The 69490-nt window shown below is 50.8% G+C and overlaps 3 protein-coding genes across 5 annotated transcripts in view; all 3 read left to right on the top strand.

The window, feature by feature from the left end:
* LOC113893179 (keratin, type II cytoskeletal 72) overlaps positions 1 to 6949 on the top strand; it is a 12373-nt gene extending 5424 nt beyond the window's left edge. The window contains exons 3-9 of one of the 2 annotated variants that reach the window (XM_027542955.1): positions 86 to 146; positions 486 to 581; positions 1356 to 1520; positions 2098 to 2223; positions 4714 to 4934; positions 5570 to 5604; positions 6354 to 6949. In XM_027542955.1, the coding sequence (XP_027398756.1) occupies positions 86 to 146; positions 486 to 581; positions 1356 to 1520; positions 2098 to 2223; positions 4714 to 4934; positions 5570 to 5604; positions 6354 to 6547 (898 nt within the window). In that variant the 3' untranslated portion in view covers positions 6548 to 6949. The remainder of the gene's footprint in view (positions 1 to 85; positions 147 to 485; positions 582 to 1355; positions 1521 to 2097; positions 2224 to 4713; positions 4935 to 5569; positions 5605 to 6353) is intronic. The other variant, XM_027542956.1, reaches the window with a different exon arrangement.
* An 11175-nt stretch (positions 6950 to 18124) lies between these two features.
* On the top strand, positions 18125 to 26590 carry KRT74 (keratin 74). 2 transcript variants are annotated; one of them, XM_027543640.1, is made up of 10 exons: positions 18125 to 18631; positions 19229 to 19443; positions 19880 to 19940; positions 20435 to 20530; positions 21009 to 21173; positions 22612 to 22737; positions 23071 to 23112; positions 24166 to 24386; positions 24873 to 24907; positions 25388 to 26590. In XM_027543640.1, the coding sequence occupies exons 1-10, from the start codon at positions 18158 to 18160 to the stop codon at positions 25603 to 25605; spliced, it is 1653 nt and encodes a 550-aa protein (XP_027399441.1). In that variant the 5' UTR covers positions 18125 to 18157; the 3' UTR covers positions 25606 to 26590. The 2 variants fall into 2 exon arrangements, with proteins under 2 accessions (XP_027399441.1, XP_027399442.1); XM_027543641.1 differs by lacking the exon at positions 23071 to 23112 and having other exon boundaries at positions 18158 to 18631; positions 25388 to 25605.
* Positions 26591 to 35511: 8921 nt separating this feature from the next.
* Positions 35512 to 43859, top strand: LOC113893178 (keratin, type II cytoskeletal 71). Its single transcript, XM_027542954.1, has 9 exons — positions 35512 to 36005; positions 38462 to 38676; positions 39135 to 39195; positions 39708 to 39803; positions 40148 to 40312; positions 40511 to 40636; positions 41320 to 41540; positions 42185 to 42219; positions 43038 to 43859. The coding sequence occupies exons 1-9, from the start codon at positions 35559 to 35561 to the stop codon at positions 43247 to 43249; spliced, it is 1578 nt and encodes a 525-aa protein (XP_027398755.1). The 5' UTR covers positions 35512 to 35558; the 3' UTR covers positions 43250 to 43859.
* Positions 43860 to 69490: the final 25631 nt, after the last annotated feature.

Below are 69490 nucleotides of genomic sequence, written 5' to 3'. Positions count from 1 at the left end.
ACAGAGGCGATTGCTCACTGCTCAGTGAGCATTTGCAGAATGGAACTGTCCCACTGGTGACGCTCCTTTCTCTTGCCCCACGCAGGTACGAGGTGGAGATTAACAGACGCACAGCTGCTGAGAATGAGTTTGTGATGCTCAAGAAGGTAAGAGGCGGGTGGGGAGGGCGGGAAGAAGCCGGGGGGCTCCCTAGGCGCCTGGCATGAGGATGTTTGTAGGATGAGGAAAGGCCCTTAGGGGTCACTTAGTCTCTAGCAGAGATGGCTAGGATTCTAATGTCCCACTCATCTCTTCAAGCCCCTTGCCCGGGCAGTGTGCTGCTTCCAGAAGCTTTCAACTTTAGATCCAGGTGCAGCCGTGGCCTTGCACAGGGATCGGGCCCTCCCTGTGAAGCATGGCGGAAGGGGACAGAGCAGGGAATCTGGGGCTCCTTGTGGCAGGAGGGAGGGCAGGGGGAGAGACAGGTCCCTCTCTGTGTTCCCCAGGACGTGGATGCTGCCTACATGAACAAGGTCGAGCTCCAGGCCAAGGTGGACTCCTTGACAGATGAGATCAAGTTCTTGAAGTGCCTCTATGAAGGGGTAAGGACCCTGCTGAGCTCTCTGGTGTGGTCTGTTCCTCTTGCAAGTGGTTTCTGGCCCTTGGCCTGGATGGTCACATGACCAAAGGTTGGCAGAGAGGCCTTTTGACCTCTGTACTGACCCACATTGTCAGTACAGCTGCCATTTGCTGAGGCCCTACTATGTGCTGAGCAGTGGGGGTAGGCTTTGAGGAGACCGTGATGGAGGAGAAATGATTCCTGTCCTCTAGGAATCCATAGTCCGGTAGGGAAAACAGCATGTAAATGAGCTTTGGGAGAGCAGCGGAATGGTGAATTCTGCCTGAGGTGTCAGTGAAAGTTCCAGGAGAAAGGTGAGCAAGATTCCCGTGGGTGCAGGGAAGGGCATGGACTCCAGCCTTCTGAAGGAGCAGAATGAGGGGAGACCTGGAGCTGGAGTTGTGCTAAAGTATGAGGGGCCCAGAGTAGTGGGGGTTCATTGGTGACTCTAGAGGACTGAGTGCCACATAAGGAGTTCAGACTGATCCATGGTGGCTGTTGGGACAGAGAGGGTGGGTAGGGTGGGAGGAGTCCTGCGTGTGTGATGGAGAGGGCAGTCCCATGCTGGGTGGAAAGCTCCATGTTTTCATCTCACACCCACAGGCCTGAGCACTGCAGGCCTCTGCTGAAGGCAGAGCTCATGTGCCGAGGAGGGGCAGGAAGGGGAAGCAGGGGATTTGCTGGAGAGGATCAAGAAAAGGGACCCCCCCCCCTTGGGAAACCTTTAACTGAGTCCCCTCCCCTAACTGTCCTCCAGGAGATTGCTCAGCTCCAGTCCCACATCAGTGACACATCCGTCATCCTGTCCATGGACAACAACCGCGACCTAGACCTGGACAGCATCATCGCCCAGGTCCGCGCCCAGTACGAGGAGATCGCCCTGAAGAGCAAGGCCGAGGCCGAGGCGCTGTACCAGACCAAGGTGAGCTGAGGCCCAGAGACCACACTACCACCCTGGCATCATGCGTGCACGTGTGTACTTGTGTGTGCATGCACGTGTGTTGGGGCTGGGCAGAGACTTCCTGCTTCTTGGAGTTGGGCCTTGTGGAAGTGCCTTCCTGTGGTCCAGAGAGATCCACCACAGTCTTGGCAGGTGTTAGGGGTCGTGTGTGGGCTTAGCCCTTCCCCAGCCAAGGCCCTTGCTGACAGCTGAGGCCACCTCAGTCACAGCTTCAATGAGATTCTGACGCCGTTTCTGTGGACAATCCACTATCTCAGCTTTCCTTCTGTTTCCAACTTTGTCAAAACGAGGACAGGAAATTCAGACTCCATCAGGGCTCTCATGTTTGAGAAACCGAGGATCCTGTTGAGCTGGGGCTGGGCCTTCCTATTCAGAAGGAAAGGGTTGTCTTTCTCCCCCTCCCTCTCCCCTCCTCCTCTTGTGCCTGTGCTGCTTAGATAAAGAGAACGGTGCCCCATCACTCTCCCTCTCCTCCAACACCCTAAGGGCTGAATTCTCAACTGTCCTGTGCTCTTCATCTCTTGTTCCCCAATCTCAGATCCAGGAGCTGCAAGCCACAGCGGGCCAGCACGGGGATGACCTCAAACTCACCAAGGCTGAGATCTCAGATCTCAACCGGATGATCCAGAGGATCCGCTCAGAGATTGGGAACGTGAAGAAGCAGGTGGGTTCTATGAAAGGAGTCAGCTGACAGCACTCATTGGTTTGAGACCAATTATGGTTTGGTACAGTCAGTATGAGAGCAGTTGTACCAGACTATACAAATGAGAAGAGCATCCTGCCCTTCCCAGCACGGTGAGGATCTTGCACCAATCTGTATGAGGCTCATTATTTAAAAGGGTAAAACACGGTCTCTCAGGAGAGAACAGTAGGAATCCATATGGAAAAATGTAGCATCCTTTGTTGGGCATCACACTCCCTAAGTGCTGCAGGGCTTCCAAGGGGCTCTGGATGAATGGGGACCCGAGTGAGGCTTCCTGTAGGAGGTGGATTACCTTGGGATGGAAGGCAGAAAGGAGAGGAAAGGGGGTCTGGTGAAGGAACCCACAGGAGCAGTGGATGTGAGGTGGGCATGTGTGCTAGAAGGAAAGACACCCACCCTGAGCAGAAGGTCCATGATGGGTGGGTGGCAGGGAGCAGGACACCCTAGGTAGGAATGGGTGGATTATGGGCAGTCTTCAAAGAGGGCAGTGGACCTTAGACCCAGTGCAATTGGTGAAAGGGTTTGGAAATTTCCCAGGATGAGTCTGTGCCAGAGGAAGGAGAGCCAGCAGTGCATTTTAGAAGTGGAGAAGGAAGACCGCCATCGCACCTTGACCCACACACACCCCCAACACTAGTCTTGGCACAGGGCTCTGCTCAGGTTTGCCCTTTCCTGTGGCTGTCTGTGGGGGGCACTACACTGAACGCAGCCCATAGGAACACAATACAGGGCCACGCTTGTGATTCCAAAGCAAGCAAACTCATGAATCTCCCAAAGTTTGTGGAGTTTGGTGCAAGGATTTAAGGTCTCAGCTTCCTGGACAAGTCAAGTTCCCTATCTCCTTCCCTCCTCTGTCTTGCTTGTGCACGTACATATGTGCACACACACACACACCCCTCCTCCAGCAGTGGAAAGAAGAGAGATAGACTAATTAAGAACCTATGATGTTTGTATTTAATCAAATTCTGCATAAATGAAAGAAAAACACAAGGTGTTTGAAGCTACCTTTGATACCCAATTACTCTATTTATCTGATAAAATGCTCTGTGTACCTGTTTAGGCAAACTTATTACCAGAAAGTGACATTTGTGATGAAAAGGCCACCGTGCTTTGGAGGTCAGGGGAGATGTCCTCCTCGGGGAGCCAGTGGAGGTCACTGTTGATGCTTGGTCCCCAAGATGGCTCCTCTTGAGGGTTCTCAGCCAAGGTGCTTTCCTGCCTTTTGACCTCTCCACCAAAGAAGCCCACATTTAAACATGCAGACTCTGCATCCAGTGGCTCCAGAATGCAGCTGCTAATTGTTTCAAAGGAACCAACATTTCAGGTCCTCCTTTCAACTCATGCCACATTCACAAGACCCAAGCTTCTGGAGTCCCCCAGGTTCACCTGCAGGATCTCGGTCAGTGAGAAAGAACAGAGGATAGTTTGGTGGAATTTGAGTTGTAGAGTTTATTGCATCCTCCCAAATAATCAGGTCTCCACAGTCCTGAGGATGGTGGTGCTTTTCCCTGGTTCAGTAGCTGGGTCCTAGGTTCTTCTGCTGAGGCTGTGAACACTCACCCGAAACACAGTGGATGCTTGTACTGCTGGGGGCCTGCCTGGCTGAGGAGGATAGCGCCACCTGGACAGCAGTGAAAAATTCCATTTGGCCTCAGGACCAGCTGCTGTCCTTGGGGTGAAGCAACTTTGACTCCAGAAGAAGGGGACAGATCCTTAGATCCCACCAAAGCCTAACCCAGGGACTGGCAAACACGCTCATGACTGAAAGGCCCAAGACACCCCCTCCATCTGCCCAGCTTCCCCTGGATGCAGCGCTGAGGCCCACCTGCAGTTTGCTTCTGCAGGTAACACCTAAAAGTGAAGTTTGTGAACTAGTAACACCTGTTAGTTATGCAAAAGTATTATTGGAAGCTGTTGCCTTATAGCATGAGTCTCTGCAATTTGGGAGGCCAGATCCTCTGTGGGATAGGTTTATTGGATAGACATTTTATTAATAGGAACTTGATTGGTCCCTATTTTTTTCACTATTTACAGTATCTCCCAAGATATCTTTTACACTATGGGGTAGAATTAAGGCCAGTGACCCAGAGACTTTTTAGGGTTGGTAGACTTTTTAAGGTTGGCAGAACAGCCGATGTTATACACTAGGAGGGAGACGATGGAGCCATGTGCCCATCTGGCCACTTTCTCAATCAATACCTTTCCCCTCCTCTCTCCCAAGATAAGGGCACTCCACCTTTACATGCCATGGCATGAGCTGGACTGAACTGTGCCTGGAGTTGGGGGGAAGGACAGATTCTAGACATCACCTCTAGTGATGTTCACAAAATGGGAAAACCAGAATGACCTCAAAGCATTTACCATCAATCAGGATCAAAAGAAGGGAGGTCTTCTGAGCAGGATCTCAGAGCTATGTTCTGACCCAAAGCACTGAATCCATTTGGCCCTCAGTGCTCCAATCTGGAGATGGCCATCGCCGATGCTGAGCAGCGGGGCGACTGTGCCCTGAAGGACGCCCGGGCCAAGCTGGATGAGCTGGATGCCGCCCTTCTCCAGGCCAAGGAGGAACTGGCCAGGATGATGCGTGAGTACCAGGAGCTGATGAGCACCAAGCTGGCCCTGGACATGGAGATCGCCACCTACCGCAAGCTGCTGGAGGGCGAGGAGTGCAGGTGAGGGGGAGGATGTCTTTTGTTTGGAGCATTATCTCTGTGCTTTAGTAGGAAGGTAGAGGGCAAACAGTTTGGTTTTGTTCAGGTCCTACTGAGGTGAAACTCTATTAAAATGGTTTTGACATGGTGCGGTAGGAAAGACCAGAGTTAGACAGCAGGAAGGACAGGACTGTAAACATCCCAAACAGGTGGCACAGGAGGAATCGAAGACATTGAGAAATAGAGCATCCCTGGCCCTTCATGATTCATTCTTGAGGCTAGTGGGAGGGGCAAGACAGTCTCCAAAAGTCACCCAGGTTCAAGGTTGCTCTGGCAAAGCCTGAGGCCCAGTGAGGATGTGAGCTCACTCCTCTTAATTGTCTCAGACCAAAGGCATAACTATTTGGAAGCAGGAGCACAATTATCCCACACATCAGATAATCCCAAAGCCACTTTGATGGGGAGGCTGACTCCCTGCAGCAGACTTTTCATCTTAGTTCTCTGTTTCTTGAGAGGTCCCACTCGGGTGTTTGGGAAGAAAGAAGGCTGGGCTGGAGTGGAAGGCATGTCTGAGAGGAGAGGCTGATTCACAGAGGGATCCTCCTGGATCAAAGAGGTTTAGGGAGGTTTATCTGATTTTTTCTCTCCCTCTGCAGGATGTCTGGTGAATATCCAAATTCCGTGAGCATCTGTGAGTATCTGCAGTACCTAGCTCTGCCCTTGGTCACCTACCAGAAGTCAAAGCCCCTCTATTTTCATGACACCAAAGAAAAGTTAGAATAACAATAACAGAGTGGGTTAAGGGGAGACTTAGGGGCACAAAGAGGGAGCTGGATTTAGTAATGAAGGAGAAAAACAGTATTGTGAAATACTATTTTAATACAGGTTATACAAAAGTATAACTTGTAGAGAGATCAAATGATATCCAACAGTGAATGATGCTTAATGACTACATTCCATTTCTTTGAGGCCAGTCCATAAGAGAGGTACTGGACTGAAGTAAGAAGGAATGAGAGGAGCCTGACTGGCTGAATGATGAAAAAAGCAGAAATAACCTCCAGCAGGTTTAAAAGCTAGAGAGAACGCAGGGTTCTAGTGTAGGGTACTCCCAGCAGCTGCTGTCTTTAGCAGAAGCATCAGAAGGCCTCCTTGAAGTGCCTTTCTTCATCTGGTCCTATCCAGACAGAAATTCACTGATAAAATCTGCTAGTGCTTACAGTCTGACATTGATAGATCAACATAGACTAATTAGGAAAAGATCAAATACATGGGGTCAAGTACATGAAAAATGACCAGTGCTGATGAAAATCTCTTAATAAACTAAAAATAGACAATGGAGAATGTGTCTCCATCTGAAGCCACCCAAGGGGAGAGAACTAAGGGAATGATCAGGATGTCCCAGGAGGCTGAATGAACTGGGCCTTTTCTTGCTGATTGCAGCTGTCATCAGCAACACCAGCACCGGGGCAGGAGGCACTGGCTTCAGCATGGGCTTCGGTGCCTTGAGCAGCTACAGCTATAAATCCTCAGCGGTGGATGTCAAAACCAAAGGCAGCTGTGGAGGCAGCGAGCTTAAGGATGCTCCTGCCAAAACCTCAGGCAGTAGCTGTGCAACCAAAAAGGCCTCGAGATGAAGGGTGGATGAAGGCTGGCTCATGAGCAGAAAGCTGCAAACCTCACCCATCTCACCATGTCCTCATCTCCTCTTCTGGGTCCCCTTCCCAAGTCAAGAAGTGCTTCCTCCATAACCACAGCCTTGGTCCCATCCCTGCTCCTTGTTCCCAGTGGGGTGATGCTCTGATGCAGGGCGTCCAGCCACGGGCTCTCTCAGTGTCCTCCTTGGGCACCTTTCTCTGGGTCACTGCCTTGTATGCAGAGATTACACACATCCCCAGGATGCTTCTCTGTGACCAGAGGCAAGCCCCTCTGTCCTTGTACCTTTCTGGGTCTTCACAGTCAAGGGGTTCTCATTGTCCTCTGATTGGGGTCATGCCCACTTCTCTGCTTCTCTGCAATAAATGGTCAATAGCATCTGATTCTCAGTGTTGAATCTGTTGCCCGGCATACTGACATCTGAGTTGCCCCATCCAACTTCTCTTGGTCCAGCTCCTGCTTCCCTCTGGGTCCCTGGTCTGATATGGATCTTTGCCATCTGGTCCTGGCCAGGCAGGCATTGGTTGAGAGTTGCTCTTTGTACACAGCAGAGATTTGTTACAGATTTGCCTCTGGGCAGGCTTGGGTCTTCCTGGGCACCTGGGCACTTACTCCTGGTAGGCCACACAATGGCCCTGTGAGATGGGAACAGTTGCCCCCCGTACAAAGACGCTCAGGCTGCTGTGATCAAGGAGCTGAGTCACCCCAGGACTCTCAGGTGTCTGAGTTTCAGCGCAGCTTCCTGCTCCGCCTCTCAAAAGCTCCCACAGTGTCCCTACAACTGTCTCTTGTTGTCAGAGAGTCATTCCTTCTTCTTTCTTTCCTCCTCAGTCTCTTGCCAACCCACCTCCTATCTTGCTCTCCCACACCAGCCTTGCTTTCCTCTTCTTCCGGCTGATTCTTTTCCATCCTCAAGTTTGAGGCCAGCATGCCCACCTGCCTGTGTATGCCTCTGTGTCTACTGGGTCCATGTAGCAGTGGCTCACGAGCTTTGGTGAGTCTGGCATCATCAGGCACAGGGAATGCAGGAGTCAGCAAACCAGCACGTAGAGCCTGTCCTTGGGTAGCTCACAGTCTGGTGGGGAGAGTAAAAGTCAGCAGCTAACAAAGAAACACACGATATGTCAGGCAGTGATGATTTTTGTGAAGAAAAATTAAATGGAGTAAGAAGAGTGCTCTTTGATGCATGTGTATGTTTCTGTAAGAATGTTTGCTTTCTCAGAAGCAGTTGACACAGTCTCCTTGAACAAGGTGCTGAAGAGCAGAGTCCTCCAGGGCAAGGCCACCTGCCAACGATGAACCTTGTTTGAGGGTGACCTTCAGGGTGCCTGTGTCCCCTTCTCCCCCTCATCATTCCCCAGCCTCATACTCCAGTCTTTCTTCCTGGCAGCCAGGACTTTTCACACCTCAGGACCTTGGCAAATATAACTTCCAATCTCGAGTACCCATGCCCCATCTCCTGAAAGCCTGCCCATGCTTGGTGGTCCAGCTGAATTGCCACCTCCTATGGGCATGCATTTTCTGGTCCCTCCATGTGGACTCCATCAAGTCATAAAAGCATAAATGAGACGGAACATTAGGGTTTGTGGCCAATAACTCCTTGAATCCGCCCCACTATTATAGGCCAGCAAACAGAGGCCCAGATGGCTAAGCACTCTGCCCTTGTTCACAGCCCTGATGAGCAGCAGAGTGGGGACCGGGGCCCTGCACATCCATAGCACTGTCCCTGAACCCATATGACAGTTGAGGCTCTATTTTCCTGGTGTCACATTAGCTGCCCCCATGTCTGTCCCCTCCCCCATTCCTCAGAGCCCCGTGTTCTGTTCTGGGGCCCTCAGTCTGGCTCCTGGTCAGCACTCAGCATAACGTTTGTCACAGGTATGCACGGCTCCATCTCACCCACCTTCACTGGGGAGAAAGAGCTCATGTAATACACGTGTGTCCTGATGATTTGGCATGCAAGTGATGAAACACAATTGTGTTAAAGAGATTTGTGTCTTACATTCATCCATGTGTATGCTATTTATAGAATTTATGAACCAAATTGAGGCATTTCTATTCTGGACATATGTGAAACTGGATCTACAGACAGCAGGCATAAGCCAGGACTGTGTCAGGCATATGCTATCTTACGTCTGGCGTCCTGGCGAGCGTCATATGTTTTGGCTCCAAATCCTGGCTCTTCTAATGGCTGATTGTAACTGGGGACAAGATCCTGCCCTTGTAAAATGGGGTTGATACAAGCTGGCTTTTGATGGGTGCTTTCTATACGCCAGGTACTACTCTCAGCACTTTATATCTGGCAACAATGAATTCTCCCAACAACCCAACAGGTATTTTTGCTATAATGTGGATCTCACTCATGATATGCTGAGGCTCAAAGGGTAAAATAATCTACCCAATGTCACACAGTAAATGGCAGAGTTGGGGGTCCAGCTCTCAGAGTCCAGTCCATGTTTTCCATGCACAATGCCTCAATACCTGCCAAAGTCCTCACTGGAGAGGAGAGTTGAGCATATGAAAAGGGATAATGCAAGTAATACAGCATCTGGAATACAGTTTGCAGCCAACAGATGTTAGCTGTTACGATAATAATCACTGTTAATGCGTGTTCACAGGGCCTTTGTGTTTACCAGCTGTGCACTGGTCCATGAGCAGTCAATCCAGAGCAGCACTGTGCCCAGAGACCTGACTCAGGTGGGCTAAGTGCGGGGCCAGGGCAAACACTGGGTCTGTTCATTGACACATGTCCCATTCAGTCACAAACTGCTCATTTCCAAGCAGGAAGAGTAACTCCTTGGTGCTGGTATTTTGTGCCTACACCGCCCTCTGCCATCGGCCCCAGGTACTGCACCTTCCGACGCTGTGACTCTGGAGGAAAGACACTTAAAACCAAGACGGTGTGAGACAACCTTAGTCAGGCTCTGTGCCCACCGCGGAGCTGCCAGCTGGAGGAGATGCTGTTTCTCTCCCTGGCATGCCCAGGCAGGCCCCAGCCTCCGTGTTGCCCAGGCCCTGGCTTCTGTCTCCCCTCCTTCTTTCCCATCCCTCCTTTCACACGACTGAGGGGGTGGGTAGGGGCTGTGGTAGTGCTGGCATCGCCACAGCCTGAACCTCTTTACATCTAGTCAGAGGATTCGGGACCTTCCGACAGCTCTTCCTCGATGGGCTGATCCAGGAGTCCTGGGAGGAAGAGCTCCCATCTCTCAGCAGTACTGTGCCCTCGCCTCGCCTGTACTGTGTCCAGGCTCCCGTCCCGGCTGCAAGGGGAACCCTCTGAGACCTCTCACTCCCTAGTGCAAAGGGGCTTGGAGGACGATCTGGGCTTGGAGGCATGGTGAGGCACAGCCAAGGGGCTACAGAGGAAGGAAGGCATCAGAGCTGAACAAAGTCTGGGAAGGCTTCCTGGAGGAGGTGAAGGGGACGTGACTTGTTGGAGACCGGGAGTGTCTTAGACTTTTTAAGCCACCGTTGGCAGCTGCTCTGAGGTTTGAGCTGCGCTTTGCCAGCTGCCTCCTGTTTCCCTTCCAGGGCCGCTACCACTCCTGTTTATAGGACAAGCCCCCTGCTTAAGGCACCATCCCTCAGCCCTTACACTCACGTTTAGCAAGTGCTGCACAGGCCAGCGGAGATGCGGAGGGTCCCCTCTCCTGCAGACCAATTTCCACCACCCTGCCTCTCCCTCCTCACTTGGCGCACATCCACACCACACCACCATGTAGATTCGGTCCTCTTAGAGGTTCATCACTGGAATCCCTCCGTCTTACTTCCAACCCATCCATCCTCTCTCTCAGGGATTCCAGATCCTTCTGGCTGAGACTCCAGATGCAGCCCCAAGTTCTAGATTAAAGCTACTCCCAACTCATTGGACCCAAAAGAATCACAGCTTGGTGGCTGCCGGCTGGAGAGGGATCACCCAGTCTGAGAGGACACACACTGGCAGCCGGCCAGCCAAGAGTATGTTTCTTTTGCTGCTCATCATTACGACTTGGGCAGCTCAGTCTCCCTGCTCCTGTTTCCTCATGTGCGAAGTGCTCAGTCGCTCAGTCATGTCCATCTTTTTGTGACCCCATGGACTTGCAGCCCACCAGGCTTCTCCGTCCATGGGATTTTTCAGGTAAGAATACTGGAGCGGGTTGCCATTTCCTCCTCTTAGAGGATTGTCTAGATCCAGGGATCAAAACTGCATCTCCTGCATGTCCTGCTTTGCAAGGCAGATTCTTTACCACAGAGCCATCAGGATGGCCTCTCCTCATGTGTGAAGTGAAAAAAATAAGGGTATTTACTTAGTAGGATTGGTGTGAAGATGAAATGCATTAAAATGTCCTCAGCAAGCACTCAGCCAGTGATCCCTCCATGCCTACACCCCTGGAATGACTGTCAGAGTAGCTTCCAGCTTGATTCCAATCTCAGGCTGACAGCTCTTCCCTTATTCTGCTTTGCTCTCCCAGCCGACGTTCATTTCCAGAAGGTTCTCTCCCATGGCTGACGGTCCCTCTCAGCCCTCTCCTTGGCTCTCTGTTATGATGTGCAGCTCCACTCCTGCTCCCTGCTACCCCTCTGTTCCCTTTCCCTCAAGTGGGAGCCAGTGCGCCCAGTCTTCTGTGTTCCCTGGCCCACGTTGTAGACCACTCACGTCCTGGTACCACCATTATGTCCAGACGTAATATCCCACTTGCTTCAATGTTGGGGGGAACCATGACACTGGGGAGAGGGGGCTTGGTCTTGAGGCCTCCTTCTCCATGAGGGCAAGTGGATGCAACTCTCTGAAGGGGCTTGGCTGTGGTCTCAGCTCTGGATGGAGGAGCTCACAGGCTGACTCCAGCCTCAGCCCAGCCTGCCTGAGCCTCTAAGTCCGTGGCAGGCTTGTGTCCTGGGGGGTGGAGCTTAGGCCCCTCCTCCCAGCAGTGAGGGGGTTCCCTGTAGCCAGCAGGTAATTCATCCTTTCCACCCAGGCTGATCTCCACTGCGAGGCTAGGGGGTCTCTGCAGCCATAAACATTTTAGGAGTCAGAGTAGGCAGAGAGAGAGAATCAAGAATGAGGAGTCTGTCATGGATCCATAGGGGCTCAGGCCATGCCCGTGCCTCCCTCCGATCCTTCCCCACTCCCTCATTTTCCTCCCTCTCTAGGCTTTGGCTCCTCCCCTCCAGACCAACTCTTCCCTCCCCACCACTCAGGGAGCTAGACAAGCTTCATTTTCTGAAAACACACACTTCTTATTTCTTACACTTCTTTCTGGACATCCTGCTTTCAGATTTTTTTTCCCCTTTCGGCTCCCGCTTTGCCTGTGGTCATCCAAGCCCCTTGGTGCTCCTGCCCTGCTGGGTGTTCCTCCCCTTCTCCCACCCTCTCCTAACTCCTGGCCCCAGGCTTAGTTACAATATGGATACAGGGAAGGGGGGAAGGCTATTCCCCCACACCTGAGGCAGGTGCCCCCAGCCCACCATTCCAGCTTCCCACTACTGGATGGGGTGAGAGTGGGCTGCTCCGTCCCGTTTGGATCAGGTTGCACGAGGCTCCGATGGGAGATAGAGGGCTTGTCATTGGGACAACTGGTTTAATTACAGCCCGCCTTGCAGCCTGTTTGTTTGCTTTGGAAATGGGCAAAGGAAGAGGCGGATCAAGCATCAGACTTCACAGCCATGATGAAAAGATTAAGGCCTTGCCCCCAGCCTGACTGTTCTCTTTCAAAAAAAAGAAGTCACCCCATAAAGGGGTTTGGGGGTTAGAAAAGTACCTTACAAACTTCTTCCAGAAGTGGCTGGGAGTTGCGGGGCAGGGCGGGGCAGTGGGGAGAGGTCTGAGGTAAGGAGATGGATGAAATAATGGAGATACGGGGGCTGGTGGTATTTTGAAAAGAGCAAATGAAAGCCAGCATGTCCTTCCCAGAGCAAGACGGCGCTTGTCTCCACATACCTCAGTGCTTTCGCGCTGAGGAAAGCTCCGGTGATGACTGGGCAGGGGCGGGGGCGGAGTTGTAAAGAGTCCAGAGAGCTTTTCTTTCTAAAAAGAGGACAGAAAGAGAACTAAAGCATGCTTGATGTCCACCTCAGGATCAGGAGTCTCTCCAGCCATAAAAGCCTCAGGAGCCAGAGCAGGAGGAGAAAGAGAATCAAGAATGGGGAGCTTAGTGAGGGATATCCAGGAAGTGTTGAATGCAAAGGACACTCAGGCTGGGAACAGTGAAAACAAGTCTGCAGTCCTCTAAGTCAGAGGGGAGCAGAGCTGGGCAGGGCTCCCAGTGGACAGAGGCCAGAGTGGGCAGAGGTGGGAGGCGGGGGACCATCACTTTCTTTCAAGAGCTCAAAGAGGAAAGATCCAGGGGACTGGAAGTCAGAGTGGAGATCTGGAGAAGTAGGCTCCAGCTTGAGGGTGGTGGGGGGAGGCCAGGAGACCTTTATGATCAAAGGCTCCAACTCACCTGTATAACACGAGCCTCTCCCTTAGATTCGGGCACACACCCACGAATGTCCTGAGGGCTGCGAGGGTTATGTCCAGCAATAGGGCCTGGCGAGAGGGTGAGTGGGGGGCCTGAAATCCAGCTGTGCACCCTGGCAAAGGGCTGCATCTGCCCAGAGGAAGGGGCGCCTTTTTCTAACTGGCACAAAAGCATTTAAAGGCACTGCAGCCACTTGGCTAAACTGCTCTGACATTTGTCTCCTGAGCTGGACCACAGAGAGAAAGAAGGAGATGCTGGTGCTGAGAAGAAGACGTGCGGAAAGCCCCAGACTCAGAGATGGGGTGTGTGGAGACATGGGTAGGAAGTTCTATGAAACCAGTTGTGATAAGGAAGCTGCTGCCAGATTTCAGGTCACTGAACAGCCTCTGCTAAGTTTTAATAAACAGAAGCTTACTACACACTGTCCTTTATACTAATGTGGCACCAAGAAGCAGAAATGTTGACCCTGTTGACTGCCTGTCTGGGTTTTCACTCAATACAGTGCCTTATAACAGGACTTGAATATATGACAGTGGAACTGAATTTATATTGGTGCCATCCAGCTGTTTTCTTAATAATCTGGGAAATTCATGTTAACAGGTGTGTGTTGGGGACAGGAGTCAAGGGAACAGTGGGGATGGCGAGAGGCCAGTGAATTGCTTGACTATGTAAGTTTCAGACTTGGAGAGATGGTCTAACTTCAGGGACCCCCCCTAAAGTACTAGAGAATTTGATACTCTTTACTCTGTGGTGTGGTGGGTGTTGGTCAGGCAACCAACTGTCCAGATTTTCCAGAGCAGTCCAGGTTGTAACATAGAAAGTCCCATGTCCCACTTAGAAAAACCCTCAGTCCTGGGCAAACTGGAGTAGCTGGTTACCCTACCAAATGGTCTTTAGCTGCTTCAGTCGTCTGGCCTGGGGTGCTGGCCCTCATCTTATGTGCCCAGAATTCCCCCTTTCCCACCTTACAAACACGGGACTTTCAGCTTCAGTCTCTGAACATCCTCTTGCACCCACTGTACCCCAGCCAGGTGCCCAGGCCTCTAGACTGCAGCAGTGAACTCGACCCAAGCCTCAGTCCCATCTGCTGTTGGACTTGATACCCTAAGACCTGGGGAATTTCATGTCAGGAAGGTGAAGGGTGTTGGGAGAGGGTATGGGGAGAGAGGGAGAAAAGCAAATGAACTCTCTTGCTTGTTCTAGTTAACTTTGGATGAGGATGGAAAAACAGCCTCCTTTCAAACTGGTTCAGACAGGCTGAGAGTATTTGGTTTCTGCCCTGAGCTCATTTTTGAAAGGAAAGTAGAGAACTCAGCTTCATGTCCTTTCCATTCTGAGGTGCTGTGGTTTGCCCCCAAGTCTTATTACCCATCAAGCTTCCTTCAAGAATCTGTCAAGCTTCTTCTTCTCCCCATTAATTACCTTCTATGAATGCTGGCTTCCTTGACTATGTCTAGGAATAGTCAAATAGACAATGGATTAGAGAAAAAAGACCTTTGGCATCCATTCTCAAACCAATTTGACATGACCTCAGTTATGTCCATTTGGGATTATTTGTGGCACTACTGTCTACTCCCCTCCAGTGTGGTGTGCTCTGCAGACCTCTCCCCTCCAGGAGCAGCTTTCACCAAGATGGCAGGAGATTATGGTGCACATGGGCTCAGCTCCTTCCGGTCTCCCTAGGGTACTTGTCTCCCCCGCATAGTTCTCCTCATGCAACCCAGAGCATGTTCTTTAATCTAAAGCACACGCTGTGAGGTTTCTTCCCTTGAGGACCCTCACATGATTCCACACTATCCTCAGGGAGAAGGGAAATACCTTGGCCTGTTTTGTCATTTTTCTCCTAGCAACCTCTGCTTCCCAAGTCAAACTTTCCCCTACAGTCCACCTGGGCTACTCACTGCCTCTGGGATGCTTGTGCATCTATCCACCTTCCCATTCCCAACCCCCACCTCAGGAAGACCAATATATTTTATTCTGATTTATTTTTAAAGGCAGAATTTCAGTAACAGCTTATCTGAATTACTCATTTAAACACAAGGAATTAAACTATAGCAATAACAACAGCAAAACAACTTTCACGTGCTTATATGCTGTCTCCTCCTGTTCAATTTAAATTTCTTGGAAGGAGAAGGTCTTACCTGTTTCTCTTTCGATGTCTAGCTTAGCTTAGAGCAATTCACCGAGTAGCGTTCAATTTTCTACTTATTGAGTGGACCAATCTCTTCAAGCCTTGGGACACTCATTAGTCCTGTGAACTCAAAGACTGGGGTGTGGACTACGATGAGTAATTAGAGGGTAGCCCGCATGGTGAAGATTGGAACTGTCAGAGATCCTACTGTGTAGCAAAGGCAATTCTCTGCAATTAAGTTTCCTGGGAGGGGCCTCTGTGTTTGGCCACGATCGCCACACTGTCGTCAGGAAGTTCCTCTCTGCCTCCTCCTCTTCCTTCTGTGTTGCAACCACCACGGCCACGACCATCACCATCATCACCATCTTACTGCTCTTACTGCTCTAGACTCTTACTGCTCAGCCCTCAGCACTGGGCCAGGCCCATGCCAGCACTCACTGATTGCTTGCAGAATGAATACAGAGAGAGCAGGGACCCCTAGCCCTGCTCCTGGCTCTCCCCAGCCTGTCACTTCTGAGCATAGATGGGCCCAGTTCATTCTGTAGCATTTTCCTGGGCACCTGAAACTCTGGTTTTGATCTATTCTAAATCTTCTCCAGCTTTGAAGACCTAGTCTCATGCCTTTCCTGTAAATTCTCTTTTGTTGAGGTCCAGCTCCCCTAACAGATTAGGGCTCATACTCCACTAGGCAGTGGAGGGGCACACTTGGCCCAGGAAGAGTCAGATCCCCAGAGTCATGCTGATTTCCCAGCTGGAGCCTCTCAGTGAAGGCCCAGCTATTGGACATTGTAGAATAAAATAGCCCCCATGAAAGTGAGTCTTTTCCTCCCTCTGCCCACCCCCATTTTGGCTGACTTTCTCTCTCAACCTCAGAGTGATGTCTCATCTAGAGCAACCACCTTACATAAGCCCCCGTTTCAGGGACAACCTCCCCTTCCTCTCTCGTCATCTGCTCATCTCAACAATATATAGAAACATGAGTATGCGGAACTCAGAGCCATAGCTGCTGCGCATGCCTTGTGCATCAGAAAGTCTTGCATCCATGGCTTTAACTCTCATCTCCATCACATAACAGGATGGTGATGGTTAGGAATATGGACTTTGAAACCAGACACACTGGAATTCCAGACCCAGTTCCGACTTGCTAGCTGAGTGAATTTGGGCAAGTTCCTTAGCATCTATAATCCTCAGTCTTCAACTGTAGAGTGAATTCAGTAACATGAGGATTAAATTAAAAATCCTTGTAGTGCTCATACAATGTCTGGCACATGTGATGTGACCAATCAACATTGATTCTTTTTGTTACCACAACAGATACTGTTGCTGCTACCACTGCTGCCGTTATTGCGATTACTATCTCAACCCCCCTCTGCCTGGGAGCGCCTAGTCCACGACCCTGCCACAAGTAATCGAAGCCCAGCCTTCCAGAGGTCCTTAACTCCCAGCACACCTCCGATCCTTTGTTCCCAACTTTTCTTATTCCAGAGCTTTATCCAAAGTTAAGTTCTTTGCATAGATTCCTCTCACTGATCTGCACGCTCCTTGGGGGCTGGGACCAGATGATAGCCACCTCTGGTCAAGGGGTTTACATTATTTGTTGACATTCATTCAATAGCACTTGGAATCTGGTTTAGAAAACCACAAGAAACCACTTCAATTACGACTTAGCACACATGCCCTAGGGCTAGGCCCTGCCAAGAAGGACGGGAGACAGGGACCTTGGAGAAACTTCCACTGCTGCCTCTGGGGCTGTTTGGAGAACTTCGTGAGATGAAACCCTCAGAGGAAGCCGTTCTGGGCTATGCACATCCTGCTGTCCCGCTCACGCACTCCCCCTTCCCAGCTGCGGAGAAGCTGTCTGCTATCACTGGCTTCAAATGAGTCAAGGCTCCCGAATTTCATTACTCCTAGCAGAGTCAGAGCTAGGAGATGCCTGCTTTTGGAGTAATGTTTAAACATTTACCTCTACCAGGGCTCCCTGAGATACAAAAAGCTGGTCTCACCTGACCCAAAATTGAATGGCTTCCTAAAGTGATCAAGAAAGGAGCAGAACAGTTACCTTGACTCCAGGAGCGAGACCCATGGGCTTCAGTACCTTGGTCACTGGGCTTGGAACATGTCCCCAGGGAGCGCTAGGGGAGACGTTCTCCCCAGGGGAGGCAATGGCCCACCTCCAAGCCTGCTTCATGGCTCATTTCCTAAGATGCAGCAGATAACCTTGTCCAGGAAAAAAAATTCAGCTGCAGGAACTACCAGCTACCTGAAAAGATTCTGTCTGTTGAGATGGCAATGTTGAGGTAATCACCACCCAGTCTCTGCCTCGTACAGAAATGTCCAGACGGTCCCCTGCTGGGTGGCATGCAGACTCTATATGGTCATTTCCACTACCTTCCTGAGGTCCGTTCCATTACTAGACAGCTGTGGTCCTTACAGTGACCCAGAGAATGAGCCCTGGAACTTCTTTCTTGGACTTAGATCTTTGAAGACATGCATCACATCTTTTCTGAATTTCGTCTTCTCTGGTGCAAACACCACAGCTCCTCAACAGGACCAACAAAGAGAGGGGTAGGTTCTTTAGGGCGGAAAGCTGGGGTTTTCTGATGAGCTTTCTCTGGACAAAGCTGGGCATTTCCCCGGCTTCTTACTGACAGATAAGCAAGAAAGAGGCAGCCCTGGAAAAAATTAAGCTCGGAGATCTCTGAAGGGGATAACTCTCCAGGTCCCTAATTAGGATCACAGATAAACGCCTGATTCGACCACTCCAGTCTGCAAGGGCAGCGTATTCCGCTCACTATCAGAAGAGCTTTGTTGCTGCAAAGGGCTTGGAGATGTCTGTTCCACAAATTGCCCATGGCCTCAGGACCTTCAGCAGGGAGAAAGCAGATAGAGGAGCAACACCCTTTTCCGGTGTTCAGGGATGGACAGAATAAAAGGGAGCGGTGCTCTGGGTGCCCCATCAAAGGTTCTCTCTCCATTGGTGACTGCTTTACTCCAGCATTGTCACCCCCAGCTCTGGCACCATGAGCCGGCAACTGAATATCAAGTCTGGTGGTGACAAGGGGGGCTTCAGTGGGCACTCGGCGGTGGTGCTGAGGAAGGTTGGGGGCAGTGCGGCTTCTTACCGCGCACCCAGCAAAGGAGCTGGTGCTGCCTTTGGAAGCCGAAGCCTCTACAGTCTCTGTAGAGGGGATCTCTGTGTTCCCCTCAAGGTGGTTGGCAGCAGTGTTCGGACTGGAGGTTACAACTTCAGGCTTGGCTCTGGGTATGGAGGGGTCCGGGCCAGCAGCTTTGCCGGCAGCATGTTTGGCAGTGTGGTCCTGGGGCCTGTGTGCCCATCCATGTGCCCACCTGGGGGCATCCACCAGGTCACTGTCAACAAGAGCCTCCTGGCTCCCCTCAACGTGGAGCTGGACCCGGAGATCCAGAAGGTGCGCGCCCAGGAGCGGGAGCAGATCATGGCTCTGAACAACAAGTTCGCCTCCTTCATCGACAAGGTGGGTCTCCCAGGTGGATAAGACAGTCCAGCGAGCTGTGCGTGATCCCCTTCCCCTGGCAGTGCACAGGGCACTGTGGATGGAAAGGTTGCTGCTGGATCTCATGAAGGGCTCTGTGATCATAGCACAACCTGTGAGCTAGGTAGCATGAAGGAATAAATGAATGTGTTGCTTTCTTTTACAGAGAAGGGTGGAAATTTTGGTAAAAGGTAGCCCTACCTTGAGGAAGAATTGATGGGAATCTGGAGGTCAACTGGACCTCTAGCCCTTCAAGGCAGATGCAGGGCTGATAGAACCATCACTATTCAGAGGGAAGGGCTCATGGTACAGAAGAAACACTTAGCTGAGACAGAGGAAGAGCATCTCCTGGGGCTGGGTCAGGCAACAGAAGCAGGTATGGAATCTCCTTCTTCAATGAGTTTTCAGTGACTGGTTTTGCCTGAAAGGCTACAGAATGAATTGTAAAGGGTCTTGTTCGCATGGAATTCCATGAGTGGGGAGTCAGGACTGGAGCCAAATGTCTTTAGAAAAATCTGTATAACCTGGTAGGGTCCATGGTGTTTTTCCACGGGACTTGTAGCATCCATCTGATTCCAGGTGAGGTTCCTGGAGCAGCAGAACCAGGTGCTGGGGACCAAGTGGGAGCTGCTGCAGCAACTGGACCTGAACAACTGTAGGAAAAACCTGGAGCCCATCCTCGAGGGCTACATTGGCAACCTGCGGAAGCAGCTGGAGATGCTATCTGGGGACCGGTTGAGGCTGGACTTGGAGCTGAAGGGCATGCGGGACCTGGTGGAGGACTACAAGAAGAGGTGAGTGGGTCCAGCCAAGGTCGTGGGTCATGTTCCCAGAGGCTTCTGGGATCATCCAGTCTCTGTGCCAGTTTTTAGGAGGGGAGGGAGCAAGCACCAGGGTCAAGGGCTCACATGCCTCCTCTGACTGTGAAGGAAGGACCACCCCTATTTGATGAGAACTTCCTACCTGGTTAATGGGAAGGAGTTCCTTTGCTCATTGATCCACCAATGGGTTCAGTGACTGGTTTGGGGCACCTGGATATTTTCCCAGGGTCCAGAGAATAGAATGTTAATGAGGCAATTCAGGGACACAGGACTGCCACCACCAGCCCCTGCAGTGCTCCAGCAGATTCTGTGGGGACTCTGCATCCGCAGCACTTGCCTGGTCAGTGTGAAGAGGGGGTCACCTGGCCAAGGGAACTGAGACCTCTGTATCTTCTCTCCTTGCCCACAGGTATGAGGTGGAAATTAATCAGCGCACAGCAGCTGAGAATGATTTTGTGGTGCTCAAGAAGGTAAGAGCGAGAAGAGCCTATGGACTCTGTTTTCCCTCGAATCCCCATCCTAACCAACCCTGCTTGGGACTCCAGCCCTGGTCTTCTTCTGGGAAGGGGCTGGTACCTGAGTAGAGATGGAGTCATATTCTGGCCTCTAGCAAGGTAGAGAGGACACACGCCTAGGATATGGGTGGAGACAGATAGGAGAGAATCATGGTCTGGGAATTGGAAACCTCTGGCTCAGCTTGGCCTTCCTGTTGTGACTTGAGGAAATTCACTCTACTTCTCTGAGCTTCCTTTCTTCCAGATGTAACAGAAAAAGAGCAGCCCCCACTTCTTTATTTATCCCCAAAGATCCATAAGAGAGAAAGCCAGTATTGAGGGTTTTTATTCACCAACCTGCTTCCCTTGGTGGGCAAAAGATAGGAAGTTAATTGTCTTTTAGGGCAAGGACAGGGCACCTGGTGGGATGTGGGTGATATTGACCAATGGCTCTGGGTGCCTCTCGGCAGGATGCAGATGCAGCCTACACAGTCAAGGTGGAGCTCCAGGCCAAAGTGGACTCTCTGGACAAAGATATCAAGTTCCTTAAGTGTCTGTATGATGCGGTGAGGACACCCCCCCCCCCCTCCCCTTCCCCACCTCTTTCCACCTGAGAGATTCCCTGGCTCTTCCAGGGAGATGCTAATAAGAATGACTGAGGATAAACAGAATTAAGGGTGTTTTGATGGGAAGGTGCAAAACCCTGCACTGGGAGGCCATGGAAGTATAGGATCCTGGTCCCTGGAAGCCATATTCACAGGAAAAAAATCTCACTGGGGCTGTGATAATGACCTTGGCAGTAGGCAGGTAAAAATGGCCCCATGAGGTCCTAGATGCCTGATACTGTGAATTGCAAGAAATGCCTCCCATGGCCTGCTACCCACATGGGGTGTATCCTGATGTGTGAGCCTTTTCCTCAGCTCCAGCAGGCATTTCTTCCTCCACTTTGGCCCATTCTGCCAGGCACCACAGGCCCAGAAGTCTGATGGGCAGAGGAGGGAGGTGGGGGAAGGACCCTGACTCTGTCCTCACCTCTCAACTCAGGAGGTGGCCCAGATCCAGACTCACACCAGTGAGACCTCTGTCATCCTGTCCATGGACAACAACCGTTACCTGGACTTGGACAGCATCATTGCCGAGGTCCGAGCCCAGTATGAGGACATCGCCCTGAAGAGCAAGGCTGAGGCTGAGGCGCTGTACCAGAGCAAGGTGAGGACTGATTGGGTCTCTCTCCTCCACCAGCCTTCCTTTCCTGGGAAGGGACACCTCCACCAATGGATGTGAGACATCCCTTAGGAGATGTGTTGAATGAAAGAAGGGTTATAATCAATGCCATAGCGACATTCTACTCAAAAAGAATTCTTGGCAAAAATCGTTATCAAAGATAAGCCATAAAACTGGGTAGGCATTTCCAACAGAGAGGGATAGGCCATCCTCTGATGGAGGAACGAAGCAAGGTGCTCTTGCTGTAAAATAGGGATTAGGTCATGTCACCATGGGGAAGAAGGAGAGTAACAAATATGGAGGAGAGTAGCTATGGGTGACCTGTAGTGGGACAGGGAGTAAAGAAGAGGGTGCCATGAGCTTCCCTCTGATCAGTGTGGAAGGACTTCCAAGAAGAAGAAGTGGGATTCTAGGAGCATTCTGGGGGATGGCACTTACGCTTTGAAGTAAAACCCTTCTAGGCTGTCACTGAGAAGACCGTTTACCTGGGGGCCCTATGGGGCTTCGCACCTCCCAGCTTTCTTGGCCATTAAATCCCACCAACAGCAAGGACCACAGGTTCTTTGTTCCCTGTCCAGGGCTGTGTCATCCTCTCTTTTCTGAAGGACTGGCCAAGGGTGAGGGGAGGATCTGAGCTACAAGTCCTGAGCCAACAATCCCACCACCTCCAGGGTACATGCATGCAGTCCTTAGCCTTGGCCCTTCACCCGTCACTAAGGAAGGATTGTAGGGGAATGTAAATTTCATGGGACCAGGGACCTCACCCACACTGCTCACCTCTGTATCCCCAGTACCTAGAACAGAACCTGGCCTTTAAAAGATCCCTCTATAAAGAGGTGCTAAATCAATGGAGAGGTTCAGAATTCTTCTATTTTGGAAAGTGAAAGTGTTAGTCACTCAGTCATGTCCGACTCTTTGATACCCCATGGACTGTATGTGGCCCTCCAGGCTCCTCTGTCCATGGAATGTTTCAGGCAAGAATATGAGATTGGGTAGTCATTCCCTTCTCCAAGGGATTTTCCTTACCCAGGGATCAAACCCGGTCTCCTGCATTGCAGGTGGATTCTTTACCAACTGAGCCACCAGGGAAGCCCTATTTACTTTGGAAGTGCTTAATACATGCAAACTGCATTTTCCCTTTATCCTCCCCCAGAAAAGATTAGTCAGGGAGATGAGAAAGGAGGATAGGCCCAGCAAATAGATTTCTGCTTAGAGAAACAGGTGGACTTCTTGGTCAGAATCAGCTCCAAACAGCTGGAAGGATAACCCAGGTCATGGCTCTATCACCTCCTGCCGCAGAGCTATCTCCCCCGGGTTGCTCCAGTGGTGGAAGGGTTTGCTCAGGACACTTTCTTTGCCTGGGGTGGTGAGGGATATAGGGGGTGTCCTGTCTCATCACCAACTTCCTGTCTCTGGAAACCAGATCCAGGAGCTGCAGCTGGCAGCTGGCCGGCACGGGGACGACCTGAAACACACCAAGAATGAGATGTCGGAACTGAACCGGCTCATCCAGAGGATCCGCTGTGAGATTGCAAATGTGAAGAAGCAGGTGGGCAGCAAGCCCACAGAGAGCCCTGAGGTCGGGCTTCACCCTCTGTGAGGGAGAGACTGGAGCCCATCCTTGAGTGAAAAGCAGATGTCCCCTTCCCAACTTGGGACTCTCTGGACCATTGATGGTCCCTCTTCCTCGCCATACCTTGGGACCCGTACACTCAGAGCTGGCTCCCTGCTCAGAACTGGAGGGGCCTTGTACTTATTTCACCAGACTCTCACAGATCAGATAAGGAATCTGGGCTGGAGAGAGGAAGGGGCTCTCCCAGGGTGTCCAGCTGGTTATTAGGATTAGAATTTAGGTTTCCTTTCTTTTTTCCATCTTTCGCAGGCCTTTTCTGTGTGCAGTAAACCTGCCCCATGTCCCCTTCAGGTATGCCGCTCCAAGGGCAGGCCCCACACCTCTTCCTCCCACTGGACACTCAGCGCATGTAGGGCTGGGGGGGCCTCTCCTTGGGACCCTCAGTGGCCAGTTAAGGTCCTCCTCTCACTGCTGTCTCTGGGTGACCAGTGAGGATGATGGCAGATGAAGATGCTCTGGGTTGTCTGCTGGGGGACCCTGTCTTGTCTGAAAGCAGAAAAACATCATATCTTTGGGGAGATGATTTTAAGGGGGTAGGGAATCCTTCCCCAATTGACCCTGGCAGGTCAACTCTGCCCAGTGATAGAATTGCCAAACCCAGAAGAGCTGAGCCGGCTCTCCTTCCTGCACCCACACAGCCTTCCAAGCCACGTAATGTGGGGAATACGGGGCCTGCTTTCCAACTCGACACGTGGCTGATTCACAAACTCTATGAGGACCGTTTCTCCGCCTGGTAGTATTTGCCATCACAGTGCCACTGGATGTTTTTCAGGGTCCAAATGCTCTGTCTGAGGCCATGGATATAACCTCAGGCCCTTAACCTCTTGTTGTATGGGAAGGTTCCCCTAATCCATTCAGGCCAGACTTGGGGAGCATTTAGATAGACCCTCCCTGCAGAGTGCTAGAATAGTCCAGAGATGTACACTGTTGGGTGCTAACGGGTAGGAAGGGCCCCTGCTGGGAGACACCCTGCGGGTAGGGGTCTTGGCACGCTGTCGGATTCTTGGAGGCTCCAGGTTGGGGTCTCAGTGTGATTCTCCAGGACGAGGTGGACTTGAAACCGACAGCCACTGGTTTCAACCTCAGGCACTAGACAACTTGCGAACATCCAAGTCTCTTCTTGCGGTCCTGAAATCCAACTGCTCTGACAGCTTTTCATGGGCCTTTAAATATCCATCTACAAAAGAAAATAGAAGCGACTCAGATACTGTGTTGGCTCTGCAGCAATTACTTGCTACCACCTTGGACCTCATCTGTAAAGTGAGGGGGGTTGGTACCTAACCGTTAAGATCTAAACATTGCTCTGGGTTCTGATGGTCTTCCCGCCCGTCCTTTGCTTTTCAGTGTGCCAATCTGGAGACGGCCATCGCCGATGCCGAGCAGCGGGGAGACAGTGCCCTGAAGGATGCCAGGGCCAAGCTGGATGAATTGGAGGCTGCCATGCACCAGGCCAAGGAGGAGTTGGCCCGGATGCTGCGTGAATACCAGGAGCTCATGAGCCTGAAGCTGGCCTTGGACATGGAGATCGCCACCTATAGCAAGCTGCTGGAGGGCGAGGAGTGCTGGTGAGCGGGGCAAGGAAGATGCCACAGTGGGGGCGGGGGACTGTGGGTGGCTCCCTGCTGGGCAAGGGACCATTTAAGAGGTAAAATAGGAAAGACAGCAGTGCTCATGACATGAGCACAGAAGGGGGCTGTTTGTTGATTGAGCTTAGCTTCCTGCAAGAGGAGGTCAGATGTGAAGCACAGGTGGTTGGGTGGTGGCATGAAAAGAGCCAGTGGGGTCAGACAGACCTGGATTTAATCATTCGCTTTGCCATATGTCAGCTATGTGGTCTTGGTGTCTGTAAATTTTATTATTTATTTGCTCATCTGTAAATGAGCAAATAAATAATCCTCCATTTTATGGAGGATTGTAATCTCCGTAAAATGAGGTTGTTTTAAGGATGAATTCAAATGATAGGCATATAAAGGCAGGAACCCATCAAAAGGCTCAGCTGAACTAGACACTTTCCTGAGGTTTTTATCCTTCTCTAACTTTCTGTCTTGCAGGATGTCTGGGGAGAATCCCTCCTCTGTGAGCATTTGTGAGTATCCCCCAGAGATGGGTTGAGTTGGGGATTCTGACTGGACTGGAAAGCTGGGGACCACAAGATAATGTGGTATTACCTCCAATCATTGTCTCACCTCATCTGGGGGCTCTTAGTACTGTCTCAGGAAGGTTTCTCTGGCTTCAGAGAAAGTCTATTTGCCTTCTGTCCCAGGGAATCAGTGACTGAGGTCATGCCAACCCCATTTCCTTCCTGTGTCTCTCTTCTGGGCATCGTCATCCCAAGAAGGGGTTGAGAATACGGACCTGTGAGACAAATGGTCCTAGACTCTTTAGGAGGGCAGGGACCATTCTATCCCAGGTTGTCCTCGCCTCGCACAAAGCTTGCAGTGTAACTGGATCTTGACCCATCCTTGCAGTGTTTTTTGACCGCCAAGGGTCGCTGTGGGATGAAGGGGGTGGCTCGCTGAGTGATGCTGTCATCCTTCTTCCCCTGTTCTGGGTCCTTCCACCACAGCCGTCATCAGCAGCAGTGCAAGCAGCTTCGGCTACCACCCTGGATCCTCGGCCAGCACTGACTTTGGGGCCAGCACCATGGCCAGCACAGGGACCAGCAGCTCCAGCAGCACCCAAAGCTGGCAGACCAGGGCCAAAGGGGCACGAGTGGGAGACCCCAAGGACTCCCAAGACAAGAGCACCCCAGTCAGCAGCCGGGCAAGGAAAGCTGCCCGGTAAAGCCCCTCAGCTTTAAGGGTTCTCTCAGCTGCTGGGAGAAGAGATGCTCTTGCCTTGCCACCTCACTTGGAGATGTCTGGCACAGCCCCCACTTCCCGAGTCCTAGGACCACCCGTGGTACGTGCGGCCACCCACATGCACTGTGGCCTGTCTCACTGTCAAGTTCTGGTTGGCCTCATCCTCTCCCGTTTTCAGGTCACATCTGGACTTAGTGACTTCCTTCTTCCCTGCTGCCCTCGGCTGCTAGGAGACTTATGGACACAAGCTATAATTACCTTCTTGGCCCTGGAACATCCCTAAGAACATCCCTAGAGAGAGAGGAGAGTAGGGAAGAAAAAGAGAGGAAGAGGGCGAGGGAGGGCAGGATAGTTTTCTCTATGCTTTGGTGGAGTCAGCAGTTGTCCGAAGGCTTACTTTGCAACCTGGAGGCGGTAGCAACTCCTATATGTTAAGCACCAACTACATCTATTGCCTTTAATTCTCATCCAATTATGCAAAGTAGATGCAATAAGCATCCTCGGGACAGAAGAGACCCCCCCCCATCCTCTGAGTGACTGTGGAACTTGCCCCCTTCACTCCCTGGGTGCTAGGGTCAGGAGTTGAGCCCAGGCCTGGTTGACTCCAGGGTCCATGTGCTTTTACACGCCACTGTTTCTTTAATGAAGGGAATGTCAAACTCACTATTATTTTGATGCAGGCAGCAGACTTAAGTTGCCTTTCTGTCAGTGGCTATGTGTTTATCTTTGGGCCTCTCTCTGGGGCTGTGTCCTGCAGTAGCTTCTGATTCTCAATTCCTGCTGCCAGGAGCTGTGTTCAATGAGGGAAGCTTGCTTTGTCTCTGGTGGTACCACCCAGCCCAGAAGTCCTGGTTCTTGTTGTAAATATTTCTAAGGATGGAGGCACCTGGTTCCTCCTTGCCTTGACTGAAGGATTCTGAATTTCTGCCACATGTTCAATAAACTGTCCTTGAGTAATGTCCAAGGTGCATGCCTGTCAACGTTTCAATTTTTCCAAACTGCCCATCTCTGATGATGATACATTCCATCTCGCTCACGGGCACAAGCCTTTCAGGAACCTGGAGGCTGCTCTGGAGGTGAACTCAGACCAATGGGGGAAACAGACACACACACAAAGCCACACACTCATACAAATCAGGGAAGGGCAGCCCAGTGCAGCAATGCTGAGAAGTGATCTGAACAGGGAAGCTAAGCAAGGAAGGCTTCCTGGAGGAGGAGGAGAGTTTAATCAATTAATTAGAAAAGTGAGAACATAGGTTCTTAAAAAGAATTTTTTTTTTTTTTTAAAATCCCATGGGCAGAGGAGCCTGGTAGGCTGCAGTCCATGGGGTCACAGAGTCAGACACAATTGAGTAGAAACATGAGGGTATATATAAATTAGATAACTGGTGGTGGTGGTTTAGTTGCTAAGTCGTGTCCGACTCTTGCAACCCTGTGGACTGTAGCCCGCCAGGCTCCTCTGTCCATGGGATTTTCCAGGCAAGAATACTGGAGTGGGTTGCCATTTCCTTCTCCAGGGGATCTTCCCAACCCAGGAATTGAACCCAGGTCTCCTGCATTGCAGGCAGATTCTTTACCAACTGAGCTATGAGGGAAGCCCTCTTAAAAAGAATTTAAATCACACCATCACAGTAAGTTTCGGCTTAGGTTTTGTGTGCTGGTCTTGTTGGTTGGTGGGTGGGGTGGGTGGGAGGTGAACAGATTTGGCAGTAGATTCTTAGATATGGCATCAAAAGCTCAGGCAACCAAAGAGAACATACAGAAACTGGACTTCCTCAAAATTAAAAATTTCTACACATCAAAAGGCATTACAAAGAAAGTGAGAAGATAATTTACAGAATGAGAGAAACTATTTGCAAATCACGTATCTGATTAGAGTCTAGTACCCAAAACATTGCTTTTGAACTGTGATGTTGGAGAAGGCTCTTGAGAATCCCTTGGACTGCAAGGAGATCCAACCAGTCCATCCTAAAGGAGACCAGTCTGGGGTGTTTATTGGGAGGACTGATGTTGAAGCTGAAACTCTAATACTTTGGCCACCTGATGCGAAGAGCTGACTCATTTGAAAAGACCCTGATGCTGGGAAAGATTGAAGGCAGGAGGGAAAGGGGACAACAGAGGATGAGATGGTCGGATGGCATCACCGACTCAAAGGACATGAGTTTGGGTAAACTCCGGGAGTTGGTGATGGACAGGGAGGCCTGGCGTGCTGCAGTCCATGGAGTCACAAAGAGTCGGACACGACTGAGTGACTGAACTGAACTGAACCCAAAACATATAAAGAACTTTGACATCTCAATAACAAGAAGACAACCCAATTAAAAGCAAGCAGAGGAATCCAATGGACCTTTCTTCAGAGAAGACACACAAATGGCCAACAAGCACATGAAAAGATTCTCAACATTATTAATCATCAGGAAATTCAAATCCAAACCACAGAGTGGTACCACTTCACATTCACTAGGACAGCTGTAATAAAAAATAATAGAAAACGAAAACCGTTGATGAGCTGTATGTGAAACCGAACACTCTAAAACTCCTAAAGGAAAACATAGGCAGAACACTTTCTGACATAAATTGCATAAATTGCAGCAATATCTTCTTTGATCCATCTCCCAGAATAATGGAAATAGAAACAAACAATGAACAAATGGAATCTACTTGTACTCAAAAGCTGGGAGTCACCATTTCCTCCGTTCTTAAAAAAGAATGTAATAAAAACAAGGCAATCGGCTCTCACATGTGTGCCACTAACAGAGAGGAATGGACACTTGGAGGTCTGACAGTGATAGCTAATCTAAGATGGGGCCTGTTGTCAGGTGGACTGTCATCAGAAACCTGGGTACACAGGTAGACACGTGCTCATCAGCCCACAGACTCAAGCCTGTGGAAGAGACTCAAAATATTTAACCACTGGTTTAATTAGGCACTAACCCATCACAGAAGGTGTCAGCCACAGGCAACTGAGACAGCCATGCTGGTCACTACTGGCTGGACACCATTCTGCTTAAGTTTGTATTCACGACCACCCATATGAAGATGTGGGCCCCCACACGGCCTCTGACACCTATGGGAACAGGTCTATGAGCTGGTGAGCAGTGCTTACAATTCACACCATAAGCCCGGAGACTGGGGCCAAGGAGCAGAGAGCATCGTCCAGCCTCAGGGGGACCTGTTAGGCTGGAAGGATGCACAGAGCACCTGGGCAATAGGGTTGTGTGCAGAAAGCTGTGGCTGCCCTAGGGAGGGCTCAGGGGAGGTTTCTTAGAGAGGGGTGTTTTTGTTTGTCTTAAAGGATAGGACCAGTCTGCCTTGGTGGGCAGGAGGCTGGGAGAACAGCCCAGGGCATGTCATCAGGGGAAAGCATGATGCATGTGAGAAACATACAATTGTCTCATAAGCACCCCACCCAAGTCCTGAAATTATATTGTCCTCAAAAGAGCAAAACAGGCTAAGGAGAGTAGGGGTCAGATCTGCTTGGAGAGTCAGGGACAGGAAGGAGAGAGCGCGAGGAGTTGGTGCTGCTGAGCTCAGCTTCTCACACGCTTCAGGGCGGGCATGTACACTGGACATTTGCACACAGGAAAGCCAGGACAGTGCAGAGGCGAAGAGCACAGATGGCAGCCAGGCAGCTTACCTCAAATCCTGGTGCAACTACTCACTAGCTCTGCAACTTCCAATAATTTACTTAACTTCCTGCGCTTCAGTATCTTCATCTGTAAAATGGGGATAATAACAGTACCTGCCTCACAGGACTGAAGTGAGAATTAAATGAGTTAATATGTATGTAGTGCTTAGAGCAGTGTCCTGCAGAGCCCGTGCTGTGTGTTCGCCAGGATCATTACCATCATCATTATTATTTACAAGATGCCTCCCATCCACCTTGGGGAGCAGGCGGAGCAGGTATTAGTACCCCCTGTTTTAGAGATGTAGAAACAGAGGATTAGGAAGTTGGGAGACCTACCCGTGGTCACATGGCAGGACCAGGGCCTGGATGCACAGAGTCCTGAGTCCACATACCTTGCCAGAGGCTTGGGGTGGGCTAGAGAAAGGAGATGACCAGCAAAGCTCAAAGGAGATGGTCTTGGCCACGGAGTTGAGCAAGGAGGAAATGAGGGGGATGGGGCAGCCCTGGAAGGCACCTCTCTGGCAACCAAACAGCAGGGTGGGAGCAGAGCCAAGTGTTTGGGAGGACAGTCTTCCTTGGCTTTTATACCCCGGCTCCTCTGGCATGAACTCACTTTCGGCCTTGCCAGCTGCAAACCTGCTAAACAGCTGTCCTGCCCCCAGATGGATGGCTCTGACCATGGCCAAGTCCCCCAGGAACTGTGCTCTAACTGTCAGGCTTGGGACTGAGTGCCCTGCCTGCCTGAAACTATAGGAGGATGTAGGGGGATAAAGGGGGTACTTGTGCAGGATTCACAGACAACATGCTCTTTTCCTGAGTCCGTCTGCTGAGCAGGGCTGGCAGGACCAGAGCTGACGTCATCCAAATAGCCCAGCTCTCTGCTGCTGCTAAGTTGCTTCAGTCGTATCCGACTCTATGCAGCCCCATGGACTGCAGCCTACCAGGCTCCTCTGTCCATGGGATTTTCCAGGCAATTGTACTTGAGTGGAGTGCCATTGCCTTCTCCAAAATAGCCCAGCTCATTCTCCTTAATTCTGGAGACAATTATTTGCTCCGAGAACCACCTGCCCCTTTCTCAGCACCTCCAGCCTCCCCCACCCAACTCCTATATCAGCTAGATTCTGCTTCCTCAAACACGTGTGGCTCAGACTCTGTCTGGCTCAAGAGCCCTCAGTGGCCCTATCGCTCGCCCTGTCCCATGCACAGGGTGGGATCCAGGGTCCCTCAACCCACGGTCTCCCTTCACTCATAATCACACCGGCCTGAAGGGTCTTTGCCTCACAAATGCCCTTCCTTCTGCCAGCCTGGGTTGCTTTTGCTACTCCTCAGGAAGAGCCTACCCAAGCCTTTTTTCCTTGAAAGACTGACATTCAAACCCCTTCCTCCGGGTAGTCCTTGTGGATCCAGTGTCCCCAGGTCTTGCCTCTCCTCTGTGCATTCCCTTTTCCTTTCACCCAGCAAATACCCTCTTGGATTGTACTAGATCTTCTAACTCTTCTCTTTCTCAAACCTTCTCTGGAGGCTTATAGGACCCCAGAATGCTGAGAAAGGGGAGCCAATGGATCCTGCGGAGACCATGAAATCACATGAATGTGCAAAACTGATCATTCTCACAGATGTAGAAACAAAAACATAAAGAAAGCTACAGATTATTCGTGTAAATTGAACAAAACATTTGGTTATAAAACCAAGAGCCATATAAATGTGATTCATTTAACAAGCAATTTAAAATTTCTTTGAACATTCAAGCTAGATGTTCTTGGTAATCTGGGGGTTTGAGTCTCTGATTGAACATACTTTCCCCACCAATTCACAGGTGAGTAAAACTGCAGCTCAGAGACCTCCATGCCTGGCCCATCATCTCTCAGAATTTAATTCCCACCTGGAAAACTGGGCAGGGCTTCCCAGGTGGATCAGTGGTAAAAAGAATCCGCCTGCCAATGCAGGAGACATGGGTTCCATCCCTGGGTCGGGAAGATCTCCTAGAGAAGGAAATGGCAACCCACTTTAGTATTCTTGCCTAGAAAATCCCAGGGACAGAGGAGCCTGGCGGACTACAGTCCATGGGGTTGAAAAGAGTCAGACATGACTGAGCAACTGATCACACACATACAGACAGAAAGCAGCCACCCCAATACTGCAAAGGGCATGAGGGGAAGATGAAGACGGGACATGGGACGTGGTAGATCCCATCCTGTCTCCTTTACCAGCCTCCCCAGGCAGGGGACTCTGTCTCCTCTTGCCCGTAAGTTTCCCCAGGTCTCAGTTGAGTCTGGGGCAGGGCCTTTATAACCTTGGTGAACTATAGCTCTGAGCCGATTTTCTTTAGTACCTCCCTTTATCCCTGCGGCCAAAACACCAGTAAGCACCCCAGGAGCCCCACCTGGGCCCATCCTTCCTGTGAGTGGCCCAGAATGTTCCTCCTTCCTCTTCTATCATCCGCATCAACAACATTGGGTGTTGCATTCCTAATGGCCAGTATCTAATTAACTAATTTATACTAAGGTGTTAATGACTTGTTAATAGCTTGATGAGATGCTTTTTCCAGGAATTCAGAAACTAAGTTCTCTGAGGGCAGAATGCCTTTTATTGCCTCCCTCAGCACTTGGTAGGTGCTCAGTGAGTGTTTGATAAAGGGATCAGTATCAATATATTTGGGCTTCTCCTGGTGGTTCAGTGGTAAAGAATCCCCCTGTAATGCAGGACCCACAGGAGACGCAGATTCGATCCCTGGGTTGGGAAGATCCCCTGGAGAAAGGAATGGCTACCCAGCTCAGTATTCTTGCCTGGAGAATCCCATGGACAGAGGAGCCTGGAGGGCTACAGTCCCTAGGGTCACAAACAGTTGGACACGGCAGAAGTGACTTAGCATGCACACATCAATATACTTAATATTTGAAAAATGCTTCCTGTCAAGTCTTATAGCTAGAAACACTTATTAGACAGTGGTTATTATTATTTCTAATGGAGAATTTTCCATTATCAGAGGTGGTCTGAACAGAGAGATTCCTGGAGCCTAGGACCTTTGGGAACACCACCTACTCCAGGTCCCCCAACAGCAGATAACACTGTATGGGAATGTGTTGATCCAGACATCCTCTTGCTGAGGAAAGGAAGGGGAGAGAGAAGCAAAGGAGAGGACAGACTGACTCCTAAATTCTACTTTTGGTCATTGATTAATGTGTATTGAGCATTGAGATACACCAGGCAGTTACCAAGGATTTACATGAATTAATACATGTAATCATCACAACTACCTCATGAGAAATCTTTTTTTTTTTTTTAATGTATTTATTTTTCTACTTGTTTTGGCTATACCATGCAGCATGCAGGATCTTAGTTCCTTGGCTGGGGACTGAACCCATACCCCCTGCAATGGAAGCATGCTATCTTAACCACTGGACTACCAGGGAAGTCCATCCATGAAGAATTGTGATCCCATTTAGAGCTGGGAAGCAGAGGCTTCAAGAGGTGAAGCCGTGCTGGGTGGTAGCATGGGACTGAGACCTTGGGAGCCAGCTCCTGGAGCCTGGGCTCTTACCTGGTGCCATTGAGGCAGATGCAAGTGCAGAGGCTCCCTGAAGTGCACCATCCCAGCAGTTTGGTGGCTGTTCAAACCACTGTCAATCCTCTCACACCTGGGAAGGATGTCCAGAGGCTAGTCCTGTGCCGAGGGAAGATACAGAGGGAGGAGTCAACTGGGGGCCATGGAACCCTCTCCCAGGCCCCTGGCCCTAGGGAACATGGCAGCCTCCACACAGCAGTCAATGGACAGAGGAGTCCTGGATTTGGGGCTAAATCCAGGAGTTTAAGCAGGATTTTGAAAGACTGGAAGGATTTGGACCAGAAGAGATGGGGGGAGAGGGTGTTTCAGGCTGGGTAAGAACAGTTTGGTAAAAATTTGAAGGTATTTGAAGATGAGCCCTGTAGGTGTCCTTGGCAGAGCAAAGGAGCAGCCAGGAAGGTTGCTGGATGGGGTGGAGTCAGGGTGGCAGCTGCAAGGACCCTGAAGGCTGTGCTAGGAAGCCGCCATGCCTACCAGAGAAACACACAGCCAGTGAAACCATCGAGGGGACCACCCTCGTGTGAGGACTGGGTTCCAAGAGCTGAGAAAGGCCTTGAGTGCGCACCACTAGCTCCGGGCACACTGCCTGACACATGGTGCACAGTGGAGATTCACTGAGGGAGAAGAGGAGGGGCGGAGGTGCCTACTAGCGGGTGTCTGGGAAATTTCTACCCTCCTTAGGAAGGAAGACGCAATGACACGCGATGCAGGCTTCAGAGGAAGCTCATGGGAACTGCCCGCAGAGTCCCTATCCTTCTGGCACACGGCAAGAACATGCCAAGGGGTGAGGGAGATAGGAGAGTCAGACGTGGGCTCTGCTGGCCCAGGAAGACCTCCAGGAAGAGGCTGAGAGGAGGGAGCAGCAGAGCAAGAGGGAGAGAAGAAAGGAGGGATGGAAAATGGAAAGGAGGGATAAGGCAGGATGGAGACAGGAGATGGGAGGAGAGAAGGAGGGAAAGAGAAATTCTGGTGAACCACGCAGACAAAATGGCAGGGGGAGGCTGGGAAGGAGCACGTGGCTGGTCACACGTGGCTGGTGGGGTAAGGGATTTCAGGTCAACCCCCTAAACAAAGTGACAGAGAGCCCCAGACCAGCCTGGCCCCAGATTCTCTTCTCTTCTGTGTCCACACCAAGCCGAGAGTCACAGCCCACCCGTGGGGCCCCAGCAGGGATCTTTGGGAAATGGCAATCTCCAGAGGCAGAGCCAGCCATGGGCACAGCTGGGGCTGCAGTCACAGGAGCAATCATGGGGGAGCACTAGGATCCACTGCGGGAGCCAGGTGGGAGAGAAACTGCCGAACGCAGGAGGGAGGGGACAACAGGCAGAGTCTGGGGCAGGGACCGCTGGAGTGTCTGAAGCAGGATGCACAGTGCTCCCTGGGCCCCGCTCTGGGACAGACCTTCACCCTTGGCTTGCCTGGGTATTGAGGGATGTGATGGAAGTCCAGTCTCATCTCGACAGTAACTTCTTCATTTCAATTTTAAACAGATGGTTCCTGACCAAGTTGCTCCACATCTTATTAGCAAGTACACATTGGAGGAGAGACATACATGGCAAAATGGATATTCAGGAGGCTTCCCCTGAAACCTCCAGGCCCTGGACGAGCCTCTGTCCACTGTGTCCATATCTCTTCCCAGTGGACTCTGGGAGTTTCTCTCCCACCTGCCTGACACCATCCTCCTCATCTTCTCCATTCTGCGCAGGTGCTTGAAGGGCTAGACATCCCTGTGGGCTGGCATGCTCAGTCGCTCAGTCAGGCCTGACTCTTTACGACTCCATGGACTGTAGCCAGACAGGCTCCTTTGTCCATGGGATTTTCCTGGCAAGAATACTGGAGCATGTTGCCATTTCCTCCTCCAGGGATCTTCTGGACCCAAGGATTGAACTCGTGTCTCCTGCTGCTCCTGCCTTGGCAGGTGGATTCTTTACCACTGAGCCACCTTGGAAGCCCTAGACATCCCTTGCACAGCCTCTAACCCGTCTTATTTTGAGAGTTTGAGAGAGGTGAAGTGTGGCAATCCCATTTCTTGGAGAACTTACAGAGGCTCAAGGACCTGCTGTGTCCAGGGTTGACTCTGGCCTGGGCTGTTCATGTCACTTGCCAGGGAGAGGGTCACTCCACCCCTGATACTCCCCAGAGAGAGCTACTGTCTTCTGTGGGTTAGGAGATGAGGCCATGGGGTGGGGTGTGTCTCAGAGGGCCTGGGGGAAGTGTGAACAGCTCAATGAATGGCCCCTTTCCATGAAAGAAGAGGACGCAGCTATGGTTAGAGCTCCCAGATATTCTACCCAGCAACCTTCCCTGTCTAGGGAAGTCCATCTGCTCCCCCTGATCCCTAAGAGGAAGCCCACAGCCAAGAGAAGATTCATCAGGATAGAGATGATGAAGAGCCAATGACACCCCCTTGGAGAGGCTGGGGCCTGGGGCAAATTACCCTATAACAGCAGGTTAATTAGATAAGACCCAAATTACATGAGCAAGGCTTGCAAGCCCAGCAATTTGATGGTTTCATGTTGTTTCAGAGGTGGGGAGGCTTGATCTCTAGCTCAGCACAGAGAAAATGACTTCTTGCTCGCAGGCAAGCCAAACCCATGAATTAAGCTCTTGACTGGCCAGCCACGAGCCCCAGTGCCAAGCGCATATAAAGGAGGGCACCTGCCAGTCCTCACTACAACCTGCAGAACCGTGTGGGAATTTGCCTTCGTTCCTCCAGCATCCAAGCTCCATCTCCACCAGAAGCATGAGCCGCCAATTCACCTGCAAGTCGGGAGCTGCTGCCAAGGGAGGCTTCAGCGGCTGCTCAGCTGTGCTCTCCGGAGGCAGCACATCCTCCTACCGGGCAGGAGGCAAAGGGCTCAGCGGGGGCTTCGGAAGTCGGAGCCTTTACAACCTGGGCGGCGTCCGGAGCATCTCCTTCAACGTGGCCAGCGGCAGTGGGAAGAGTGGAGGTTATGGATTTGGCCGGGGCCGGGCCAGTGGTTTCGCCGGCAGCATGTTTGGCAGCGTGGCCCTGGGGCCCATGTGCCCAACTGTGTGCCCACCTGGAGGCATCCACCAGGTCACTGTCAATGAGAGCCTCCTGGCCCCCCTCAACGTGGAGCTGGACCCCGAGATCCAGAAAGTGCGTGCCCAGGAGCGGGAGCAGATCAAGGCTCTGAACAACAAGTTCGCCTCCTTCATCGACAAGGTGGGTCTGCTAGGACCTGGGGACCTGCACACAGCCCTTGTTTTTTCTTCTTGGAACATGTGCTTTTGTTGCAGCAAGAGGGATTGAGGTTAGAAAGAGAAGGCACGGAATCCAGGGTGACCGAATTAAGGTTTCCCGTATAGTCTTCCCTGAGAAAAGACAGGTAGGTCAATCTCTACTGGCAGAGGCTTGTCGGGGTTACTGAAAGGAGCTCCAAAGAGAAGACAGACCCTTGCTTCTTACTCTTGAGAGCCAGCTTGGTGCTGCTGCTAAGCCTGGGCCCAAGCAGGCTATATGCAGGAAGGGGCCAGGGAAGCTGTCCTCCTCCTATCACTGCAAGCTGATCTCATCCTCTAGTCCTTCGACAGAAGGACTGGGAGCACCAGCGAATGGTCCTTCAAGGGTGGCTTGGCCATGGGCATTAGTTTAGGTGGGCGATGACTCTCTTGAGAGGCAGAAGAGCATGGTGGGGATGAGGTCTCCACCGTGCTCTGAAGTCAGACCTGTTTTCCACCTTGGCCCCATCACTGATCAGCTGTGTAACTTCCACCTTGGCCTTATCACTGACCAGCTGTGTGACTTTGTGTGGCTAAGCCAGTCACGTAGCCAGCCGTGTGGACGGGTGGAGAGTCATCCACCCTGTTTATGCCTCTGTTTCCTCATCTCCACCATGGAGATAATAACCTACCTCTTGGGGTCACTCTCAGATTTGTGAAAGAAAATGCATGTGAAGATCTTGGCATGATGCCTGATGCATGCTAAGTACTCCCCAGATGGCGGTTACTGTTATTATCGCTTTTATCTCTGAAAGCTGAAGGAGGGGTGTTGAGAAGGAGAAAAATCAAAGGTCTGGAAGAAGCCTCGAGGGATCATCCAGTCCAGATAGGTCCTGCCTTTTTGTAGATAAGAAATGATTGCTCCCATTTTGCAAGTCAGCAAAGGCACGGGGCAATACCATTCCCAAGGTCATCTCCGGGCAAGGGAAGGTGCAGTTGGACGCTCAGCCTCCTGACTCCAGACCCAGTACTGGGCACTGGAGGACTCTGCTGACTACATGACAGTCAGGCACCAAGGATGGGTCAGCCCAGGACAAAGCCTATGTTGTGACAGTCAACGGCCATCAAAACCACAGCTCTGGACTCCAGTTTGGAGCAGTTCCTGCTGCCTCTGCTCACTTCAGGGGCTGCACTGTCTCTGTGGCTTCTTACCCCCTAAGCTTTTTCACATCTAGAAGAGCAAAGTATTCTGAGGTTTGGGAGATAGGAGTGGACTGACCTTGAGCTGAGTTGGTCAAACCTCATTAAGGAGTGAAAGTCTGGAGACACAGAAAGAAAGACAAGCATGAAGACAGTCACCTCTGTGAAAAAGCTGGTCTGCCTGGGGTGCCTCTGGGCTCAAAAGCCTGGAGGTTTCCTAAATAATTTTAGTCCCTAGAAGAGTACAATCCCATAAGCCCAGGAAGCCAGGGACGATGAGTACATGCTATCAGCCATCCAGATGTGGAGTCCAGATGTGCATTGTGGTGTCCTGGGTGTAGGGTTTTCCCTGTGGTGAATACTCAGTCTTATGGATAGGCTTGAAAGAGTCAGGATTGCTTAAACCAGACCAAATGCTGGAGGATCTGCTGGAAGCAAGCTGTTTGACCAATCCCACCTCAACACTGAAGCCCAGACAGTTTTCTGATGTCCTGTGTTTCTGACTTTAAGGAACACAACCTTGTTTAAAGTAGCTGCGCTCACATATGATTAAGAGAAGTCACATTCAAAACAGAAAAACCAAAAGTCAACCCAAACCAAACAAGAGCGGTGGCTGCAGATCCACCAGCTCCGGTCAGTTTCCTGGCCCAGTGAGGCTGCAATGGCATGGGAGTTCTGTCTGTCCATCTGCTCCATGAGCCAAGTTTGCTCTAGGGAAGATGGTTCTGAGGAGCAGGACTAGGGGAGTAGGAAGAGGCCTTGAGAAAGATGGAGTTGGACTCTGATGTCCAACTCCTTAGAACATGTTGGATGTTGGACTCCTTAGAACACCCAGGAGTTCTTGGTCTATTGAGCCTCTTGATCATGAAATACTAGAAAATGAAGAGCAGACTCCTGTCTTTTGAGTGGTCAGCCTTTCCAAAGATGGATTCAGCCTGACTCTGTTGCAGTAAATTCAGGCTCCCCCCTGCCCTGGACTGGTTTGGCCATACTGGATTCAGAGTGACCAGATGCACGGGTTATTGGAACATATATCTGGGTTCAGTTCTGGGCTCTGAGATTTATTAAACCACTGGACCTTGGGAGAGGTCAACTTCTCAGTTTCCCTTCCACAAGATAAGGTTAAAGATGCATGCACCTCAAATAGCTGTTGTGAGGGTAGAGGAGAAAATGCAGGGGGACCACTTTGCCCAGCACCCTAGAAGTGATGGGTGTGATGGTTTCCATGGAAGCTCAACATTTCTGGGCATCGGGTTTCAGGTGAGGTTCCTGGAGCAGCAGAACCAGGTGCTGGAGACCAAGTGGGAGCTGCTGCAGCAGCTGGACCTGAACAACTGTAAGAACAACCTGGAGCCCATCCTCGAGGGCTACATCAGCAACCTGCGGAAGCAGCTGGAGACACTGTCCGGGGACCGGGTGAGGCTGGACTCAGAGCTGAGGAGCGTACGGGACGTGGTGGAGGACTACAAGAAGAGGTGAGTGGGGAGGGGACTCCCTGTAGCTACATGACTGTCCCTGTCCCTTTTGAGCAGGAGTGGGCAGCTACCCCAGCTTGAAGTTTTTGGAGGCAGGGGGCAGTGTTCCTTGTCATACCAAGCAGAATCACCCCAAGAAAGCTCTGGGACTTGTTCCCTGCTCCTCTGGCCTGGCACTTGGGACAGATGGGTGGCTTCCTTCAGGATGTTCATGCCACACACTCTTCCTCATTTTTGAAGCTGAATCTCCAGCAAGCTCCTTCTTCCAAAATTGGTGATCACATCCCCTCCTCCAGGAAGCCTTCTTGCTTGGCTGGCCCCATAGGCCCTGGACTCTGCAGGCCCTCCAGCATCTGTGCCCTCTGTCAAGCACACTGCCCCCAGCTCAGGATCTTCCCTGGGCAAGCGAGGGTTCTCGGTGAGACATATTAACCAAAAAAGCCCTGGAATTCCCACAGGTATGAAGAAGAAATCAACAGGCGGACAGCGGCAGAGAATGAGTTTGTGCTGCTCAAGAAGGTGAGATGGTAGGCTGGTCTGGGGTCTGGGGCTGGCCTGGGATCCGGTGGAGCTGAGCCTGCCAGTGTGCTCTGCTTTCAAAGAAAGTGAGCTTATTCTGAAATGGTGAGGGGAAAACCACGATGCAAGACCATCCAGAGAAGACAAAAAAGACAGAGAGGATGGGGGCATTCTTGAGTGCTTAATGGGGGCAGAATTCTCCCACAGTGAAGAACAGCAGAGGACAGCACACAGAAGTCCCCTGCAGCTGCAGGCCTGGCTCAGATGCCACAGGATGACTGATAGCAGCCTGGCTGGGGCTCCTTTTCTTAGCGGGGCACCCATCCCTACTGCCGAGAGAGCCCACTAGCAGGATGGGGCAGGACTGGGCCCTCTGCTCCTTCCTCCCCTTTCTCATGAGCCTCCCAAAGAGGAGAGGTGGCTAGTTCCCCGTGCAAGGGAGCAGCCTGCGGTATGTGTTGCCTTCTTGGTGGCAGTGGCAGTGACCTGGGGATGGCTGGGCTATCTTTCAGGATGTGGATGCAGCTTATGCCAATAAGGTGGAGTTGCAGGCCAAGGTGGACTCCATGGACCAGGAGATCAAGTTCTTCAAGTGTCTCTATGAAGCTGTAAGTCTATCTCTCCATTCCACCCCTCTGAATGCTACCATTAGGGTAAGACTCTATTCTGAGACACCCAGGAGGGACACCCAGGCCCCCGGTCTCATCTATTCATCTCCATTTCAGCCCTGAGAGGCTCCTCATCTCCACTCTCTGGGTGGGAGGGAAATGGTCCTGGCCTTACCTCCATGGCAGCAGGATTCCGTCTGGGGCCTGGAGGGAACTCGCTATGCACCGTGAGCAGCAGTCTTGGTTTGGAGCCTCTAAATGGCATCACTGATTTGTTCACCTTATGAGGGAGGTTGTTGACCTCCATCAGTCACGTCTTGAGACCATCCCTGATTCCCCCGCAGGAGATTGCTCAGATCCAGTCCCACATCAGTGACATGTCTGTCATCCTGTCCATGGACAACAACCGTGACCTGAACCTGGACAGCATTATTGACGAGGTCCGCGCCCAGTATGAGGACATTGCCCTGAAGAGCAAGGCTGAGGCTGAGGCACTGTACCAGACCAAGGTGAGCTGGCTGAAGCTAGGCCGGGGAGGGTGACCCCCTTAGACAGGAGGGCTGGGCCAGATCATTCTCAGAGTGGAGACAATATCCAGTTAAGTGTCCAGCATGGCCTGTCCCCATCACATTACCAACCCCAGCCACCATGCACTCCCACAACACACTCATCACCCCTAACCATGGCTCTGTTCTTTGGGTCCCCAGTTCCAGGAGTTGCAGCTGGCAGCCGGCCGGCATGGGGACGACCTCAAAAACACCAAGAATGAGATCTCGGAGCTCACCCGGCTCATCCAGAGAATCCGCTCAGAGATTGAGAATGTGAAGAAGCAGGTGAGATGGCTGGTTGCCTTTGCCTGGGGCAGACGGGCACAATTGGTGGGGGGTGGGGGCGGAGGTGATGAATGGGCTGAGGGTGTCAGCCTCCCAAATCTCTGCCCAGGAAGGGAAAGGGGCCAAAGAGGTCACCTCATCAAACTCTTAGAGCAGGCATCCTTGGGATGTCTCAATTGTGGCTCAAGTGCCGGGGGTATGGTAAGCACTTGGGAAATAATAGTTGGTCCTAGAGCATCTCCTTCCCCACGCCCTTGTCTCTGACCCCACACACCTGGGCAGCCACTGACATTGTACCTTCAGTACAGTATTCCAGTGGTCTCTTCTCTCAGACTTTAAAGTCAAGAGCAGAAGGCTGAGCTCTACTCTCACTCACTTTGTATTCTCAGCATAGGCTGGCCAAATAAATCACTTTGCAAGGAACTGAGTGGTGCTGAATTTATCAGGCTGCAGAATGCACTATTTTTCATCCACCAATGTCTAAACACAAGACAGTGAAGCTAAAGCTAAGGAAGGACTTGCCAATGCCAGAAAGGGCTCTAACTAGAAGGGAGGAACAGGGAGGTCTGACAGGTGGAGGTGGGCGTGTCTGCTTCAGAATCTCAGAGAATGAGTGGGACTTGGATGTGGATGATTCTGGGGAGCGCTTCTGGTTTCCAATTGGTCTCCAATTCCCTGTTTAGGCTTCCAACTTGGAGACTGCCATCGCTGATGCCGAACAGAGGGGTGACAATGCTCTGAAGGATGCCAGGGCCAAGCTGGACGAGCTGGAGGCCGCCCTGCACCAGTCCAAGGAGGAGCTGGCCAGGATGATGCGCGAGTACCAGGAACTCATGAGCCTGAAGCTGGCCCTGGACATGGAGATCGCCACCTACCGCAAGCTGCTGGAGAGTGAGGAGTGCAGGTAATGGGAGACGCTCTGGCAGGAAGGCCCCGGGGGTTCGGGAAGGACCCAAGGAGAAAGCCCAACACATCCTAATCCAGAAAAGATGAGTTCTTGGGGACTGAAGAGGTGGTGATGCTAGGGAAATTAATAGAATTGATAATACCTACCCAGACATGAGTGCTTACTTCATTCCAGGTACTGTGCTACGTGGATTGGCTCATTCAATCTTCACAACTTCCCTGTGTGTACCTGGGCACACTCCCATTCCCGCCAAAAAGAAAAAGAAAAACACATTACTTGTTCCATCTTCCTTAACTGCCCAGGTCCAAGATGAGCTTGTGAGAGATGGGCGGCCACTCCAGCATCCCCAGTGATCTTGGGAGAAGGAAGAGATCAATGCCTGGGTCTGACCTTTGGGAGGTGTCATGCTGTCTCTCAGATGTTAAACCTCATTAGGTTTAACTTGGATGGTTGCCTTGTTACCCCAAAGACTCAAGGGTGTCCCCATAGCTTCTCAGGCTCTGTGCCAGAGGAGCCCCGGAATTTCCATAGGTGTCTACCGAGTTCAGAAACCCACGTTAGTCTGGTGGGGGCATTAGCTTTGAGGTTAATAGATTGCAGGTTGAATGACTGCTTGCTCTTATTTCTCCCCTTGTTAACAGGATGTCAGGAGAATTTCCCTCCCCTGTCAGCATCTGTAAGTACCTGTATGCTTGGACCTAAAACTGTACACTCTGTGGACTTGAAAGGGCCTTAGTTATACCCCACGTGTGGAGATGAGCAATCTAAGGACCAGAGAGGGAAAACCTTTGGCTGAAATCACACATCCAGATAGTGGGGCATGGCCAAGCAATCAGGCCTCCTGACTCCCAACCCAGGTCTCCTTCCCACTTATCACTTTCTCCCTGTTCCCAGGGGATGGCAGCTAGGAAGGCTCTCACCATGGGAATGGGGAAACAAGGGACATGGTGCAAGACAATGAGTATGGGTGAGAGGCCCGGAGAGCCAGGTTGCAAGGTTATGATCAGACCCGGGCTGGGGGACTGATGGACCTTGGAGGTCAAGTTGATAGTTGTTAGATCTCTAGATTTCTCACCAGGGTTAAGAGTTAAATCGTAGCTTCCCAAAGATGCCCCTGGAGGACAGCTGGCAGAAGGCAGGAGGAAGAGGCTGGAGACTGAGAAGTTTAGAGAAAAGGCTAACAGAAGAGGCAGGAGGTGTCCAGAATGACATGAGAGTCAGTGGGTACCTGGACCAAAGAGGTGGACCTCTGAGAGTTAAGAATCAGCTGGATTGAATATAAGCTGGGCAAACCAAGCGTAGGGCATGGGGGGAGCAGTCTCTGCAATATTGTCCCCAGTGGGGAGGGAGTTGACTGTGACTGGGTCCCCCAGCCAACCTGCTGTTCCAAGAAGAGCTGCACCTGTCCTGGGGAAAGGCGGCCTCCTCTGGCCCAGGCCCTAGCTGTGCCTGCGGGTTGCTGACCCTGCTCTCCCCTCTGCTCTCCCCGCGCAGCCATCATCAGCAGCACCAGCGGCAGCGGCGGCTATGGCTTCCGGCCCAGCTCGGTCAGCGGAGGCTACGTGGCCAACAGCGGCAGCTGCATCTCTGGAGTGTGCAGTGTCCGTGGCGGGGAGAGCCGGAGCCGGAGCAGCACCACCGACTACAAGGATGCCTTGGGGAAGGGCTCCAGCCTGAGTGCCCCCTCCAAGAAAGCCAGTCGGTAGAGTCCGCTGCCCTCCCCCCATCCCTGCGTCCCCGCTCTGGCTCGCACACTTGCGCTCTCCCCAGCCCATTGTCAGCCCCACCCCCACCCCGCCCAGCCTGCTCTTGTACCTCCGGTGCTGGCCTTGGCCGCTCACTTCTCCAGACTGTGTCTTACTGAACCTGGACAGGTGTGGACAACTAAGCTTGGTGAAATTCCTCCTTGCACATGCTGGAGTTTGCCTCCTTGGCTGTGGTCCCTGAACCATGCCATGGGCTCCCAGCCTTTCGTCCTCTGCACAGCCTTTGACTCAGTTGCTGATTACTCTGTCTGGCTCCGTGGGTCTCAGACCCAGGCCCTCTTCTCACACTGGGGCCTTTGTCCCAGCTCCTGCTTGTGGTAGGAGAGGGCTCTGTGTTCAGTTAAAAGAGGGCTGAAGGACAGACCACCAAACGAGACCATCCCCACCCCACCCTGTCTGGCTCACGACTCATTCTGAGTGGACCGAGTACAACTCAGGTACTCTTCTTCATTCTATCCTGCACCCACAAGCAGGGAAGAGGAGGCCCCTTCATTTCTCCTTTCCCCTTAAAGACCCTCCCACTGCATCCTCAATAAACAGCACGATCTGATGGCTTGGTCTCTGAGTGGTCAAGGTGCGCGCACGGACCTCCGTTCAGATGCTCATGTGAGCAGATGCCACACAGGCACACGGACACACACATTACACCACGGCATATCACCTGGGCAGCCCGTATTTCCAGGTTAATCTTCTCTGTAGAGCAGAAAAGAAGATGCTCTCTGAGCCCACATGGCAGAGGGGCTGGGAGCACATGTTGGGCTGTAGGGACATGAAGTGTGGAGAAGAGTTGGGAAGAGAGAGGGAGAGGGCATGGGGGAAAGAAAAGGAAAGCATAGCCAGGGTGTGTGTGTGGCCTGGTTTGCAGCTTTCAACAAGTGTTGCCTGTGTCCACTGGCAGAAATGGTCCTGCTCTTGACAGAGACTCTGGTCTCTTTCTGAGAACTGCTTGTTTCCTAGATGGTGGGAGCTAGGCAGGCAGTTATCTGCATTTGTTCAACCTGTGCCTCACTCTCACAGTCCTGGCCTCTGGGCAGGGCAGTGGATCTCCCAAGGAGGGTGGAGGTGGTGGGGACCGAACCCCCTCGCTCCTCTTAGAAAATCTAAGATAGGGAACAAGTTTTTAGAGCCTGAGCCCAGGCTGGGGCGGAGTCAGTTGGGTGTGGGGCAGACTGTGAGATTTCGTGACTGTGCAGTTGGCGCTTCCCCAGATACTTGTCTGTCCTGCTCCCACTGTGGTGGAGGCCATTCCTGCCCTGTGGTGGGAAGGACTGTAAGGAGGCAGATGGATGGATTCCACAGCAACCGTAGAGAGCTGGCAAACCTCAGCCAGGAAGTCCCTGGAGTTCACAAGGGCTTCCAAAGATGGAGGAGGAGGGATTGGATAATAGGATGGATGGGCTAGGTTGGCAGATAGAACTCGAGAGTAGTGGCTTGGGCTTAGAGCAAGGCCACAAGGCCAGGCTTGAACCCCCCACCACCCAGGAAGTAACCATTGGCCAGGGCTTCCAGGCTGCCCTCAACCAGGAAGTCAATGCCACCTTTCAGCAGGTGTGGGTAGAGGAGGGGCAAGCAGATCAAGACTCAGAAGCAAGTTTTGCTTCCCTGGTTGACAAGGTGAGGCTGGTGTGTATGTGTGCTTCCAGAACTGGGTAGAGACATTGCCATTTCCTCAGTAAAGGAGTCACACACACCTGCTATCTCTGCCACTCTCCTCCCTTTGCAGCAGTAAGGACTGAGATGAGACAGCAGAAAGAACTTTCCGGTTGAGAAGTTTAGAAGAAATGCTAGATTCTCAAATATGGGGATAGAGACTGTCTCTCTAGATGCTGCTGTTTTATCAACCAGGTTGTGGGGAGGGAGCGAAGGCTCCCTCCCCAGGGCTCATGGAGGTCTTCTGAGTGGGCAGGGTGTTTCTGGGTTCTGGGTCCATTTTCTAGAACAGCAGATCACAGTGCTGGAGAGTGAGTGAAGCTTCTTGCAGCAGGCAATCAGGAGCCACGCACTGAGGCCCCTCATCAGGACTTAAGTTATCAGCTTGGCAGGTCTGAGAGTGGGATGGCTGGGCTGAATGTGCACTGCAGACTTGGTTTGGGGAGCATGAGAGGGCTCTGGGGAAGGACTAATGACAATGACTAGCAAGTAGGGTGGCCACTATGTTACATGAGTCTACAAGGTCATTGGATTGTGGTTACTGAGAGCAATGGTTCTTGACATTGGCTGAAAAATAACCTAGGAATTTCAAAACAAATACTGTTGCCTGAGCCTCTATTACAAATCAGTTAAGTCAGGCTACTGGGGTGGGGTCCAAGTTTCACCAGTATCTTTTGAAGTTAGTGAAGGAATTCTAGGGAGCTGCTTGAGCTGAGAACCGCTGGTCTAGGATGTGGTCTTAGGGATCCAGAAAGGAAGAATGCCGTGATCGATTAGTAATGCCTGCTGTGGTGGGAGGTGAAGGGAGTCGAGGCATAGGATGCCCTCTCTCACTGGTGCTCACCTGTGGCTTCATGGTTTGCCGAGTACTTTCACGTCCATCATCTGAACAGCATTGAAAGTGAGGGAATGCCACTCTTGTAATTTTACATGCAAAAAAACTGACGATCAGATCCTTGGTCTATCAACAACCATCCTAGGCTGGAGAAGACCTCAGAGGTACCCTGTCTCTTGCCTAAAGGACTGAATGGAGAGTGAGGGCAGGGCTCTAGCTTAATGCACGAGTCTGGACTGGAGTAGGTGCTTGACAGTGCTGCCACCTGCCTGCTCCCCCATCCTGGCAGGTTCCAGGGGAGATCAACCGCAGGGTCAGTGCAGAAGAGGGCTCAGGGTTGCCCTGACACATCACAGGCCCCAATATCCTAATGTGAGGGCCCTCTGTGCTGCATAGCAGGAGCTGCTTTCTTTTTTTCACCAGTGAAGGAACTGAGACCCAGGAAGGGGCAAGGGCCTCGTCTAAGATCACCTAGGTCATCAGGGGCAGAGCCAGGCTCAGACCCCAAAGTCCTATGATCTATCTGGTCAACACACCCATGGCAGGATGTCATCAGTCTGCAACAGGGGTGAAGGCACTGTGCCCGAAGGTGGGCAGGTTAGGGACCCGAGAAGCCTTGGGAGTATAGGGGATTCTGGACGGTCAGATAGGGGAGAGCACTTTACAGCCTTCAGTGGCATCGGTGGACAGAACAGTGGAGGTGGGCCTGTGGCAAATCAGGGAGGCCGGGGGAGGAGGCAGCAGAAGGGGCAGCAGGAAGAGGCTGCTTTGGGGAGCAGATGGTGCATCATGTGTAGCCTTTTGCTTCTGCTCCTGGAAGCCCAGGACGGGCAGAGGGAAGAAACGGGGTCCCTGGAGACAGAGGAAAAGAGGGGTGGGCTCACTGTAACAGGGATGAGGTCCAGGGTCCTTCCTACCCTCGGGGTGTGGAGGGAACTTCAGTGGAGCTGAAGGCCAGGATGGAGGTGCTGTGTAGGGGTCCCATCGGGGCTGGCTCTGGGGGTCAGAGGGGTGACTGAGTCGGTTCTGGTCTCTCCAGGATGACACCAAGCTGAGTGTGCCCTTGGAGTTGCCATGGCCTGGGTTTCCTCTGCTGCTGAACTGTTTCCATCTTCCCCACCCCCAGGGTCGGGTTTCATGTCCACTTCCCACACACACACACCAAAACTGAACCTCAGGAAGGGAAAGTGATGGAGCCTGGGCCAGGTCGTTGACTCCAAACATTCCTTCTGGAGGGTTCCTGCCTGCCAAAACAGTTCATTCTGGACCCGCAGATCCAGCTGGTGTGAGGACAAAGGCCTGGTCACGTGCACTCAGAGTACAAAGTGTGTTTCTAAGTCAGGGAGTTCCTCAGGCTACAGTGTCATAAGAGCTGGCCTGCAGGCCTGGGGCTGAGCTTTTCACAGCCTTCCAGGAGGGAACCAACAGGCCTGGGCCTCAGACATGTCCATGTTTCTGTCCACAGGCAACAAGCAGCTCCTGGGCCAGGCTGCGTCATCCCAGTAGAAGAACATGATGGCCCTGCGGAGGGAAGCCCAAGTCCTGGAAGACCAGGAGCCCTGTAGTGCTCTCTAGCTGGGTTGCCTGACTAAAGGGCCAGGTCCGGGGCCCAGGACACTTTAAATGGGTGCCCAAAGTGGGAAGGGGATGACTAGGGGGCCCGCCTAACATCTCTAAGCCAGTCTCTGAGGCTGCAGGCAGGAACTGGAGGTTAATCACTGGGGGGTGATGGAGACGTTGGGGCAGCTCATAGTCTGGAGACTGGTTTAGAGACAGCCTAGAGACTACTGGCCAGCTGCACTGTGCAGGATGGCTTGTGTCAGAGGGAGCCTGGAGTGGAGCTGAGGGGCAAGGGCCGGGCTTGGATGGATCCTGAGAGTATAGAGGCTATGGTTGGCCATATCAATGGGAGAAGAGGAGAGAGAGGAGCCATCATGATTCCTTTCCTCAGATGCAGATAGTGAAGGCCTTTGATACTTGGCAAGTGCCCCTTGCTTTCTGAGACCCTGTCTCTGCTCCCCTGCCCACCTGACTCATTTCCTCCTCCCAGACCAACGACAGGGACTGAATCGTCTTCACCTGTGTACTCCTGTGCCTGGCACACCGTTTGTGCTCAGCACAAGTGGGTGAACTAAGCCCCCCAACACCCAGCACGCTCTGACTCCAGGCTGCCATGGAGGGTCCTGACAGGAGCTGGTCCTTGGTATAACCCACTAAAGGCCCTGCAGCAGGAAAGCCAGACATATCAGTGGCCCAGCTGGGGGACTGTCGGGGTGTGTGAGTCAGGCTGGCTGTAGATGTGGACATTGGCACCCTTGGGACATCTCTGGAGAGCAAGGAGAGCAAAGGGGGTTCCAGATGGCATCCAGGGATCCTTCCAAGGGGCTGCAGCCTCTTGACTCTGACCTCTGCCCTGTTCCCTCTCTTCATCTGTGGAGCCTCAGCCCTTAGCCCCTTTCCTATACTTCAGGTCCAGAGTAGCAGGTAGGGGTCCTAGGACAGGATTTGGAAACTGATGTTTATGGAGCCCTAGCCCTGGGCTGGCACCTCTCTGAGGCAGGTGGTGCTGTTCCTAAGACTGACATGCTAAATCCAAGGCCACTGAGCAGTACCTGGAGCCAGGATTCCATGAGCTCCGTCTCCCAGAGCCCACACTCTTTCCACATTGCCACCCTGCCTGGCGTGGGAACGGCCTGCCTCTGCCCACCCAGCTGCTGTGCATTTGTTCCCACCCTACCCTGACATCCCACGGGCTCCCTGCCCATTCTCTGTTGGAACTTTCATAGTGTTCTGTCATCGGAAGCCTGATGTCTCTGAGTCCTTGGCACTGGGCTGGGTTCCCTTTTCACCTCCTGATTGCCATTAGGCCATCTCAGTTTTACATACTGCCAGCTTCCTGCAGAAGCTGTGGCCCCACAGTCACTGGTCAGTCACAGGGGCCCATCCCCTCAATGTTGGGGGTCTTTAGGGCAGTACCTTGATCAAACTTCTCTTGATCCTGGTCTCCCATGCTAGAGGCAGCCAGGGGTGGTGGCGGCCCTGGATCAGGAGCAGGTGGGGGTGATGAAGAGGTGGTGAGTGCTTAGTCGTTCAGTCTTGTCCAAATCTGTGCAACCCCATGGACTGTAGCCTGACAGGCTCCTCCGTCCATGGAATTCTCCAGGCAAGAATACTGAAATGGGTAGCCATTTCCTTCTCCAGAGGAACTTCCTGACCCGGGGATCAAATCTGTGTCTCCTGCATTGCAGTTGGATTCTTTACCATCTGAGCCACCAGGGAAGCCCTGAAGAGGTGGTGGAGGTGGGCTAAGTGGACAGGGGTGGAAGAGGTTTTGGAAGGAATGGAACTGAAACAGACTAGAGTGGGCAGTTTATCTTGAGAAGCTGTCTGGGCTCTGGGAGCAGAAGCATCAAAATGAAATCCTAGATCAGCAAGAAGAATCTGGAGATACAAGAAGGAGACAGCCCGGCCATGCAAGTTAGTGCTTCTGGTCCCTGTCATTTGCCTAGACATCGGTATGGTGGCCAGTCCAGCCAGCTGAGGATGGCTGCCACCTCTGCCACCACTATGACAGGGGTATCTTTAGTTTTCCTGAGCATCTTCAGAGGAGACTCAGGAGACCTCATGTCTCACCACTTGACCTTGGAAAAGTTCTGCTTCCTCTCTGACCACCACCCCTCAAGCCATCCAGGACCCTGGCTCCCTATCATGCGTGTGTCATCTTGCCCGGCAGTGAAGACTGTTTCTCCTCTGGCTTACTCACCTGCTGCCTCTCAGGGCTGGAGATCCTTGGGGCCCATGGCCTAACCCCACTGGCCCAAATCTTATCAACTGAGGGCTGATCAACACCACTTGAGAAGATGGGACATTTTCAAGTCTGAGAGTCTCTCTGCCTTAGCTATTTCTGTCCCACCATTCTAGACTGAATACAATCACTGTGCACGGCCAGTGTTTGTGGAAGAGGGAGAAAAAGCCATCCAAAAATGAAGAATAGGCCACAGAGGAGGTAAATGAGAAGCACAGAGGAGCCAAGGAATCTTTCCTTTAGGAGAAATAGAAAATAAATTTATGCTGTATGAACTAGCTCCTCTCACTTGGTCCTGACTCTTTTGTTTGTTTGAAGAGCTCATAGATAGCCTTGGAATCCAGCCAAATCAGGAAAGAGGGGCCTCCAGGTTGTCATAGAAAATCCTCGAAGCAAATAAGAGGTGGATGAATCATGGCTTTGACTGCCCAAAGGACGGATGGGACAGGGTAGATGGTGGGAAGATTCCTGTCTGACTCCCCACCCACCCCCCCACCTCCAGTCCCCACATTTCAAGTCAGCAAATAGAGAGTCAGGGCAAGGGGCCCCAAGCAGGCTAAGGCAGGTTTGCAAAGGAGGATTGGTGGGGACACTGCACCCTCTGGAGCCAGAAAGATTGGGGTGTTCTCTCTGCACATCATCAGCTGGCAGGTCAGCCCAGGCCCAGCGTTCCCTCTGACTCCCTTTCCTCCACAGTCAGAGGTGGTGGGGGTTGGGTACCACCCTTTGAGGATCCTTTGTAGTTTCTCAGAGGCCCTAAGAGCACTTGATTAATTGCCCCCTGCTTGAAAGATGTAAGTGATGACAGTGTGAACAGTTCAGAGTCCACGATCCAGCAGGATTTCAAATAAGATGCTAAGGCTGCCAGCTTCTAATTGGGCCAAAATGGGATCAATGACCATTGACTGCCTTTATTGTTTCAAAAAAGAAAAGGACCATTTAACAGTAGGAGGCACATGCTCTCAGAACAAGATCAGCCCTTGAGTTTAAACAAAGTCAGCCACACAAGAAACTTATTGCACCATACTTATCTTTCTCCCTTAGCTCCAGACCAGTGAAAACTGCTTCAGCATTTATTGTACAACCTCTTCCTATCTGAGCCCCTCATCCAAATGATGAGCGTAAAAGCACTCTGTCAATGACACGACATTGAGAAAATCATCAAAAGGAACAATAATAAAAGGGAAGTCTGTAGAAAAGGAGCATGAGCTGCAGGATGAAAGGACTGATGACAATGACGATCCTGCACAAGGAATGTGGCGAGAGGGGAAGGGAGGAGTGGGCTGTTGGTCCACCCTGCAGGGCTGCGCCCACACCAAGAAACTTGTTCCCTATGCCTGCTTCCTCTTCTGCAAAAATGAAAATAATAACCACCTCCTGTTTTTGTAGTGGCTGAGACATAAAAATGCCAGGCCCATAATAAATGTTAGCTATTATTGTTATTGTTATTAGGAACAATGATAGCTAGGAAACCACCGATAACTTTTAGAGGTTCACTGGGACTCCGATCCTAATTTGACTTCCCAGCAGCGAGTCCCTTCTTTGGCATTTCCCTTCTTTGGCATTGATGTTAGTGGTAAAGAACCCACTTGCCAATGCAGGAGACATAAGAGATGCGGGTTTGATCCCTGGGTCAAGAAGATCCCCTGGAGGAGGGCATGGAAACCCACAGTATGCTTACCTAGAGAATCCCACGGACAGAGGAGCCTGGTGGGCTACAGTCCATAGGGTCTCAAAGAGTTGGACACAACTGAAGCGACTTAGCCATGCACACGTCAGACTGATATGTTTGAGCCTGTTTCTGAAACTGCCTCCTCCAGGGAACTAATCCAGGTCTACAGAGCCCATGGCTTCTTTCTCAGTCTCACCCCACCAGAATGGAGCTTTTGCCCCTGGACTTTTTCCTGAACCAAACCCCTGGAGTTTCCTCCTAAAACTTTGCCTTTCTCCTATCATGTAGATGTTGCTAAGTTTGTGGCTTACTTGAAACAGGATTGCTACATTTCCCCCAGGGCCTCCTGGTTATTTATTAGTAGTCTCAGTGCTGGAGGTATCTTCTCCAGGGTCCCTGGTGGGCAGAGCCTGGGAGGTCCATGTCTCCCTGTGCAGTGATCAGGACAGAACTGTCTCCAGGTGAACTTGCTGTTTTTGATGATGGTGGGAAGAAGACACCCGCAGAGTCATGCTTGCAGAACTCTGAAGGCTACTCCCCCGCACCACACCCCTTGCTGCAGCTCAGCCCACCTCTCTGCCTCCCTGAAGACCTGTCTTTGACTGGACTGGGAATGGCCACCTTTCATCCCGCAGGGCCAGGTGTGCCAGAAGTCACTGCCAAAGCTGACTTCCAGTGGCGAGGGTCTCAGGGCAAGAGCAGGCAGGCAGGGCTTGGGCTAAGAACCAAGCCTGGAAATGGAAACTCCATGACACCATGATTGACTATTCAGGGCCGGTGTCTGGAAACTGGGCTATGAGCCAGGATGGGTAAGAGGAGAATAGGCTGAAAAAAGACATCCTGAGAGGAACAAAGCCTGGTGGGAGAGAGGGAGGAGGGTTTGGAGATGGGAGGGGGAGGATCCACCAGTCACATTGCTGAAGTCTGCACATTTGGAAAGTGAAGGATAGGGGGGGACAATGGGCAGGATCTGGGTGCAGGAGGGTCAGAGACAGTGGTGTGCTGGTTAAAGCTTAATCAGCTCTTCGAGAAAAAATGTGTATACGTAAATACACACACACGAATATATACACACAAATGCATATATGTACATATGTATAACACATACATGTACATAAACATTTTTATGTTTTACTGATACATAAAGTGTTTTTATGGGGCTTCCTGGGTGGCTCAGTGGTAAAGAATCCGCCTGCCAATGCAGGAGATGCTGGTCTATGGATAAGGAAGATCGCTTGGAGAAGGATATGGCAACCCACTCCAGTATCCTTGCCTGGAAAATCCCATGGACAGAGGAGACTGACAGCCTACAGGTCATGGGATCACAAAAGAGTCGGACACCACTTAGCAACTGAACAACAGCAACGAGGTGTATAACATGCAATTTATAAATAATAAAATATTCAATACTCTTCATTATAAACTATAAAACCTCCTGAATCTCATGAAATACTTTCAATTGATTTTGCCTAAGCTCTTGGCTAACCGCCAGTCTGTTAACCACAACTTACCAACAAGTACAGTTCCGACAGGAACATTAGTCAGTTCATATTTTCATGCTAATGATTAAGATTGAAGTGGAACAAGGAACATGGCTTTAGAGCTTTCCTTGCTACCCAGTGATGTGAATGGCTGAATCAGGGAAAAGGTTTTGAATACTGGAAGATTATTTGGTTGTTGTTTTTTTTTGCTATGCATAGTGTAATGGTTATGAACATGACACACTTTTAAGTTTCATCTGCATGACATTTTTACCATCACTTCATTAAACCTAGACCAGAGCCGTCCAACAGAAGTGCAATGCAAGCCAGATACATAGTGTAAAACTTTCTGGTAGCCACACTAGAAAAATAGCTGAAATTCTTTTTAATAATGTATTTACTTAACCTGATATATGCAAAATATTATCGTTTCAACGTATAACCAATATAAGAATGATTCATGGAATATTTGATATTCTTTTTTTCATACTAAGTCTTCAAAATCCAATGTGCATTTTACATATACAACATTTTGAAATGTGAACCACCCACATTTCAAGTGCTCAGTAGTCACATGGGGCTAGAGGCAACTGTGGTAGACAGTATGCTGCTAAGTAGCTTCAGTTGTGTCCGACTCTGTGCGATCCCATAGACGGCAGCCCACCAGGCTCCCCCGTCCCAGGGTTTCTCCAGGCAAGAACACTGGAGTGGGTTGCCATTTCCTTCTCCAATGCATGAAAGTGAAAAGTGAAAGTGAAGTCACTCAGTCATGTTTGACTCTTAGCGACCTCATGGACTGCAGCCTACCAGGCTCCTCTGTCCACGGGATTTTCCAGGCAAGAGTACTGGAGTGGGGTGCCATTGCCTTCTCTGACAGTATAGTTCTAGACAATTAACAAAACAATCAATTTTGTACACACATGTATTGATACATATAGGTATGTGCATATATGCACACATATATATAGTGTGTATATATAGATATATAGTCATTTTTTGTACACCTAAAACAAATATAATGTTATATGTCACATATATTTCAACTTAAAATACAAAAAAAAAAAAAAAAGAAAAACAGTAGACTAAGCTCTGGTTTGCAGTGTTTGATGATTCCTTTGGTGTGACTCCTCCCACAGTAGTGGTTTCAAGCTGCCAACATGATGTCCGTGATCTCAGAGCTGCAGAAATGTGCAACAGCTCATCATTGTACAGTATAGGATTGGCCAAAAAATTCCTTTGGTTTTTAAGTAAAAATAAAAGACACATCTTTCATTTTCACCAAGAACTTTATTGAACAACATATTCATCATTTTGTTCCACTACCTTCCACCATTTTTCATTCAACTTCATAATTCCATTTCCCCAAAACTTTTTATCTTTTTGAGCGAAGAATGGTTCTGTGCCTTTTACAATCTTCCAAGGAATTGAAAATTTTTTACATTAAGAGAATTTCATAAAGACAAAAATAAATGAAAATCTGAAGGTGTGATGTCTGGTGAATACAGTGAATGAATCAGGACTTCTCAGCCAACCTGTAACAGTTTATGTCTGGCCATCAAAGAAACATACAGTCTCGCATTACCCTGATGGAAGATAATGCATTTTCTGTTGGCTAATTCCTGATGTTTTTTGTAGAGTGCTGCCTTCAATTGGTCTAATTGGGAACAGTACTTGTTGGAATTACTCATTTGGTTTTCCAGAAGGAGCTCGTAATAGAGGATTCCCTTCCAACCACACCATATACACAACATCACCTTCATTGGATGAAGACCGGCCGTTGGTGTGGTTGGTGGTGGTTCAATAGATAACTGCATGCGGAAATATGGTCAAGAAGTTTTTTTTTTTTTTTTTTTTTTACCTTATGTATGTGGAACCCAAACATCAAAGAGATTAACATTCAGTTTCAGTTCAGTTTAGTCGCTCAGTCGTGTCCGACTCTTTGCGACCCCATGAATCGCAGCATGCCAGGCTTCCCTGTCCATTACCAACTCCTGGAATTCACCCAGACTCACGTCCATCGAGTCAGTCATGCCATCCAGCCATCTCATCCTCTATCGTCCCCTTCTCCTCCTGCCCCCAATCCCTCCCAGCATCAGAGTCTTTTCCAATGAGTCAACTCTTCGCATGAGGTGGCCAAAGTACTGGAGTTTCAGCTTTAGCATCATTCCTTCCAAAGAAATCCCAGGGCTGATCTCCTTCAGAATGGACTGGTTGGATCTCCTTGCAGTCCAAGGGACTCTCAAGAGTCTTCTCCAACACCACAGTTCAAAAGCATCAATTCTTCGGCACTCAGCCTTCTTCACAGTCCAGTTCTCACATCCATACATGACCACAGGAAAAACCATAGCCTTTAGCTGGTGCAAATGATTTTCAACACTTGATTTGGATATTTTGAGTATATCAGCTATCTCCCGAGTGATATAATGTTGATTGTTCTCAGTTAATGTCTTGATTTGATTGCTGTCAATTTCAGCTGGTCTACTCGACAGTGGAGCATCATCCTGTGAGAAATCTCCAGCATGAAACTTCCCAAAATACTTTTGAAATGCCCAGTCACAGCGCCTTCTTCATACACTGTACAAATGTGGGTTTTTTTGTGTTTCGGTTACATTTTTACCTTTCTTGAAATAATAAGGCATAATATGCCAAAAATGTTGCTTTTGTCTTCCATCTTCAAAATTAAAATGGCTATACAAAAAAATTCACCAAGTTTGATAATCCTTTTAAGTGCACCCTGATATGACAGCTGTCACAAAACAATCTAACAAAAGTATTTTGAAAGAAGTTAAGGACAACTAAGTGTTACTTAGAGCCGTTTTATGGAAAAATTCGAACAAAATTTTTGGCTAACCCAGTATTTCCACTCTACAGATTCCACAGATGTAAATAACCTCAAGAGCTTAGAGAGTAGTAAAATAGTTAGGAAGTTATCAGTTTTAAGCCTTTTTTACTTTTCCTTTTGATTTAATTTATTTAATTCTGAGTATATATAATTTAATTTGAATTACAGCTGTGTTTGAAAACCAACTCACGAAGCTCTTGAAAATTTATCAGTTGGCTGTTATAAGCCAGTAGAACTTGGTCCAGCATAACACTAGTCAAAGATCAGAACAAAGGGAGCTTTCAAATGGGACATGTGAGTTTTCAGCAGGGATCAAAATGAGATTTTTCTTTGTTAAACAAAACAGACATTTATTGATTATTTTTATGAATCACCCTGACTGGGTCACAAAGTCCCCAGACATTGGGTCAAACATTAGTGCTGGGTTGTTGTGAGGGTGTTTCTAGATGAGATTTACCTATGAATCTTTGGTAGGCAGAATAAAGCAGATGTTCTTCCCAATGTGGGTGGGCCTCATCCAATCAGCCGAAGACCCAAATAGAAGAAAAATGCTGACTAAGAAAAAACTTGGTTATATCAGCTGGAACACTGATCTTCTTTCTAGGACTGGAATTTACGCCATGAGTTTTGCTAGATCTTAGACCTTCAAACAGAACCTGGAACTATACCACTGGCTCTCCTCAATCTCCAGCTTGGCAACTGCAGATTTTGGGACTTGTCAGTCTCTGTATTCATGTGAGCTAATGCTATTCACATATACAGATAGCTGGTGCAGGGTGGGAATGGTGGTGAGGAATAGAATGAACACAATAGGACTCTGGCCCTCAGAAGTCTTGTGATGTAAGGGATGCGTAGAGACCTACAGAAACAATAACAAGTCAAGCTATAATGGTGGCTCCAAGGGTTGTGGACTCCAGAGGTGGAGAGTTAAAAGGACATTTGCTTCTTTCTCTAGGTTGCTGCCTCATTTTGCCCTCATTGGCCTTGTCTTTAAATCAGAGGATTGGGCTGAGTGAATGGTTCCATTCCAGCTTCCAGAATGAGTCTTCTTGCAAGATGAGTGGGAGTGGTGGCTCCCTGGATGAAGTGGCATTTGTGTTACCTTGAAAAATGCTTTTCTCAGTACATAGAGATGTGGAATAAGGAAATCCTAGGTATCAGGAACAGTGAAGGCAAAAGTAGAGGGGCAGGAACAGGAAGAACCCTTTGGAAGGAAGCAAGTGCCCTGGCGTGACGGCAGAATGAGGAAGGAAGACCAAAGAGGGTAAGTACCAGGGTGTTAGGGGTGGAAGGGTTCTTAGGGTTTATCCAGAGAGCTACTAGATGAGGAACCTAAGGCTTAGAGTGGGTAAATAACTTGCCTAAGGTCACACAGCTAGCAGATGGGAAAATCAGATCCATGTGAAAGGATATAGATAAGGATATATGTAATTAATGCATTCATGTCCATACTCACCCATTTGTATAATTATCCCACTTAGCACTTATTTCCAGATGCTTGAGTGTAGGATAATCATTGACGAAAACAAACCTAAAATCTTTCTCTTTGTACAAACATGCTTGGGTGCAGAATTCTCAAAAAGGCATCTTCAATAAAGGCCATAGAAAATGGAGATAATACTATAAAACACTTATGAAGAAACAGTGAAAACACCTGACAGAATTACTAGCTTGCATTAGCCTCTGAGAGAGGGCCCAGGTGTTTGCACACATCAGTTTTGCATCTACTGTCATGGTAGGGAGATCCCAGAAACTTCTCTTCATGTCCTAGCCCATAGCCCAGAGACCCTGAAGGATCAAGCCAAATACAGTCAACAAGTTCCACCATCTGGAGATTTCTTGAGAGCTCCAGGCAGCCTCCCCAGGCACCCAGGTAGCACTGATCACTGAGCCAAAGACTAGGTTTCCAAAATGTCTCCAGGCTGGTGACCAAGGAGCTGGCAGAGACCACCTTGCTCCTGCAAAGATATCCAGACTTTGGTCTGCAACAAATGGCAGGCCAGGCTCAAATGGAGTATTCTTGGACTCCTCAGAGTCCCAGGTCAGAATGAGGCTGCAGACAGCACTACAGCTCCTGTCTATAATCTGCCCCTTTCCCTTCCTACCTCTGGCTCTGTCCTTACTGTAAATCCCAGCCTACACTCCCAAGCTTCAGTTGGAGCTGCAAGCAACCCGGAGGAGTGCCCACCAGCAAAGCAGTCTGTGCTCTGAGGATGGTGCTGGGAAGAGGCCCACACAGGCTGGGGTTATGGGGCAGGGAATTCCAAGGTCTTGGTTACTTAAGCTGATCTAGAAGGGGAGTGTGACTTCAGATGAACTTGTCCCTGTGGGCATGCAGACTCCTTGCTCTGTGTGGAGAGGGTGGCTGGAAGGGGCCAGAGCAGGGCCCACCAAAGTGAGTCCAGAGCAGGAGCCCTTCATGTCCAAGTGTAAGGTGCTGGACATAGGACTCACATTTGTGACACTGACTGGAGCAGAACTAGGAACCTGGGCCAAGCTCTGGATGTCGAAGGCTAGGAGACTGGAGCAGACCAGGGGGTGATGCAGAGCCCATCAAGTAGATGGGAAATAAGTACAGAGAAAACATTGAAGGTAGGAATAATGATAAGAGCTCCTGGAGGAGGGCATGGCAACCCACTCCAGTATTCTTGCCTGGAGAATCCCATGGACAGAAGAGCCTGGTGGGCTACGGTCCATAGGGTTGCAAACAGTTGGATATGACTGGGGCGACTTAGCACACAGCACACAACAATAAGAACTATTGTCTATTGAGGGCTTCTTGTGTGCCAGATGATGGGCTAGGATCTTTTAAGGGCATTTCCTTATTCAGTCCTCAATAGCAGCACCATTATCACCCCTGTTGTATATAAATAAAGAAACATAGGGCTGGAGAGATGGCTTTTGGCCACCAGCTAGAAGCAACCCCCACACTCTCTCGTACCCCGATGAGGTACAGAGTGCTCGAGTGGGGACAAGAAATTCACTGTCCCCATCTTGAGTCTGCTGCAGGGCCTGAGTCTGTTTTCAGGAGCCAGGTCTGAGACCGTGGCACTGGAGAGGTGTTTCAGAGCAGTGGAGGACCCCATATGGGACCAATGATACGGGGCTGGGAGGGCAAAGGGTGAGGTGGCAGCCAGCCCTGTGGACTGGGCAGGGCCACCAGACACAGTCAAGGCCACGCAAGGCTCGTAATGCCCATGTGATTAGGGCCGCCCTGAGGGCTGGCCAGCATGGTCATGGTTATGAGCCTGGTGCCCTGGGGAGGTGGCAGATGCCTTAAGATGAGTAGCTTTTTAGGAATTTCTTCTGAGGCCGGGCAGAGTGCTTCTCAGCATCTTCTCATGTTCTCAGCATCTCTTGATAGGCGCTACCTGTCTCAGCTGGGGATGGGCTTTGGAGCCTCAGCTACCTCCATCTTCTCTGAAAAACACCTGGGCTGACCTGCCCACAGCCCGTTGTTTTGACTGCCCGGTCAGAAGCTGCCACTTGCTACACTCACCCTCTAAGGGCTGTAATTTGGCTTTCTAAGCGCTCATTTGTGGTTTCCAGACACTCAGTGGTGTAATTACAGAAATGGACTCTCCACCTCATTGACTCTGGGTCAGGTGTACCTGTTGGCCCGTGTTCACAGCTGGATGTTCTGAGAAGGTAAAGCAGCCCAGTTATGGCTCTGGCCCTGTCTCTCCTAACTGCCCCCCAGGGAGCTCCTCACTTGGTGAGAGTTGAGCCTCAAGAGCTGAGAGCAAGGCCTGGCTATATGGCTGGAGAATGGATATAGGAAGCCAGCAAGCAGGGGGTGGGGGTCTCTTCCTGTTCCAAAGCAGAGATGGCTGGCAGCTAGCGCTGCTGGCACAGAGTCATTTCAGGCCCTTTTGTGGTTCCGGTGCTGTTTTAATGTGTATTAAAAAAGATGTCACTCATTAGTCAACAAAGTTGCCTTAAAATATAAATATATTAAACAAGCTAATTTTTAAAAAAATATTAAAGAATATAACAGTTCAAGCAGTTTGGAAACATGGGCAAAATCCTGAGGGTGGCACTTGAATGACTATAGTTTGGGAAATTTTTAAGAAATTGTATCCGTACTGTGCTCAGGCACTCAGGCATATGTGACCCCATGAACTGTAGCTCACCAGACTCCTCTGTCCATGGAATTTTCCAGGCAAGAATACTGGAGTGGGTTACCATTTCCTTTATTGAGAGGAGCAAAGAGGCACAGGCAGAAAGGCCAGAAGTCTCAACCCAGGGCTGGCTTGGCCAAGGGCGCTGAGGCCAGCTCCTTAGGCGGTGAGAAGTGCAGTCCTGCACAGGCTGCTGCAGTGCAGATAGCTTGGGAGGTAACCAGGCAATTCTTCCCGGGAGTTGGTGTCCTCTGAGTCACAGAGAGGGTGACTGAGAAATGACCTCTAATATAAAAATATTTTGCCAAAGGGAGAGAAGAATTGATCTTCTTCAGTGTAGCTCCATAGAACAGAACAGGATGTTGGAGGGAGACTGATTTCAGCTCACAGTGAGGAACAACTCTCTTCTAGTGAGACCTGTCAGAAATGGGCTGGTGGATCTGGGGAGAGGATATCGCCCTCCCTGACCTCCAGTGGGGCTGGGGAAGGGCGCCTCTCTGGTCTCTCCTGGCAAGTTCAAGATGACCCTCCAACAAGGGAGGTGAAAGATCACCAAGGTTCTCAGAAGCAGGCTGAAGACCCAGTGGGCAGGGTGGCTCCTTGGCCATCCTTCCCTGGTGCCCAAGGGGAGATGCTTGGAAGGCCGACTGAAGGTGAGTTCTGGTAGCTGGGAGTAGATGAAGGAGATCAGGAAGATAGAAACTCTGCAGCCTGATAGAAGGTGCTCTCTGCCTCAGCCCTCAGGAGATTCTTTTTTTTAAACTTTTAATTTTGTACTGGGGTATAGCTGGTTAACCACATGGTGATAGTTTCAGGTGAACAGCAAGGGGACTCAGCCATACATATACACGTATTTATTCTCCCCCAACCCCCCCGCCCAAGCCCTCAGGAGATTTTTGGATGCAGATCCTGCATCAGACTCGTCAGGATTTCTGTTCATGGAAAACAACCGCAGCCTGAATCTGAGTGTGTCAACTTGAAGCATGTGGCCAACCTGCTGCCAGCCTGAGGCCCTGCTGGAATCGGGTATCAGAGCGAGGCAGGTAATTGATGGAGCTGACTCACCAGGTAGGGCCCAATGGTACCATGAACCCAAAGCATGGGAGTGAGGATATGCATACTGCGTTGGCTTCTTCAGGGAGCAAACCCAAGACAACACCTACTCTCCTGTCCACTGCTCTCAGGGCTGCCCCCATCCACAGGGAAACCGTGGCCCAGCTGCTCAGTTATCTGTGGGGATGTGGGGAGGACACCGGCTGTGGGAATACTCACCAGGGTGCAGGTCAAGGGGAGGGCATGACTCTGGAGCGCCCAGAGTTGTGTTAGCTTGCACTTCCAGCTGAGGTCATTATGAGATAGACCTATTGGTCACACCCCGGTTCTCCTGCAAGACTAGACCTCTGTCCAAATTCTAACACAAAGGTGTTCTCTGTTCTCACCAACCAGGAAGGCTATTGGGCTTTGGGGAGATGGACGGAGCCCGTGCTATTTGAGGAAAGCCCTCTGGGGACTGTCTGGGGAAAGGATGAGGCTGGTGTCCTCTCAAGGAGCTAGTGACTGCCTCCTTCTCAAGCAGCTGAACCCTAGGAAACATCAGCATCTGTCCACCAGGTCAGCATCCTCAGGGAGGCAGTGATCAAGCCCATCTACTAGGGAAGACACATTTCTTACCAGCTGGCAGAGCCTCTTCCCTAAGAACCATCATCTTCCCTTTCTTGGCCTCACCAGCATGAAGACCTGGAGCTGGCAGGTGATAAGGGGAAATCCCAAGGTGGACAAAGGGAACAATGGGCCAAGTTAACTGAGCTGCTGAGGAGCCAATCCTCTCAAAAAGACAGGAAGACAGCCTGGCAAGAAGGGGTGATCTTCACCAAGCAGCCTGTGCCCACACCAAGAGGCCAGGCCCCAGGGTGGAGCAGGCGTGACTTGATGGTTCACTCGCATCAAATAGGAAGCCAAGACTGGGCCTGTTCCAGCCCTGGTTTTCTCTGCCCTCAGCCAGTGGGTGGACTCCTGCACCTGTCAGTCCACACCAGGCATGGTCCCTGCTGAGCCCTGGGCAATGGGATAAGGAGAGGTTGAAGGGAAGATCAGTCTGGAGGAAGGTGGACTTAGGGACCTAATTCCTACTAAACTCCAAGCTGAGAGCAGTGGATGAAATGTGTACAGACCCTGGGGCAGAAAAATGCACCCGCAGAGGACTGTCTATAGGTGGGGAATGTAACCTAGTCCAGGGCCAGTTGTGTATTAACACAACTAGTGGGATGGACAAGTAACTGAGGTGACCGGTGAGCCTGGGCAGTGGGCAGATTTTGGCGGGGAGCCTTGAGGAGCAGAATTCAGGAAGAGGGAGGGGCAGGCAGGGCTGGGTGGAGGAGGCAGGGAAGATGTCTTAAAGTTGGGGGAGGGTAACCTGGATGTGGAGGATACAGGGTAGAGTCCCTTGGTCAAAGCAGAATTTGGATAGCAATGGGATATCTGTTTCCTGTTGCAACTGTAACAAATTGCCAAAACCACAGATTTTTTTATTTCACGGTTCTAGAGATCAAGGTATCTGAAATGAGTATCACCAGGCCAAAATCTGAGTTAAATTCACCCATTCCAGTTCATTTTAGTTCACTGATTCCTAAAATATCAGTGTTCACTCTTACCATCTCCTGTTTGACCACTTCCAATTTACCTTGATTCATGGACCTAATATTCCAGGTTCCTATACAATATTGTTCTTTACAGCATCAGACTTTACTTTCACCACCAGACACATCCACAACTGGGAGTTGTTTCCACTTTGGCTCAGCCTCTTCATTCCTCCTAGAGCTATTTCTCTGCTCTTCTCCAGTAGCATATTGGGCACCTACCAACCTGGGGAGTTCATCTTTCAGTTTCATATCTTTTTGCCTTTTCATACTGTTCATGAGGTTCTCAAAGTAAGAATGCTGAAATGGTTCGCCATTCTTTTCTCCAGGGGACCACGTTTTGTCAGAACTCTCCACTATGACCTGTCTATCTTGGGCTAAAATCAGGGTATTGGCAGGGTTGCATGTCTCCTGGAGGTTTGAGGAAAGACTCTGTTTCTTTTTTTCAAAGGCAGCCACAGTCCTTGGCTCATGGCCCCCACTCCCTTCTTCAGAGTTGACAATAGTAGTCAAGTTCTCACTTGATATCACTCTGACCTCTTCCCTCTCCTGCCTCCTTCCTTCACATTTAAGGGCCTTTAGGATTACATTGGACCCACCTAGATAATTTAGGATAGTTGTTTGTCATTGTTTAGTCACTAAGTCGTGTCCGACTCTTTGTGACGCCACGAACTCCAGAACGCCAGGCTTCCCTGTCCTTCACTGTCTTCTGCAGTTTGTTCAAACTCATGTCCATTGAGTCAGTGATGCCATCCAACTATCTCATCCTCCGTCACCCTCTTCTCCTCCTGCCCTCAATCTTTCCAGCATCAGAGTCTTTTCCAGTGAGTCAGTTCTTCATCAAGTGGCCAAATATTGGAGCTTCAGCTTCAGCTTCAATCCTTCCAGTGAATATTCAGGGTTGATTTCCTTTAGGATTGACTGGTTTGGTCTCCTTGCTCTCCAAGAGACTCTCAAGAGTCTTTTCCAGCTCCACAACTCGAAAGCATCAATTCTTTGGCACCAATTTTAAGGTCAGCTGATCAACAACCTTAATTCCTTCTGCACCTTAATTTATCTTTTCCATGTAGATCACCATATTCACAGGTTCTGGGGATTAGGGCATGGACAGCTCTGGGTGCCATTGTTCTGCCCACCATAGATGGTAGGAGGGATGATGAGGAAAGCGGACCCAGAGGAATGTGGAGGTGAGTTTAAGGCCAACAGGAAGCTACTTCATGTTCTTAAGCAAAAGAAGGCCATTCTTCAGCAAGGTACTAGGGCTAACCTCTGGTCAAAGGGTTATGCTGAGATCATTTTTCAGACTCAGAACAATGGAGTCATGTTCCGGCTGATGGCTGCAGACCATAATGTGTTATTGTTCTCTGCTTATGGCAGCATGCCAACCTGAAGGATGCCATGGCTGGCACCAGAGTGAGGGGGCCCAGTCCTCGGGGATGCCCAGGCCAGCTGGCGGCTGGAGGCTTCCCAAGAGGCTGGATAGATCATGACATTCCAGCTGCGAGGCATGGAGAGCTGCTGAGTGTCTTCTCTACTCTGAATGGTGAGGCTGCTCCTTCTGGGCAGGCCTGGAGGGTGAGGAGGCCAACAGGTAGGACAAGTCTTTAGGGCAGTCTCAGGAACTGGCTGAGACTCCTGGGCTGCTGAGGAGGGAAGCAGGGCATGGTGGAAGCAGGGAGAGGGTCATCATGAAAGGAGCTTTTGTTTATTCCTTGGCACATACCATGCCTGGGGAGGTGATGGATCAGTGGAGAACACGGAGGCCTATAGATCCAGACAGTTGAGAAGTTCCATCTTGCTGGGGCATTGTGGTGTTGATGGCTCTAATGGTTCCTCCAGAATTTTCTCATGGGTAGGACTTGAAGTTTAGAAGCTATGATCTAGTTAGAGAGAGGCAATGGTATGGCAGACCCGTCTTGGAGCTGGTTTGCCTGGGAGCACATGGTTTTTTATTTAGGTGGTATGTTTTTTTCTGGGGGTCCCTGTCTGGGAGTCTTGGCTATGGAGCTTCAGGGCTGGGAGAGATGAGAAAGATGAGAAAGGAAAGGAAAGGAAAAGCTGAAGGTTGAATCAAGACACCAGTCCACACATGAGGTTGTCAGACATGTCTGGGCCCTCTGGAAGAAACTCTGCTAGAGGCTTGTGAGACTTTGTCTAGTGTCTGGTGCTAGGGAAGTAGGCAGAGGAGCAGCAGTTGGTGAGAAATGTGGCCGCAGGCCAAGCTTCATCCTTAGGAGCATTGTGTAGAGTGAGCCCAATTCACTGGAACCTTGCCCCAGGGGCCCAGCTGCTTCACCCCAGGTTCTGACAGTTCAGAGAGGGCAAGGGTCTCCCCAAGGATTCACTCCCCTATTACCCCTATCACCACTCAAGGCTAGAGCTTCTCCCTCAGGGTTGCTGGAAGGTGCTGAGAAAACTGACTGCCAAGTCATCGAGCAACCATCTAAGGCCCTCTGTGATTGCTGTCCTCACAGGCTGGCTGGGGACCAGAGCCTCAGCGAAAGGCCTCCTCTTCAGGGTCAAGTCAGGGTCACGGGCCACCAACCTGAGTGTCCACAATGGTGGGGACATACACCTGTCTAGGCTCCTATCTAGGCTCTGTCGCTTACCATTTACTTAACTTCTGTGAGCCTCAGTTTCCTTATCTGAAAAATAGGGTTAATGAATAATAGTCCCATCTCCTGGGGTGAATGAGGATTAAGTAAATGGATATCTCCAGAACCATGCCTGGCACACTGTCAGTGCTCTATAAGTGTGGCTGTTGTTACTGTCTTTTATCATGCTACAAAGTACATCCTGGGCACTGATCCAACCTATATTTTGAGCTGCTTTAGGATCATGGAGAGTTCAGACTTTCAGAGAGACAGCCCCTCTAGCAATCACCAGATATGTCTCTCCCATTTGGAAGAGACTGTCTGAGAAAGTATCTGGGTCTTTGCCTCATGTTTTGTGGGAAGTCAGGACAGAGAGAGAGACAGAGCCAGCACTCAGCATAGCTGCCCCTCTTAGCATGAAAGCAGGGGAGTGGGTAGCTCAGGAGAGAGGGTGTGGATGGATCCCCCTGGCTGGGGAACAGAGTTGAGACTGAACAGCCACGGGAGACTAGGGGTGGGTGATTGGAGTGGGGAGCCCTTGAATATGCTTCAGAGGATACAATTTGTCTAGAGGCAGCGGAGAGTATGGTGGGGCTCTGAACACTGGCACACAGGAGTGACATGTGAATTCTCACTCGGCAGAAGTAGGGGGCAGGGAGAGGGACAGGAGAGAAAAGGCTTCCCATCAACCACTCCTCCTATTCTCAGGAGGTCAGAACCACAGCCTGTGGGACCTGGCAGCCTGGCACAGGCGAGGGCCCTGGGGAAGGGCTCTGGTGCTGACTTCGTCTGAGGCTGGTCTCGCCCTGGAAAGACGGGTCGATGTCAGAAGTTGTCAGGGCTCTGGATGAGACTGAGGTGGAAAGCAGTAACTGCATTACCATAAGCAGTCATTGGTCAGCACCCCCTGATACACACACACCTCCTTCCACACGGGCCGGGGGAAGTGGCTCTCTGAAGGGGGTCAAGACATGCAGCTTTGAGTGCGGCATGCGCGGGCTCTTTCTGGGGTGCTGGTGAGGCAGTGCAGGGCAGTGGAGCATGTCCTGGCTTGGCCCTTGCTCTGATGATAGTGGGATGATAGCTTCTGGATTAGGATCCCCCCTGCTCTGCACTCAGCTTTCTCGTCTAGGAATGGATCACTGGTAGACATCTGGGCATGGCTGGGCAGGGGGGGATTGGGGTAGGAATCAGAGTCACAAGATGCCTGAAGGCAAGTCTGGCCAAGGGTTCCCTGCAATGGCTTGTGGGAACTGAGTTTTCCTGAAGCCAAGTCAGGCAGGATTCCGTAACCCTGCCTTGGCATGGGCACTCCTGTCGCCAGGCAAGTGGTGTGGGTTAACCTTCCTGGGCCTGGCAGGACTCAGGCTTGTCCTCAGAGCCTGTGTGTCCTCCATGGGCCTGTCCTGTTCATGGCTGTACCCCCTTCTGTAGCCAAGTGCACAGCGCCCCCACGATTGCTCAAAACACACGTGCTGGATGAAGAAATGATCAAATGCCTGGTGCACACGTTCCTGCGCTCTTTCTTTCCTCAAGTATCTTGACACGGTGTCTCTCTTGGGAAAACTAACCTGTTTTCATGAGCCCTGAAAACAGGGCTGTTGGTCCTGTGGACAGCGAGCAAGGCCAGCAGTTTGTGTGCATAGGGGATGTGAAGGAGCTGAGAATGCGTGCAGAGAGTGTAGCTGGGCTGGGAAGGTGTCCATTTGCCCCCAGGACTGTCCAGTCTCCAGGCGTGTTTCTGAAACCAGCCCTGGAAGGGGTAACATCTCCAGCCTCTGCACTGCTTCCTTTTTTTTTTCCTTCCCCATGCCCCAGTGATGGGAGCTCAACACCTTGGAGACGGAAACAAAACTCGGTCCCTGCACCTTGGCCTCCGTCCTTAGGATGAGGAAGCCGTCCACCAAGCAGCTCTCATCTCCACCTCCATCTTTCCATCCCTGGGTGTCAAGTTGCTAGTATGCTGGGCGTGGAAAGAAGCAGGGGGAAAAAAAGCCATGGGGGAGGTTAAGGGTGAGAAAAAGTTTTCCGGCATGACCCCATAAGGATAGAAGCCTGGTGTGAATGAATCATGTCCCCATCTCTTCACTGTAGAGAAAGTCTATAGATACCCAGAGGACTGAGTACACCCACACCCACATGAAAGGAACAAAGCAAAGGCCAAGAAAATGGTAAAAGCCCTTCTTTGCAATTTTAGACTCATTGATGCAGAGTTCATAGGACAATGTCTGGTGTACAGTAATTTTTATCAGTGTTTATTAAAAGAAAAATAAAACCTCCCTCCATGAGAAAGCAAAACCGAGGTTTTTCCTGCTTATCCCTTTTTTATTCCCTCTGACTAATTAAAGTATTTGTTGATTTCCAGCCCATAGTTTCAATCAACCAAGGGGGATTTTCAAGACTTTGGTATGCCATTGGCAAAACACCCATCCAATGAGGGAAGAACATTCCACAGACCTGCAGGGACCTGTCGGAGGGAGGCTGAGAGCTCTCTTGTGTGGCTCTCACCCCACAAAAGCCAATCTCTCAATCAGTCTGAGAGGTGGGGGCTGAGGCTGTGCCCCACAATCCCCTGCATGTGGGCCCCACCCTTTCTGCCAACCCCGGCCAGCTTCAAATTACCATTCCTCCTCCCGTGAGCAAAGACCCTTTTCCTGCTGCTTCTCCCAACACCAGTGAGGGAAGCCGAGGTGAGATGTTGAGCTTCCTGTCCGGGGTTCCAGCAATTCAAAGGTTGGATTGAGACCAAGGCACAGCACAGGGTGAGGCCATGGGCTTTTGCACCTATGCTGAGACCCACAATTTGTGTCACGTCCAAAGGTCCCCCTTGTCACCATGCCCCAAATAATGGCAACAGAGTACTCCTCCACAGCTGCCAAGAGAGACCAGTTCCTTTTCTAGTAGACTTTTGCATTTCTACTTGGGCCTCTTCTCAGATGTGGGCTCTGGAGAGTCCTAGAGAGGCAGGGTGGCACCCGCAGCATCACAAGGCAGCCGCCACCAGAGGTGGTCATGTGGGGAGGGATGAAGGATCCTCCTCATCCTGCTGTCCACAGAGAGGCCGTCTCCTTTCTGCCCCTGCAGTTCTGAAAATTCTGAATCTAAGATCAAAGCTGGGACCCAGAGTTCCCGCCGACTTTGGGTGGAGGCAGGAGAATTCTTCCCTCAGTTCCTCCCCGAGGCTAGGGCTTTGTAAGGAGTTGTGCGGGCTGGCTCTGGGCTCTGTCCGCCCTTCCCCATCTTGCTGGATCTGGCTCCATGCACTCTCGGATGAGGCTGCCAACCGTCATCCAATGAATAGATGACTCATGCCTCAACCATTGTTTCCCACTCTTTGTGCTGAACACGCATGGTATAGAAGGTCCTCAAAAGTGGGGACACTGCCTCTTTCTTTCTCTCCTGGAGGGGGACATGGGAGCTGGGGCTGAGGGTGGGAGGTGGGGAATGAAGGGAAGTTCAAGGAATGGAGAGTCACGAACTCTGTCCTCAGAGGATACTCAGGCTAAAGGGGATAAGAGATCTACTCTCTGGATGGGAAGCCAGGGACAGAAGTGGGTGGAGAGGACCCTTGGACTCAGGATGGGGTAGGGGAAGGCCTTCCACAATGACATAGGGAAGGGAGATGACCTTACATCTGTCAATTCAATTCAAAACTGTTTGCTGAGCAGTACTGGTGTGCCCGGCTGGGCTGAGTGTGTGGCGATGCCAAGGCAAGCCAGACGTGCTCCGTAAACCTGGGGGAGTCTATTGTCTGGGAAGACCTGCGGGTCATATGCAAAACCATTGCGCATTAAATTTATCCATCACATGGTCTTCTATGAAAGGCACCCAAAGAGTGGTGGGGGCCCCTTGGAGGGAGCCCTGGGGTGGGATCATGGGATTTGCCTAGTCCTTGTTCCATTGTCACCTGGACCAATCCTACTCCCTGCCTGGTGTGTCAGATGTGTCCTTGTGGATGAAATGCTGTGCATATTCTGTGTTCTCATACCTTGTGAGGATGGACAGGGCAGTCACCCCTGTCCCCCTCTGACACGGAGACCAGCAGGACCAGCCACTGCAGTTCCCTCAGTCTTGCACTCGTCTCTTGCTGGAAAATGATGCCTGGAGAAGCTAATTACCATGTCCTGCCAAGCCTTGATAACTCTCTCTGTAGGTGCCTGCAGAGAGGCTCAGGGAGCTCTGTGTAATCTCTCTCTTCCTGCCAGGCTGAAATTCCAAGCTGGGGTGGGACTCTCCCACACTGCAGTGATGCTGGGCCCTGGTTCCCCGGGGGAGCATCTCCACTGTGGCATTGTGGGGGTGGAGGGGAAGGGGTGGCGTGGGGGCGGCCCTATCTGTTTAGGGAAGAATTCCCACAGAGAGAGGTGCTTTTCCCTCAGCGAGGCACCCAAACACGCCCGACCACATTGATTTGCCACCTACACCCCTTTGGTCCCTGGCATCTGAATCTGAGCTTGGCACACTCCAGCCCTTCTCAGAGTGGCCAGAATGCATTCCTGTTCCCCTGAGTCCTTCTCCTTCCTGGACAAGGAGGAATGGAGAGAA

The sequence above is a fragment of the Bos indicus x Bos taurus genome, chromosome 5, assembly GCF_003369695.1.
Source record: "Bos indicus x Bos taurus breed Angus x Brahman F1 hybrid chromosome 5, Bos_hybrid_MaternalHap_v2.0, whole genome shotgun sequence".
Lineage (NCBI taxonomy): Eukaryota > Metazoa > Chordata > Mammalia > Artiodactyla > Bovidae > Bos > Bos indicus x Bos taurus.
The sequence above is the reverse complement of the archived record's forward strand: the minus strand, read 5'-3'. Positions and strand labels throughout refer to the sequence as shown.

Coding starts and splice junctions, on each gene's coding strand:
- LOC113893178 (XM_027542954.1), top strand. CDS start 35,559: ATGAGCCGCCAATTCACCTGCAAGTCGGGAGCTGCTGCCAAGGGAGGC. Junction 38,677..39,134: donor GTGGAGGACTACAAGAAGAG/GTGAGTGGGGAG, acceptor GAATTCCCACAG/GTATGAAGAAGAAATCAACA. Junction 40,313..40,510: donor AGGCACTGTACCAGACCAAG/GTGAGCTGGCTG, acceptor TTGGGTCCCCAG/TTCCAGGAGTTGCAGCTGGC.
- KRT74 (XM_027543640.1), top strand. CDS start 18,158: ATGAGCCGGCAACTGAATATCAAGTCTGGTGGTGACAAGGGGGGCTTC. Junction 19,941..20,434: donor ATTTTGTGGTGCTCAAGAAG/GTAAGAGCGAGA, acceptor GCCTCTCGGCAG/GATGCAGATGCAGCCTACAC. Junction 24,387..24,872: donor CTGGAGGGCGAGGAGTGCTG/GTGAGCGGGGCA, acceptor TCTGTCTTGCAG/GATGTCTGGGGAGAATCCCT.